This window comes from Rosa chinensis, chromosome 2, assembly GCF_002994745.2.
Source record: "Rosa chinensis cultivar Old Blush chromosome 2, RchiOBHm-V2, whole genome shotgun sequence".
Taxonomy (NCBI): Eukaryota; Viridiplantae; Streptophyta; class Magnoliopsida; order Rosales; family Rosaceae; genus Rosa; species Rosa chinensis.
In genome coordinates, this window is record NC_037089.1 from 43898310 (window position 1) to 43962762 (window position 64453).

Genomic DNA, 64453 nt, shown 5'->3' on the forward strand with positions numbered 1-64453 from the left:
TTTGTTAATATTGGCCTTAACCCTTCATTAGTGCCTTTCTGAGGTCTTATGAGGTTGAGGGCGGCTTTTATTAACATTTGGAGAACTGTCTAACACATGAGTTATTTCCAAGCTGAGTAAGGGGCATATAGATGGTGTCTTAGGTTGAGACCCTGGGTGATGGGTTCAAATTGGATCTCAGAGATACTATAGACCGTGCGTAAACCACAATGTGGGAGTAGCCAATAGGGGCCTAAACCTCAATGAGGGAGTAGCCTCCGTAGTGTCACCAAAATGAGTCCTCCCTCTCACTTACCTCTTAATCTGGCCATCTAGCCTTCTGAAACAAAGGAAAACGACTTATGTCTAGGCGACTATCCCTAGATCGTATCTCACCAATAGTAGTGGTTTCTATTGGGCTCGATTTACAACTTGCAATCAATTGAGATATTAACTTTATTTGTAAAGATAATAATACACTTGAACATAACCTCCACATGTAAATTGTGTTGTTTTGTACATTTTTTTTTTTACTTGTATAAACTCTTACGTAATTTATTTGTGAAGTTTGTGGAGAGTTTGTAATTTATACTTCTCTTTATACTTGTAAATTTGTGAATAGTGACATTTATGTATAAATCACTGACTTGTAATTACCTCACTATACACTTTACTAACTTCTCTAATTCTTATTGATGTTCAGGATTTCTATGAATGACCAAGCCTTCTAGACCCTCTACAATAAAAGAAATTGAAGCAAGGCTCGCTCGTTTGAAGAATCCTTCACTTCTTGAGTTAAAAGAAGAGGAATCCACATCACCCACATCAACTTCGTCTCCACCATTACTTGCACCACCGCTTCCACCACCACCTGAAGAAGTCCAAGAAGAGAGAATGGCATCTATTAGGGAACTCTCTACAGCAGCTGTCCAAGGAGGACCCCTACAGGCATAGTATACCCTGCCCCTGCAGCAGGAAGACAGGCAGAGTTTGAGCTTAAGAGTGGATTGTTGCACAAGCTCCCTATTTTCCATGGACTTAATATGGAGGATGCTAACAAGCATATCCGCGAATTTCAGTCTGTGTGTGCAAACATGCAACCACAAGGAGCTGATGAAAACATTCTGAAGATGAAGGCATTTCCATTCTCCTTAGCTGACAGAGCCAAAGATTGGCTATATGAGATTCCTGCTGGACGTATTACTTCATGGGAAACAATGAGGAAGGCCTTCTTGGAAAAATACTTCCCAGCTTCAAAGGTCATCACACTCAGGAAGAAGATCAGTGGAATTGAGCAAGCCCATGATGAGTCCTATGGTGCCTACTATGAGAGGTTCAATTCCTTACTTGCACAATGCCCTCAACATCAGATGAAGGATGAGACCCTACTGACATGTTTTTACGAAGGACTCTTACCCTTAGAGAGGCAAATGCTTGATGCTGCAGCTGGAGGAGCTTTTGTGGACAAGTCACCTGCAGCTGGGAGGGAACTTATTGAAAATCGTGCCCTAAATACTCAACAGTATGAGGGTGTGAGACAAACCACTCGTAGGGTAAATGAGGTGAGCACTAGTCCTGCCATTGAAGATCAATTGAGCAAACTCACCCTTCTTGTGAACAAGGTGGCGACTACTCAAGGACAAGGAGGACCCTCTGCTTGTGGGGTATGCTCTACCCAAGGACATCCTACGGATCAATGTCCTCAACTAAGTGAGAATGGTGGTTGGGAGTATGTGAATTCCATAGGAGGCTATCAAGGGAACCAAGGGGGTCCCCAACGTCCAAGGTATGATCCATATTCGAATACCTATAACCCTGGATGGAGGGACCACCCCAACTTCAAGTGGACGAACAATGAAAATGTTCAGAACCCTCTTGGTGGCAGTTTCCAACGTCCTCAAGGACCTCCCTATCAAAGACCTTACATGCCTCCTCAACACAACGTAGGGAATTCCAATTCTCACTATGATAAGACGATAGAGGCATTGACTAATTCCACTCAGGCATTGACTAGTGCCACACAGACTTTGCTACAAGGACAACAAGCCCATACCAAGGACATTGCTGAGCTTAAGAAGCAGATGGGACAAGTGGTGGACTTCATGACCAAGTTTCATGAAACTGGTAGGCTTCCGAGCAACACAATTCCAAACCCAAAGGGAGGCTTTGAAGGCTCCACCAACTAAGGACAAGAGGAAACCACGTCTAGGCTGAGAAGACGTTAAAACCAAGCGCTACTTGGGAGGCAACCCATGCAAATCAGATTTGCTTTCTTTATCCTTATCTTTTATTTTATTTTTATTTTTTGGTTATTTGTTTTAGTAGTTATTTCATCCCTATATGCTTAAGTGTTTCATTGCATGCTTATTCTTGATTACATTGAGGACAATGCAATATTTAAGTGTGGGGGAAGGGATTTACACTTTTATCTTGAGTCATATATATTGAAAAATACAAAAAAAATCGAAAAATGTCAAAAATTTAAAAAAAATTTGGTTACTTTTGTTTTTGTTTTTGAGTCTTAGGATGCTCCTAACGTCTAGGATGAACATGTCTTCGAATTCATGGCTGAAGGTTTTCATAATCAAAATAGGACTTAATTGAATTCTGTGGTTAATCGACATTGTGATGCTTGTATGAAGATTTGAGATAGGATTGTAACTTGGTTCATTAAGCATGCTAGGATTAAGTCTGATTCATTTGACCCAAGTGAGCTGTTGAGCTAAAATACTTTCTTTTTGAGTGCTTACTGATAATTTCAAGAATTTCATGGCTGTATTTGCAAAACCTCATCTTTCTTTGAAAATCCAATGATCATGTGCCATAGATTTTAATGGACTAGAGAGTACTAGAACTCGGCTGTTGTGACTGTCAAAACTTGTATGCCATAATATGCACTGATCCTGGATAGGATAGAAGGCATTAGAGTAACCACCATAGCCAAACAAGCATGTGTCCCCAATTGTGCCCGTCGTGGGACTCCTTAGAATGAACCCCTTTGAGCCTACGTTGAAAACCTTTGTTTCATCACCCTCACTACCCTACCATGAGCTTAGTACATGATATCTCTACCCTTGTCTTAAGGACTTAGTAGAGCATGACATAGTATGTAGGGGTGACGATGAAAGACAAGTGTGGGGTGGGGAAAATCCAAGAAAAAAAAGAAGAAAAGAAGAAAAATTTTGCCTTGAAAAAAAAAAAAAAAAAGAAAGAAAGAAAGAAAGAAAAGCGGCAAAAGAGAAGAAAATTGAAAAGAAAACTCTTGGGAAAATGTTGAAGTGTGGTTTGGACTTGCAAATTTGTATAAGGCTCAAAGTTGAAAATTATGCCTTTGTCCATTCCCATGTTGGTTAGAGTGAAGGTTTGGCCCAAAACAATGATATTTGGTCTACAAAAATGATGACATAAGGTGGTCCTTATATGCTCTGCTAGGTCCTTAGGATTTTTTTGTATCCTTAATCTTCATTTCGAAAACCCTAGCTTAGCCCCATTACAACCTGTTTTAAGTGCTAACTTGATCCTTGAGATGGGCAATCTTTGGTTAGTGGAGTCAGTTACGCAGTCGAGCTTATGGTTTAGGTCCATTTGTGCACTTAGTCATTTCATGAGGTCTTTAAAAATTCTTCACAAAATGTGTTTATTGATGAAATATGCAAGCTGTTTGTTGCCTTACAATTTGTTCTCTTGCATATACTTGAGTGTGAAGCTTTTAAGCATAGCCATTTCTGAGAGAAAAATCGAGAGTATGCCCTGTGAGTTTGGATTGGACTTGTTCGAAACATGCTATCATTCACTGTATAACTTAAGTTCTCCATATCTTGCTTAGTCATATGAATGTCACAGGTTTATTAACCATGGAATTATCTTTGTGATTTTGATTAAGTGTTTAACGTGAAAGCCATGAGTTTGGAGTCTCTGAGACAACAGTTAGGAGCAATAGAGTCATTTACTTGCTTTTTGTCAAGTCTTTGTTCTGTTTTGGATTTTTTTTTTGTTTTGTTTTGCTAAGGGACTAGCAAAAGCTAAGTGTGGGGGAATTTGATAGGCGCATTTTAATGTGATATTTTAAATGTTAATTCCTCACATTTTGCTTAGTTATTCCTTAACGAATCGATTTTTAACTTAATTTCTAATTTTAGGTACATTGGAGTAGATGAAGAAGAAATGAGTGTTACGTCCATAATTACCTAGAAATGATGGAGAAGAATGAAAATGCACTAAAAAGTCAACCTTGAATATTTTCTTACTCCGGCTAGGAGAATCAGAGCCAAGCAAGGAAGAAGGAGCGGCCACCTGACCAACTGAACTCGAAATGAGCTGAAACTCTCCAGATCCATTCTAGACACCCAAATGATCATTTCTTATGAAGAGTGCCAGAGAAAAATATGAGTGGAAGGCCTTCAAACAATCCGCCCAATTTTCTACAGAAGTAAAACCGGAAAACTGGACCTGTAAGAGGTCCAGCAGCATTTCCGGCCCAACCACATGGAATAAAGCTCTGAAAATTTGTCAGGATGATCTACACTCATAGTGGAACATTTTTTATGAAGAAGTCGAAGGCTCATTCTGAAGTTTTGATGGAGAAATAATTGAAGGAATAAAGGGGAAGAAACTGACCTGAAAACAGCTCAACACCACATATTCATGTTTCCCACCCATATGAAGAAAGCATTTCTTTTTCCTTGGATACATTTTTTCTACCCTAAAAGATCATCATCACTTCCACATTTCTTCACCTTCATGTTTTGCTTTCATCATTACCTCATCTTTTACATATTTTACAAACCACTCTCATACTCCACTTTCATTATTTTCTTCATCTCATCATTTCACTCTTCTTTTTCTTCCCTATTTAAACACCTTCTCCTCTCACTCTCAATCACCAATTTCTGAATCCATAACACAAATTCCTTCATCTATTCCATCTTCTTTGTCTCTCTATTTCCTTTCCATTAATTTTCCCATCCATCCTCTAGTCATCTCCACGAGTTCAAGCAAGGCCAAAGGAAGAAGAAGAGAAGCCGTGAGCATCACCATCCATATCCATCCTTGAAGCTTGCTTTCGAGATTCAAGAGCCCACAACGTTTATCATCCATCTCATCTTCATCCACGGTGTAATCCGATTCTCCTTTGTAACCTTTGCTTTGAATTTCGTTGGTTATGAACTAGTTGACACATGTGTTTGAACAAATATTAATTTCTGGAATTTTTATGATTAATTGAGAATTTTCAGATTCATATTATTGTTCTTCGAGAGTTGCTTATGTGGGTTTGTTTAATTAAATTTGCATTATAGATATCCTTTGTGTATTAATCTTATTTGGGTCGACACTTATAGGGTTTATGCATAATTGTTGCTAGGTTTAAGAACATGAAATCGACTTTTCGTTTTGTGTAAACTTGAACCAAAGTAGTAAAGGTTTTGGACAAAGATCGAATTTAATTAACGAGGATTGCAATTAGGTGGACTTTTCCATACTAAGTTGTACACTTGAGTTGATAGCCTTTCTCTATGTGTAATGCGTTAAACATGACATGATTGACTAGCTTTCTAGGGTTTGATTGCATGTTTAATAGGATTAATCTAGGTGCTTTCATTTAGATTAATTAGCATTGAAAAGTAAAATATGGGAAATTGTTTGCTTTTAACGTTTCACATGATCAACTCCTCTCTCATGACTTAGATGAACAATATTAGGGTTTGAATCAATTTTAATCATATGTTTCGATTTTGATCTTTGTTCTCTCATTCCATTCGTATTTTGATGTTTTTGCATTTTAATTATTTTGTTAACTTAGTTTTATTTTCGAAAATCCAAAAACCAAAAATCCCCCCTTTTTCGTAAATATGTATATATTTTGTAATATCTTTGTGAATATTATACTTTGTTTTAATTTTAATTGTTTGTTTGTCCTACATTGACAGGTGTACCCTCAATCCCCGGAATAGAACGATCCCTACTTACTTATATTACTAACGACATTTCAGGGTTAAATTATGCGCTTGCTTTGAGCGCATCAGAGGACCCCCAAGGGAACGATCTGGTACTGATTGCAGCTGCTAGTACATTGACTGACTCATAAGGATGAGTATACCCAGGTGGCAAGCCCCATGGATAAGTTACAAGATCATATGGTCGAGCACTAGCCGCAGTTATAAAATCAACTTGGTTTGTTGTCCCTGAGGTTTGGACGATATGTGATTGCGGCTGCTGACTGAAAGATGGATGACTCACTGTAGTGGAGGTTGACACTACCGTGGCAGTCGTAGCGACTGTTGACACAGGACGTGCCATGACTCCACTCGTAAAGATCCCACTTGATGTAGAAGCCGATGGTTGAACTGATGTCATTGGGAGACTTGACATGGGCACAATGAGATCTATAGAGGCAGCTGATCTGTTTGGACAAAAAGAAGAGGTGTGGCCTTGTTGCCTACACCTGTCACAACGATTCCCTCGAGACTTGGCGTAGGGATCTGGTAACATTCACCGAGTGTTGTCCCACTGGGCATGCCAAAAGATGTTCGCTCAAAAATCGTCTCGACCGCGTGTCACTGGGCCGAGCTCTTCTTTGGCTTACACATGTCCTTCTGGAGTGGTGACGTGTGCGCAGGCGTGCCAACTCGCGGCCGGTACGTAGGCCAAGCGAGGTTTTGTTCTAGATTGTAGATCGTGCGCTGACTTGACTTCTGATCAGTTGATTGTAGGCCGAGGAAGGATCAATCTCGGCCGCGGGGTTCTCTCTGCCTTGAATGCAAGGACTTTAGCATTGATCGGCCTTAACTAGCCGCAGTCTTCGTGCTGTGTAACTCGGTGATTGAGGTGAAAGTGATTCTTTTTGTGATTTTATATAGAGTAAATGACGTAAAGTAAATAACAACAAATAAATAGCATAAACGAAAGTGCAGGTAAAGAAAGTACAGGAATGTAAAGGTGCAGCAAATAAAGTGCAGGAAGATAAATTGCTTAAATGTAAAGAGCAGCAAGTAAAGTGCAGGAAAGATAAATACCAGTAAAGAAAGCGATAGATAAACACGTAAAGATTGATAAGTGATGCTGAAATGTTGAAATGTATTGAGATAAAATTTGTGTAATCGCGTAGAGCGTTTGGTCGAGGACTTCTAACAATGAATCCTATGGTCCTTTTTATAGTGAAGCTAAACTACTGAATGAAGGAAAAGAAACAATTTCAGCCTTTACAGTTAAGACCGCATTGATTACAAATAGAGCAGTATTCATGTTTGTGATATCGTTGTCAATGATTAATTCTATCATGAACAATCAATCAGGTCTTGTAACTGATGATTAGCAATAACACCTCCTGATACTCATACAAGTTAATTGCCCCAAACTTCGGTAACGTTTCTCCTGACAATCAACCTCTTTGACCTGCCGCGGCTAATTAGCCGCGGTCATTCATTATGACTTGTGGCTGTCATTCATTAAACTTTGTGATTTACTTGATTTCTTGCGATTTAATAATGGCTTTCTGCACACGTTATTTTTAGTCATCAATTTGACAATAAACATTTAATGTGCCGCGGCTAATTAGCCGCGGATATTCATTACGCTTTGTGAGCCTGGCCCACCTATCTGCCATGTGACAATAAACATTTAATGAATTAGCCGCGGATATTCATTACACTGTGGGTCGGGCCCACATATCTGCCACGTGAGCCTTGCCAAATATAGGTTCAAACAATTCATTGATTTTGAGATTTTCTGGAATATTATCGGAAATGAGATTTTTGAGAGAATTATAATTATTTCTCACCTCCTTGTTTATGAATTCGAGAATATTTTGGCGGGCGGGGTCACGTCGTTAGAATATGTATTTTCTCGTGAGATATTGAGGAAGCCTTACTGATTTTTTATTTTAGTATGATTTTGATTAGTCATACCTAGGTCGTATTATTTAATTATATTATTGCTAGCTAGCCTATTCCTCCCCGCTTACTTTGTGTTTTCGAATTCGGCTGAGTTGAGATAGAACCTGGGAGGCTCAAGAGTGTGGGACACTCTAACCCGAGCCTGGGAGACTCCTTTGTCGTATGGTGATAAATTCTTCCCCATATTCATTTATTATTTTTTGGCTAGCGGGGCTAGTCAGATTTCTTTTAATCAGCAGGGCTGGAATGTTCTCATGAAATTTTTCTTATTGCGAGAAATATCTTTATTTAATAAATATTGCATGCATTGGACTTTACAAATGATTAAACGAGGGAGAGTATGCATGCCTATTACTTCAAATATTTATGAAATATTTATTTTTGTACACTCACTCTAACATATTTTTTCAACTACTTTTCCCAAAGCCCTTCGTTTTCAAATGCCCAGTTTGCAGGCTCGATTAGTCGAGGTTGGGCATACATGGAGTTGAGGTATAGTTGTCACTGCTTCCGCATTGTAGGAACTATTGATCTTTTATATATCCTCTTTATATTTATTTTAGAATTTCTCTGATAACCTACGAATTTTGTTTAATGTGAAAAAATGGAGTTGTTAGTAATTGGGGAGCAGGATGGCTCTAGCAGTATAAGGATGGTTGCTTAGAAGTATGGTTTTACTTCTTTTCAGGTTAGGGTTGTCCATTTTTAGGGAAAGTTCTGTTGGATTTTCTCGAAAATGGATCCCGTAGGGCCACCTCGGGTTTCAGGGTGAAATTTCGGGGCGGGTTCTGTCAAATGGTATAATATTAAGTGAATTGGGTAGTTGGGAAGCAAAAGAAAAAAGTTTTGTGAAGGGAGTAAAAATAAGTTGGCTGGGTGTATGGGAAGTATTTTGGTAGAAAGGGGTAAATGAGCATTTTCCCTTAAAGCAAAATTGAGTAAAAATGTGTTTACACATTGGATACAGCTTTGATATAGCATTACATAGTGGGCCCAAGTCCCAAGGGTTATTTGGTGTAAAAGTGAGAGAGAATGAGTTTTTTTTTTATACGCGTTGTATATAGTTTTGATACGGTATGATGTGGCGAACCCGAAGCGCAAGAGTGATTTGAGGCAAAATTGAGTGAAAATGTGTTTTTGTGATACACATGTTGAGAGTGATTTGTTGTAAGGTTGAGTGAAAATTAATGTTTTTTTTTTTTGGTGATATACATTTGATCTAGCTTTGATACCGGTGTGATACAGATTTGATACAACATGATGTGGCGGGCCCGAGCCCTTAAGGATATTTGGAACAAAATTAAGTAAAAATATGTTTTGTTGATACAACTTTCATATAGTATGACGTTGGGGGCCAGATTCTCGAGACTCGAGAGTGATTTGTGGTAAAATTAAGTGAAAGTGTATTTTTGTGATATACGTTTGATACAGTTTTGACACAACATGACGTGATGTGCTCGAGCCCCGACGGTGATTTGGTTCAAGTTTTAGGCGTAGGTTAAAACTATGTGTGTTTGAGGTGAAGATTAAAATTATTGGAACATAAGAGAAAGACCTCAATTGACTCTGTGAAGCTCTTAAAGGTAAATCATTTCTTGCATATCATAGCATCTTAATTTCTTGATTGTGTTGTTGGGATTGATAGCCATATTTCAACCCCAAGTGGTGTCAATGCATATTTATCGTGAATTTTCGAAAGGGGACGTCTTGGTGATCAAGATCACTACTCACTGATTTCTTGAGTTGCATATTAATTGTTTTTAATTGAATAAATATGCATTATCATTTCTATTAGGATAAATTCGGTTTTTATTGCATAATATCTTTTAAGAAAAATATTTTCCTAATAAAAATCAGTTAGGTTTAGAACTTTAATCATCCTAACTTTCTAAGATCAGCCAGTATCATTTGATTTAGTGGCATAGATCTCCCCTTTATAAGAGGGAGATTGTGAGTTTGACTCACAATAGACTAGTTGTTGTATATGAGTTGTTTATTTGATAAAAATATATATATATATATATATATTTTCTAGGATCAATTAAGGGCACACATATAGTAGAAAAATAACATTTTTATGTTGTGTTCCCACAGTTTATTTGAGTGCACATTTCATTGAGAGAGTTTTTGATTGCATAAGGAAACCTAGAGGTTAAATTAGGTATTGCTAATATACTTGTTTCATGTTGAAGCAAATTAGCATGTCACATACACATTTGCATCCCATTCATTCCATTGTGCTTGTCCGAGTATTCCACGAGATCAGTTGGGTGATAGTGGCATCTGAAGCACACTTAATAGCCAAGGTTAGATCTATTCATTCAAGGAGCTGAATGGAGGCAATTCAAAAGGTGAAGAAAAACAAGGTGGTGATTGTGCAACGACTTAGTTAGAAATAACCGAGGTCAGAGCTATTTGCGTTGGTTGTAAGCCCGTATGTGCTTGTTCATATTCACTCAGTGAGTTGCTTTGCACTTGACTTTCAAGAGCTAAGCTTTGCAGTTCTTTAACTTGATTTGATTCAAGGGTTTTACTGCATCAACAAACTTCTTGTGCTAGTGCTTTTCAATTTCCATTGTGCTTGTTGAATGGTGTGTGCGTGGTTTTCATTGCGGTTAATTTGACAATAAAAAATATGAGTGTCTAATATCAACATTTCTGCTATGGTTTGGTTTTAATCAAGAGAAAATGTCACAATTATAGTCTCTGAAGATTGGGTAATTCGACACTTTGGTTCCGAACATTCTAAAACTATCACATTAGTACCTCAAAATTAATCTTCAACATACTTTTAGTACCCACCGTTAATACCACTATTAACTTCTCCATTTTTTCAAAGTATTTCCATCTTTTTTCCCTCCAAAACCCATCATCGTTTTAATCAAGATAATTAGTCACCGACCACTAACTAAAAATAAGAAAAATATAAAGTATAAATAGTAATAGTGTATGCAACATGAGAAGTAATTAGGATAATAACATTTGAGAGGGAAAGATGAAAATGCCCTTCATAAAAATGAGGAGTTAATGGTGTTATCAACGGATGTTGCCAAAAGTTTGTCAGTGAATAATTTTCAGGTACGTCGAATGGCTCAAATTTCAGTAAACTGATTGTGATAAAAACACTTTAATCAAATTAAAATTAAGCATAACTTTCTATCTAAGCCTATTCATCCCCTCCCCAACCCTCTTCCTCTAAGCTTGATATCCATCCAAGCAGAATTTATTAACATATACCAGTCAATATGGTATAACAGATCTCATTCAAGGAGTATGCTAAGCTTTCTTTTCATTCCTACAAAAAGCATGCAGTTGCTTCTATTTACTCTATTCTTGGCATCTCGCAATCTTACTAGTTTCATTCCGGCCTTCAATTCTTAGGAGGTGAGTATTTGACCAAAGGATTACTATGTCTTCAAAGGAGGAGCAACAATATTGCGGACAACAAGGACTACAAATTGCTGATGATTTTGCACGGTTCCTCCCATCTTTACTTTGGTTGGGTAGCATGCATGCATGTATGATTTAGCATTTGTTTATCATCTCTATTTAGAGACTTGTATTATTTAGAAGGTACGGCTTTATGTTCCCTTCATTTTTTGTACTATTCGGGGGCTGACTGCTCCCTTTGGGGGGGGGGTTAATGTGTCCGAGCAATACCCAATGTACGGACCGTGACACCTTACAAACGATCGAGTTAAATAGTACAAAGAAATGTTTTAGTGTAGGCAACAAAGTTGAAGAGTGGATTATACGTACAGAAATGTTTTTAGATACAACACGACTAGTTTTACTCCCTTACTTACAAGGCCGCGCCGTCAAGGTAATTGGACAACCACTTCTTAGTCTAGGAATATGGGCCTTCTTTTCTAGACTGGTATCAAGATCATCGACTGTCCACCTGCACAATAGTTATGGAAGAAGAAGATGAATTTGAGAACCATTAATAGAAAGATGAAAATAATTAGCTTTGTATCAGTGTCACTTCACCTGTATGCAGTAGTGAGACGGTGAAGAAAGATCATCATTGTCATCTTGGCCATATTGATTCCCAAACATGTCCTGGGTCCTGACCCAAATGGTATGAAACTATATGGCTTTTGTATTTCCTGCAATACACATGGGTTGATTAAGGATAATTAATCACTCTCTCAATTATACCAAGGTAATGGAAATCACTCCCACCAAGCTAGAGAATTCATGGAAATTGAATGAAGAGGAGGAGATGGAGGAGAGATTGAGATTGAATCGTTAGTTCGTTACGTACATCAAATCTAGAAGGGTTGAATTTAGTAGGGTCTGGGTACAAATCTGGGTCGTTGTGTATGCATGTCGCGTCAATGTTCACATGCCACCCTTTCTTTATCTCAAAACCTGCGAAAACAAATATGCAATCACAACTTCATTGATCGATCAAACGAATGTTTAGCAATAACTATTAGCTTAATTAGTGTTCGTAGTTGAAAGAAGTTTGAAATACTTAAAAGCTATAGCTTGCCTTCTATAGTACAGTCACTGAGTGCAACTCGAGGATACCACATAACCACAGTTGACATCCTTACTGTTTCTTTAACAACCTGGAAAAAAGAACGCATGCACACACACAACCTGGAATAATTAAAAATAGCTCTGATTTTCTGTGTATATGTAAAATGATTCAACCTGATTGGGATCTATGCTAAATCCAAGCTCATTACCTTCCAACAGTAGGACATATTATTAATATCTTCAAGGGTAATTGATGCTCCTTCGGGCTTGGATGTGGCTATAGACAATTGTTCCTCCTGCACATTCATATAATTTTTGCTCATTTTTCTTGAAATGTTACGAAGACGAGGAAGAAGTTACCACCAAAACACTATTTATGGAGAATCTTGCAGATATGCTGATTAGAAAGACAGGTAATTTGTCCCAAGTCAAATTTTTACAAAAGCTATGAAAGAGCTTTACATGATCACATCTGCAGTATTTTGCAATTTTATGAGGGGAGAATGATGGTTGAAAACTTGAAATACCCCCTAAAGAGTCTGTAAAAGGGGCAGTAATGTGGAGGAGCGCTGTAACTATCTCATTCGAGAATGCACCTTCTAGTCTTACTGTCCTCAATAGACAAAAATTCCCAGATCCTCCACCAGTCATCAGTAATTTGACAAGGTATCTCATTTCTGAGCACATCCATATGATACAACTAATTGATTAATAATTGGTACCCCCTGTTTTACAAACCACACCCCCCTCCATGCACACTTCTATTGGAAAATTACTCATGGATGGGGATGTGGTTTGTAAAATAGAGGGTGCCAATTTCAATCTCCAATAACAGATGCCAGCAGTTGGAACCGATGTAATAACAAGTAAACATCAACTGGTATGTCATGTGGTTAGAAAATTTTAATCCATTTAACCAATGGCGGACATATAGATAGGCCTGAGAGGGAGGCTTACCCTAAGAATGTCTTGGACTTGTTGGTTCTCATCCAGAAACTTGACACTCCACATCATTGCAGCTGAAGTGGTCGTCTGCCCTGCAATTATAAGTGTCATTAGGTTGTCCATGATTTCTGAGTCTTGCAGCTTTTCATTGGGAGGGTATGAGTCTCTTCGCAACATGGACTGTAGGAAATCTTCTGGTTCTGGCAACTCCTTCCCACTCCTTCTTCTGGCAATCATGTCTTTAAAGGTTTCCATGAGACGTCTGCGTGCCTGCAGCGTTAACAATTCTCTTAGCGTACACTGTTTAAGTTACAAGAGGCACTATTCAGATACTACAAAACACTAAAATTAATAATTTAAAATTGATTAATTTTATTATCAAGCACTGTTTGTTGATTTCCAGCCACACTAGTTTGTTCATGGCTTTAAGTGACAAACACTCTGACTGCACAAGTTTAATCTGTTCGAGAATTGGTCAATAATGTAGGTATACATTTGTGGACCAGCACATATATAGGACTAGGCTATTGAGTTCTTGGCTAGCTCGTATTTCCCTTCCTCCATGACTAGGCAGCTTGCATTACCTTGATGCCTTTGTAATATCTAGTGCCTGGAATCATGACAGGAACAGATAAGATTCCATCCGAGACTGCAGTGCAGTCTTTCTCAAGCTGCCTTAGCAAGGGCTCATCCATGACACTCATTAGCATGCAGCACATCGCATCAAATGTCATCTGCATATCAGAAATATTCCGATTTCAGAGAGCAGTAAGCTAATTGATTAACCTATCTACTATATATACCAAATTAAGTAGCAAAGAAGCCTTACCCTCATACTGAAGTCAAGCACCGAAAAGCTTTTCCCACCTTGTTCTAGTTTCTTCAGCTTCTGACACAGCATTCTATCGAATTTCTCAATGAACGAAGATAAAGAATTCATGGAGAAAGGATCTGATAATAAGCGCCTTATTCTTTTATGGTTCTCATGTGGTACACAGAGCAAGCTTTTATCTCCAATACAATCTGCCATTGATTTCACATATCCTTTGTTGAACTTAGCAAAATCATTAGAAAATATCATTTTTGCACCCTCTGTACTTGGAACAAACACATGGATCTTGCCAAAAATTCTCGTCTTGAACCACTTCCCATACCTAGTTTCACCACAATCATCAATTCTAACTTCCATTATTGACAAAATGAAAACTCAAATAATGTCATCAATATTGCATCAATGAAATTTAAAGTTCTTTTTTTCTTTCAACAATTGCATCAACTTCAAGTGGTTCATATAGCTACCCACTCGATTGGTTCCAGTCATATATGTAGAACAAAAACAAAAATTGGACCCTTCAACTGCAGGTTTCTACAACTTAATTACTAGTAGCTGTGATTTTTTTTTATTTTTTTGAGATGAACAGCTGTGATGTTATAGAAGCAGAGACTAATTAAGAGGTACTTTGAATTAAAAGTTTGTATAAATAGCCAATCACCCTTTTTCTTGAAGTTGTAATATATGTTCTAATTTTCTTGGAGATGAAGGACACTTATTTTGTATTATATTTCATGAAATCAAAAATGAATATCAACTAACCATATTCGCCGGAATCTGATAAAATCATAGCATCCTCTTGTGCTATTGGTTGCTGACATAAAAGAAATGGTTTCACCAATAAAGGGTAACCCCAACCGGCCAGGGATGTGACCTCTGGAACCTGTGACCTTTCTCCATGCTAATTTAGAGACGAAAAATGCAACTCCGATAGAAAACAGTAGTGCAACAGTGAGAATATCATAATACTTCTTAACAAGGAAGAGGAACTCTTCTTTTGATATTGCACTCAGCATCTTAACTTAGCTTTGTTGAACCAGTACTCTCATGATCAATAACTAGAAGATATATTGAATTTATGTACCGAAGTTGTGAAGAATCATGATCCTAAATATGCATTGATGCTTCCTCAACATAAGACAAATTGTTGATAAGTGCTAACTGAGACATTGCTAAGTTTATTAAGTTATGCAGATAGTTAAAAAGTTCGAGTAATATTAGATTATGTAGTGGTTGGAACTGAGCTCTCATCTCCTTGTGATAATATAATTTGTAATGCAGATAATCACTGAGTACAAATTAGTACTTGAACCTGAAGAACTGGATGCTATATTTTATCGACCCCAAGATGCCTGCCGTATATATATATATATAGCCTGTTAGATAATTTGTACATACATGCTTGTACACACATGCTTGCTTCCCCGACCAATATTTTAATTGAAGAGTGACCTAATAATGATTCAGATGCTACACCAGAAACTTTGAGTTTAATATAGATAGAGGAATCTAAGTTTAAAAAGGGTATGTGACAAACAGGCCCGTGGTTCTAAATCGCGTTCACATAATGCTCCAGGTATAAGTAACTAGTACAGTCGCTGCATTTTTGTTCCCCATATTTTTACAGTCTACCATGTCCCATTAATGTAAATCTGCAGAGAGATCCTATTTACGGATAGATTTTCTTTCAACTGAAATTGAGTCTTTATTTTGTTTTTCCAGTCCAAATGAAATCAAGTCCCATGTACGTACGTTTCATTTGTGCAAGGTTAGAACAAATTTGTGGGTATGGATCATAAGAGAGTTTATGCTTCTAAAGCACGTTGTAGCAACGCTTTCCTTAAGATATTATTTGCCTTAGGATACAATGAAATCCAGCACAATGCTGTTGTTGTTCTTCATTTTGCACTCACGAAAACTAACCTAAAACACTCAAAAGAAGGTTTACAAGATGGCTCAAGGTTACTAGAACTAATTGTGCACTATTAATTTCTAGTAGTTTTATGTGTAAGAAAACATGAAACTGGTGAATATTGGAGGCCTAGATCTTCTCAGGATCTTCTTAGTATTCTCTGAGATTGTGTCACTCTGTAGAGAATGGTTCATTTAGATAGAAGTATATGTACCCCTTCAAATGGTAAGGTACCTTTTCATTTGTGTCATTTGAATCTGGTTAAATTACTTCATTCAGACATATTCAAAAGGTGCAAACATAAATGATACCTTTTCATTTCTTCAATTATTATTATATTTTGAAAATTTCTCCAACAGTACGACATTTTCTATATTAGAGGTTTGAGATGTATGGTAGTATTTTTTTCCCATACGAGAAAGGAAAACAAATAATCCACTTGGGTTTCTCATATTCTTGCTGACGCCCCAACTTGAGAAATCCACCAGTCACAAACTTTTCCAACGTTCTTGATTGTGCTTAAACAAGGTAAAGTTGTTGTATGTGTTTCAGTAAAGATAATTAAGTGACCCGAGCGATCAACCTTGTGCTGCCAGGGATGATGAATATTCTCAGATATCGGTTCGTTGTATTCCTGGCAACCACATTTTGGACTGTATATGCATGAAATGATTCTTTCTTGCATACAGTGGATCATTTAACGAATCAATCATATTCGTAAGATCTGCACTACGTGAGATACTTGAGAGCTGTGTTTCCCAAGTAATCTCGGCCCTGTGAACTTGAACGATTAAATAAGTCTTTATGTCCCTAAATAATTAAAAGATTCTCTGTCACGTACTATTACTTCAGTTAATTAAGCTCTTAGAATGTTGTCTGATAGGTAGATATGGTCAAGAAGGTATGCCGATGACCATCATCACGTAGCTGTCCAAAACTATTAACAAAGAGTATGAATGTTGCAGTTCCATGTCTGTAAGCTACAGAAAATATAAACATTAATTAGAGTCGACTCAACTTATTGTTTTTACAAAAATTAAGAGACGAATACTATTTGTCTTACAGTGCATCAGCACCAAAGGCCTGTTATGTTTTCTTCTGCTAAATTAATTTTCTGGTCTTCCCCAGACAAGTAATAAAACAGATAAAATATCTTGTATTGGCCTGGATTGGCATCAAGTATCTGTAGCTAATATAGTAACAGCGATATTGGAAACTACCCTCCCAACGCAGAGAGAGAATTGAAGAAGAGAGAGGGAGAGAGACAGAGAGGGCCATAGAGGAACTCAGCAAAATGGTTGAAGCATATCCAATGAAAGGTGGAGATGGACCCAACAGCTATGCCAAGAACTCCAGTTACCAGGTTTGTTTCGTAGTATACCACACATTACTATTGTTGTTCACTATTTAGGATGATTACAAGTAGGGTTGTACATCGACTCGATATACCTCGCCTGTGTTCCTGTTAAGCTCAACTCAGCTCGTTAAGATGCAAGCCAAACTTAGCTTAGATTTCCTCGATCAGCTCGTAAAGTTCGTTATATCACTCGTACATTATCACCAAACACAAGGGGCAGGCTTTAGGGTTTAGCTCAACTGGTTGGAAACTACGGAGTTCTCATTAGATTAAAAAGAATATCAATTAATGTTTTTCATATTTTGATTTTGAAGTTGTCCCAAGCTTGAAACTTAAGCTTGACTCGCCCTAGGGCTTTGCTTTACGTATCCTAACCGTGAGCCAAGTAAAGACAATTTAAGCTCAAGCTCGATCACTACTCAAGCTAATTAACCAACAAGAAAATCGATCAATCCAATGTTGAATTTGAATAAGTGTTTGAGGCAACTCAAACACAACGAACCAAAAAATAAAAAAAGACTAAACACAACTTACTAGGCTAGGTCGAAATCAGTTGAGCCGAATCTAAGGACCCTGGTTTTGTCTTGATTTAGCTCATTTACACCCCGGCCTAGTTACAAGTAGCCAATCACCATAAGAATTGATTAGATGTTCTCTTACATGTAAAGCAAAAGTTTTCTTTCGCATGGTTCTTGATTAAGAACTCTTTTGCCTCGATTCTCTTATGATAGTATGTAGTAGTTACATAAACTAAATGAAATGAAATTAGTATATCAACAATTCTACTGCTTGTGCAGAAAGGAGTTGCAGGTGCTGCCCAAGAAGTTGTGAACAGGGCTATAGCAGAAAAGCTTGACATAGACAATATCACATTATCTAATTCCAACACCTTTAGCATTGCAGATTTAGGTTGCTCTGTTGGGCCAAATACGTTTTCTGCAGTTGGGAACATAATTGAAGCTGTGCAGCTCAAGTATCAAAGCCAAGTGCGGCTGCTTGATTCCCAAATCCCCGAATTTCAAGTTTTCTTTAATGATCATACCCCAAATGACTTTAACATGCTCTTCCAGTCCCTCCCTCCCAACAGACAATACTATGCAATGGGTGTGCCTGGTTCTTTCTATGGTCGTCTATTTCCTAAAGCTTCGGTTCACTTTGTTCACTCTTCTTACGCCATTCATTGGCTTTCAAGGGTACCGAAGCAGGTACTCGATAAAAATAGCCCCGCTTGGAACAAAGGACGAATCCATTACCTAAATTCCACAGATGCAGTAGTGAGGGCATTTGAAGCTCAATATGCTGAGGACATGGCGTGCTTCCTGCATGCCAGGGCACAAGAGATTGTCTGTGGAGGATTGATGGTACTTATCATTCCAGGTCACATTCAAGATACACATCATTCCCAATCTTTCAGAAATATGACCTATCAATTATTAGGGTCTTGCCTCATGGACTTGGCTAGGAAGGTAGGCAACAATCAATGTTTTAAGTTAATTTGATATGATATACTTCTGATTCTAAGTTTGATTTATAGTAGGATATGTTCCTTATTGCTGCTAATGTGATTTCAATTTATGCATGCAGGGAGTAGTTAGCGAGGAGAAGGTAGATTCGTTTAATATACCTATTTACTATATGTCTCCCCAAGAACTGGAAGCTTCTGTAGAAAGAAATGGCTGTTTTAGCATAGAGGGTATGGAAAACTTACGTAAGATCTCAAAACTTGGCAGTGTCACCGAAAGTGCCCAACTAATTGCATCTCACGGAAGAGCTGTCATGGAGGGACTGTTCAGGCAGCAATTTGGAGATGAAATTTTAGATGAGCTCTTTGACTTGTACCGCAAGAAACTTGAAGAGAATCCCTCCATCTTTGAGTCAATGGATGCAACTCTCTTTCTTGCCGTGCTTAAACGCAACGCAAATTGATTTGGACGAACTTTAGTTGGTTTTCCTGCAGCTGCATGTAGTTAAATTCCCTTTAGCTTCATGGTTTTGTTAGTTTTATTGTATGATTTGGTGACATTAAAATTTGTGAACAGCAATAGATAATAAAGGGGAGAGAGATACACTGCTATATATCCCTAGTTCTTCATATGTAAATCGATCATGGTTTGAAACTATTGTGAATAGTATGTGTTTAATTGGTGTTGTGCTGCGATGTAAAATGATTTTAATTAAGCAGGATATTTCTTTTCGATGATATGAACAGTTACTGTTTTCATACCACTCTCTCTCCCTCCCTAGCTCGCAAGTGGCAGAGAAACCCCAATTCTTAAGTTGTTGTCACCATTGAGCTGCTGGAATCTTCTCTTAATCGATATCCCAAATGATCGAAAGCATCAGCTGGCAATAAGTCTAAAGTCAAATTTTGAAGGCTAAAATCCAGGCAATGTCAAGTAATAATGATAAAGAACAATAACAGTTTGTCTTAACTATCCAAGAATCCTTTCTTAATTAACTATAATTCCCTGTCATGAGATTCGCATATAGCTATGATATATCATGACATATGTAAGCGATGACCGATGCTAATCTAAATGAGAGAGGGAGAGAGACAGAGAGAGAGAGAGGTGTATTTAGAAGTCAACGATCAATTTTTGGGTTGCAAAAACTTTACCTATCTCCACCACCGCTGGCTGACTGTAACGATCAGTTTTTGAGAGAAGCAAAGAAGCACTTCGGCCGGCCATTACTGGGTTTGGACTCATTGGCCATTTTGGAGCTAATTAAGTGGTGCTTTGCGTTTCGGGATTAGGTTTAGGTCATTTTTACGTTTGCTTTTTTTGCATTATAAAGCTTCATATCCTTTTCAAAATTACCAGTTGTCAATCATCGCACCTTGTAAGTTGTCACAATCTCCGCACTTGGAAGTATGGTTCTCTTTTTTTTTTTTTTTTTTTTTCTGAGGGGAATGAAAGACTAATTCATTAATGGGGAATCATTACAATCAGAGATTACAATAGCCTCCACACTTAGAGGAATATTGGTAAAAAAATTCACCCGAAACTGACCAACCTTGGCCTCTTGCGCTAGAGTATGCGCCACCAGATTTGCCATACGATTATTGTAATCCACTTTTGCACCTAACGCAGCTTGCAGTAACACTCTCAAGTCTCTTAACAAAAATCCCAGGTCCGAGTGATCCAGAGAAGACCCAGCCACAGCTTGCACCAAATCCATGCAATCGGTCTCTACCACCTGTGAGGGCAAGTTTGTGTTTTGGATTTCCAGCAGCAATAGCCCTCTTGATAGAGCGAAGACCAGGCCCAAAATCGATCGAAAGCGTGACCCAGGAACAATTTTGTGTGACTAGCTGGATGGTAACAGCAGCAATCAGAGGTAAATTCACATAACAGAGCTTATAGGAAGATATGGCGTGGGAGCTAGATGCCTGGGAGTTTAGCAGAGAGAGAGAGCTCCAGCAATAACATGGTTCTGGGTTTTGGGTTAAGGTTGTTTAGATATTGATGGCTAGATTATCAGAGATGAAGCTTGATCTCTTGCTTGATGGTTTTTAGGTGGTTATTCTGGCTTCCAACGGCGATGTCTTTTTATAGCAGAGATTGACGGGGAACATTCGTGCTTAGAACCGGGGGTTTTGAAGTGGTATTCTTAGTTTTGGTGGGATAATCTAAAGCTTTCAACTTTTGTTTTCTCCATGAAACCAAAGAAAGTTGGTTGCGGTGAAGATCCCAGATTATGTGCTGCTGTGATCTTTGGGAGATTCCAATCCCCCAATTTCTGGTATTGAAACTTGTGATTACAGACTTTTAGGGTTTTTGAATGTTGAGATGAGATTGCTAAGGATATGGATTATGAGGCTTTTCCCTGAATTCTGGACACTTGCCATAAATGGTGGAACGCCAATTCCAGCAGCAATTCTGACAGACGGTTTTTCTCGTTTGGGTGAGAAGATGACTCTAATGGGCTTTGGGTAAGAGGTCATATGGACTTTGAATAAGAGAATGGCTTTAGTGGGCTTTGGGCCTTGCTGGGCTTGCTTTTCATCCCTCTCACAGTAGCCCATATTAAGATTGTAGTCCGTCAAGCATGAATTTTGGTTCCCAAGTCCAAAATTATTGACGAACTTTATCTTAATGATAGGCCTCAAAGGATCCGTTACCTTCCACACCACATCCCTCCATATAAGCCCCAAGTGTATAAACGTATTGCATGGTAATTTGGCATGACGAATTCTTGAAGATGCATGTTAATTGCTTGAGCATTTGGGCTTGCACTATTTCTAGTTAACTAGACCTTCTTTTGGACTACAATGGGCTTGCTTGAAGGCCCAACAAGATTGTCGGTTTAATGAGTCGTCTCTTCACGTGTCGCTCATAAAATTGACTTGTGGAATTTTGGGTGTCAACACCACCAAAGGAGTAAGCTAGTAATCAAGTGCTAGTTGCACTCCATGAATTAAAGCAAGCAGTTCCGCATGCCTAGGGGAATTACCCACCTCCAAAGTATGTCGAAATCCCCCCACCGCCACACCTTCATGATCCCGAAAAATTCCACCCAACCCCGCCAGGCCGGTTTGTAGGTTGAAAGCCTCATCCACATTGAGCTTGATAAACCCAGCCGATGGTTTACACCACTTATATAATACCCGCTGCCTACTGTTCCGAGCCGGTGGAGTATGAGCAGCTTTAAAGTCGTTCCACCAACCCAAAGTCACAGGCACAATTTCATGAGCTGGTTTACTTACCTCATCCTAAATTCAGAAATTTCTATTTCGCCAGGTAGCCCAAAGCAACATCAACAACGGAGAAAAAGCATTCGGTGTAAGGTTATAAACAACAATTAATCATTCCACCACACTGGATGCACTAGTAAGAGTAGGAATATTCGCCACTTGAAGAATACTTGCTGCATGCGGACAATCCCGGAGAGCATGGATAGGAGACTCCACTTCTTCATCACAAAACGGGCATTGGGTATCAATATCAATACCTCTCTCACTAAGCCGACTTCGTGTAGGAAGAATATTGGTAGCTGCTTTCCAAGCACACACTTTCACATTCCCTGGCACTTGAGCTTTCCACAGTTGCTTCCATAAGAGAGCACTAGGGGTAGGGGTAGAAGAATTATCCTCCAAAATTCTGTCCCTAGCTATATAATATGCAGATTTCACCGCAAATCTGCCCTTCTTGTCACCCCCCCCCCCCCCAGATCCACCAATCACCATGGTTGTGGGGACTCAGAGGTAACTCTTGGATTTTGCGAACAAGACGCTGAGGAAACAAGCTAGATAACAACAAGAAATTCCACTCACCTGGAGAAAGGAACAGGTCGGCTACCACCGTAGTAGCCGCAGACCGAAAGGAACTCAAGTCCTCTCCTATTAGCCATGGGTCGGACCAGATATTAGTAGTTAATCCATTGCCAACATGACGTCGAATGCCAGCACGAAGAATATCTCTACCTTGCATTATACTCCTCCAAGCATAAGAGGGTTGATCACCTACAGATGCTTCCCAAAAACTACAATGGGGAAAATAAATAGCTTTCAACAGTTGCCCAATTAACGAATCTGGATTTTGAACTAATCGCCATCCTTGTTTTGCCAACATCGCCAAATTAAAAGCAAGCAAGTGCCGGAATCCCATGCCGCCCATACTCTTTGGTTTGCATAAATCATCCCATGCACGCCAATGCATGGCCCGCTTGTCCTCCGTACTCCCCCATCAGAACTGAGCACAAAGTTGATGAAGTTCCTGAATAAGAGATTGAGGAATGAGGTAACAATTCATTATGTAGAGAGGCATAGCCTGAGCCACTACCTTTATTAAAATCTCTCGACCTGCACTGCTCAATAACTTAGATCTCCACCCTGTCAGCTTCTTAGATAATTTGTCTTTTAAAAAACCAAAGGTCTCAGTTTTGGATCAACCCACCAAAGTTGGGATACCCAAATACTTCTCATGTTTAGACACCACCTGCATGCCCAAAATTTGAGCCATATTGTCACGTAGATGGGGAAGAACACTACCACTAAACACCACATTACTTTTCTGTAGATTCACCTGCTGTCCGGACGCTTTCTCATGGATATTAAGCAAATGTCGAATCTTAAGATAGTCCTCAGAGCTAGCAAGCGAATAGAGCATACTATCATCAGCAAAAAGTAGATGGCTAATCGTTGGTGCCCCATCACAAATCCGGAGACCGCATGAGATATAAGAGCAGATAGACCCTCAGCACAAAGGAGGAATAAATAAGACGAAATAGGATCCCCTTGCCTTAATCACCGTTGAGGAGTAATGAAACCCTTAGGTGCACCATTAATAAGAAAAGAATAGCGTACCGTGGAAAGGAAGAACATAATCAGATTAACCCATTGCGCCGCAAAGCCCATCTTTAACATGATCCGACGTAAAAAGCTCCACTCTAATCTATCATAGGCCTTGCTAATATCTAATTTGAGGGCCAAAAAGCCTTCTTGTCCCCGTTTGAGCTTATGCATATAATTGGCCACCTCCGAGGCCACCAGAGTATTGTCAGAGATCAACCTGTCAGGCACAAATGCACTCTGTTGGGGAGAGATAATGGCTGACAAAAAAATCTTTAACCTGTTAGCCACAACCTTTGAAGCAATCTTATATAACACATTGCACAAAGCAATGGGTCTCAAATGTGACATAGTCGTCACTTCTTTGAGTTTGGGGATCAACACTACATGGGTAAAATTTAAATCCGGAGGCATCTCTGATGCGCTCTGAGCGAGCGCATAATTTAACCCTGAAATGTCATCGTTAGTATAGAATAAGTAGGGATCGTTCTAACCGGGGATTGAGGGTACACCTGTAATTGCAAAAACAAATTAATAAAAGTAAAAAGTATTATTTACAAAAATAAAACAAAGAATAAAAATATAAACAACTGAACACAAAAGGGGGTTTTAGGATTATTAAATTAAAAACTAAAATAAATAAAATAAATAAAATGTAGAAACATATATACACGGGTGGAATGAGAGAACAAAGATCAAAACCGAAACTATGATCAAATTCGATTAAACCCTAATATTGTTCATCTAAGTCATGAGAAAAGAGTTGATCATGTGAAATATTCGAAAGCAAATAATTTTCCATTTTTTACTTTTCAATGCTAATTAACCTAAGTGAAAGCACAAAGATTAATCCTATCAAACATGTAATCAAGCCCTAGAAAGCTAGTCAATCATGACATGTTTAACGCATTAAGAACAAAGAAAGGCTATCAACTCAAGTGTGCAACTTAGTATGAAAAAGTCCACCTAATTGCAATCCTCTTTAATTAAATTCTGTTTTTGTCCAAAACCTTTACTACTTCGATTCAAGTTACACAAAACAAAAAGTTGATTTCATGTTCTTAAATCTAGCACCATTCATATCAAAACCCTAAGTGTTTCGAACCACCTAAGATTAAAATACAAAAGATATCTATAAAGAAAATTTAATTAAACAAACTCACATAAGCAACTCTTGAATTACAATATAAGAGTCCAAATTCTCATTTAATCATAAAAATTCCAGAAATAATAACTTTGTTCAATCATGAATGTCAACTAAAACAAAACTAACGAAATTCAAACAAAGGTTACAAAGTAAAGGTCGAATTACATCGTGGATGGAAGATGAGGATGGATGATTTTCGTTGTGATCCTTGAAGCTTGAAAGCAAGTCTTCAATGGTGGATGGTGGAGGAATAGGTCACGGCTCCTTCTTCTCCCTTCGGCCTTGCTTGAACTCCGTGGCTTGCTTTAGAGGATGGAGAGAATTTTCTGAATGAAGAGGTGTTTGTTGTGGTGGTGTTGTTGTGTGATGGTGTAGAGAATGCTCCTATTTATAGGAGGATGGCAACTTAGTCTCCAAGTCTTCAAGATTGATCCACACAGCATTAGCCAATCAGATAACGCCACGTCAGCTCTGCTATGTCATCCAACCAATAAGAAACCTCCAATTTAACACCTTGATTTAGGAAGATTATTTTTGAATTAATTGCATGATTATTTTCTGATTTATCTCCTCAAATAACTATCCAATCATGCCACACATCTTTGACCAATCACAGAATGCCATGTCAGCTCTGTTGAGTCATCCAGCCAATCAAAAGCCTCCAAAATAAGTCCATAATCCTTCAAAATATATTATTGCTGATTTTCCCAAGATTTTATCTGATTTTTCTCTTAATTTTCGGCCAAAATACTCTTGAGTGAAAATAGGAATGAATCTGGACTTGTTTTGGATCTTTTCTCCCTTAAATCTCTCCATGGCGTCATTATCCTTGATCCTCTCTTGATTTTTGACATTAACTCCATGATTTTCACCTTATCTCCATGATTTCCCATGCAAAAATCAGATTTAATCTCCCATAATATCTCCCATATCATCATGTGGTCTCCTAATGCCTTTAGGTTTCCTAGCCTCATCAGGATTCCTGCGTTGATTGGGATTCCTAGTCGGACCAGGAAAACTTCATTTCTTCATGTCAGCTCATTTCTTCTCCATTTATTCCAATGTACCTAGAAAATAAAAATTATATTAAAATTTATTTATTTAAGGAAATAACTAAGAAAAATATGAGGAAATAATTATTAAAATGTCGCATTAAAATGCTCCTATCAATCTCCAAGTTAGTCAACATCGAGATAACCGCATTGCTAACCTCATTCCCAACCAAATCCCAATATTTCTGGAAGAAGAAAGGTGACATGCCATCCGGCCCCGGAGCTTTGGACGGATGCATTTGGAAGAGCGCTTCCCGAACTTCCATCATAGGATAAGGGGCCAATAGAGAAACATTCATAGCCTCCTTAACTCTAGGAGAGATAGCCTGGAGAACCAAGTCCTGAGCTGCCGTGTCAGAAGGTTGGGAACTAAACACTGATTGAAAATACTCCAAAATAACTTTCTCGATCCCTAAAGGAGACTCCTGCCAGCTACCATCTTGATCAAAAAGACCTTTAATCCTATTCTTCTGATGTCGATTGGAGGCTCAGTTATGAAAATACTTGGTATTCCTGTTGCCCTCCTTGAGCCAAATCGCTCTTGATCGTTGGCGCCAATAAGTTTCATCCATAGACATCAACTCATTCAGCTTCGCAGATAGCTGCAACTTGGCCTCGTGATTAGCGGGGTCAAACGGTTGTTGTAACAAATCATTGAGTTGAGAGCGAACTGCATCGACCTCATTCCTGCGATTCTGGAACATTGTTCGATCCCAGGACAGGAGGTGGTGGCCAACACCCTTAATTTTCCTATAGAGATACAGCATAGGGTCACCCGTATATGGCTCGCTCCAGGCATCCTCCACTTTCTGTGAAAATCCTTCATGAGAACACCACATCTCCTCAAATCAAAACTGCCTTCGTCGTCTCTCATGCACCGGTGGATTACGGCGAACTTCCAACAAGAGAGGGACACGGTCCGACCGACTAGGGTGCAGATGCACTACTCATGAAAAACCAAAGTCAGCTCGCCACGCCAAAGAAGCAGTGCATCTGTCCAACCTCTCTTTTGTACCAGAATCACACCAAGTGAATAAACCTCCAGCTGCCCCCATATCTTCCAGATAGCAATCTGTCAATGCTCGCCGGAAAGCTTGCATTTGTCCCAGACTCCGTAGCCTGCCACCTGACTTCTCCCCCAACTCCAAAATCTCATTAAAGTCCCCGGCAACAACCCACCTCTCCCGCGGGTTCTGGACTAAAGAACGCAGTAGGTCCCAAGAAAGATGACGTTGGCGGGTCTCCGGGTGCCCGTAGAAACCTGTAAAACACCATTCCACATCGTCTGGACCCTTCACCAAAGCGTCAATGAAGTAGCGATCAACCCTTCTGACATTGACTATGATGGAGGCGTCCCACATCAAAGCCAAACCTCCTGCTCTGTCCACACGATCAAAGTGAGCAATCTGAGAGAGTCCAACTGACCTTAAGAGAAATTCGTGCTGCTGCTTAGTGCAGTGAGTCTCACTGAGAAAAACTAAGCACGCCTTATGCTTTTGAATCAACGACTTGAGGGCATATCGAGTTTTATTATTCACGATCCCTTGACAGTTCCAAATCAGACAGTTCATGGTGACAAGAACAAGGTGACAAGCACCCACTGAAGCCGGCAAACGGCGCTGCAAAAAACCCTAGAGACCGGGGGAGCAAACCCTAGGACCGAGAAGTTCTCACTTTTTGGTTTAATGTACACCTGTTTCATCCGACGAGGTATATTTTGGAAATATGGTTCTCTTGACACATTATGAAGGAGTTAAAAATGAAGGACGAGATTTTGGAGCCCATTGATATTGAGTGATGTATTATAATTTATAAGCGACACACTATGTACATGTTCATTGGAAATTTACTCATAAAGAGGGCTGTGGTTTTTTAAATGAGTGTCAATTTCAATTCCCTATAATTTATGAAAAATCAAGGGGTTCGAAACAAGTCAAAGATCATACGAATTGATTATAAGTCGTGCATTATGACTCCTCAATGGCGAGGTTAGTGTCTCTGCCGCCATGTTTAACCACCACGAGGACTAACTGACCAGGACTTCGTGGTGCACCATCCACACCCTACAGATTAGTTGCAGAAGACGCAGCAGCCATTGCTTGCCGGCTCTAGCTATGTTCTCTGATCTCGATTCAGGTAGATATAATGTAGATCCAACTTTCTATTCACTTGTGGGATCCGGACAGTCCATGAAGGCACCATGGCTCCTCTCTTCTCAAGAATCCATACATCCCTCATCAGTATAAATGATTTTGAACAAAAACTCTCCAGTAGCCGTCTATCACTTGCTCAAACATAAATCATTTCATGTGAAACAGATCCTAGAAAATGAATTTTATACTCCTTTGGTACTACTTCGTTTGAAATGAAAAACACAAAAATGATATGTTGATGTACTTCATATGCACATAAGTATTCTGCAGTCAAGTTGGTTTGGTTTTGATTGATGTAGAATCGAAGAAGATCCCACTGAAACTAAAGATATAAACAACCATAACATTTCTTATTTAACACTTCAGAGTTGTAGCCATCATTAATTTAAATATAATGGCATACATGCTATCTTATTACAGCATTTTTTTTACATTTTGATATTTCTTCGATGAGAAAGAAGTAAATTGTGAATTTTCTAGTGCTGCTGAACTGAAGACCATGAATTTGACTCAATCCAGTTAAAAGCTATAGGACCGAGGAAAGCATCAGGGATGCCAAAAGAACTGACCAAGGCAAGTGCATGGGGTCGTAGCTCTCTGCAGAGGCTGCTTACTTCTTTCCTCACAGCAGCAACATTATCCGTTGATAAGTACCCGTATCGGAGGAATGCCACATCCTCTTCCAAGCAAATCAATGCATACAAGGTCCTCAACGTAGCTAAGACATTCTGCAGCAGAAACAAACAATCATCAGTTACTGGATTTATTTTACATTCTCACTAGAATGTCATGTACACAGTTTATGGCACAATGGTAGTTACAGACGTTACATTATGTAAGTAATCTTAAATACAGATAGTTTCTTTTTTGGGCAAAAGCAACTCAAAACCTTATCTATAATGTCATGTGTTCTGAAAAAATTGATGACTCAAGGGTAGTTACACGTTGCAATTAATCCAGAACAGACTGGCTTCCTCTATTCTTTTTTTTTTTCCTTCTTTTTTTTTGGCCAAGAGCCGGCTCAAACTTTCAGTATCCTAGCATGAAACGTGAAGCATGAAATTTTGACTCAAAAACACAACAAGACCTGAGAATGCATTCTTATTTTCCATCTATTCATAAACCCTACTCCTTTAGTCATATACAACGAACTATATAGCACCATATGTACTACAGAACCTGTTTTAGATATTTGAACCTCATCATCAACTGAGTGTCCTATCGACACAAGTGCAGTAGCAGTTTTTTACAAGGTCAATAACTGTTACTCATACCTTCAGTGAACCAGCAGGTACAGTTGCCTCTACATCGATGAAGGTTTGCAATATTGTTCGATCGGAGAAAGCTCTTCCCAAATCATCTGCTAGCTGATAACTCTGGAACCGGAAAGAGTAATGAAATGAGAGAGAGAGAGAGAGAGAGAGGTAGTTGTAGTGAAAAGAAGACAGTACTCACCAGAAGAACCGAGTACTCTTTGCTTTCTCCCTGTTTTTGTCGTTGTGACACTTCCACAGCAAAGCGATTCAGTAGATCCCGCTCTCTTAAGCAAAATGCATCCATCTAATTTAGACAATAGTGAGACTTTTAAAAGTTTTGACATGACTAATCTAAACATAGCGATGCATCCAATATGATGTGAACATAAACCACAAGTTCTGAAAAACTATAACACCTGAAATTCGATACTCTGAAGAGTAGAACTTGTAAGGCGAGATGGAATGACAGGGCAAGGTTTATTCATATGTTCTAATCCCAAAGCTTTAAATGGTTTACTTCTCTTCTGAGCTGTTATAAACTCTGCAAGAAGTGCCTTGCTGACCTGTGTTAAAAACCCAAAATATTCCACTGCTTTAGAAATAACTCTGATGTCAGACCAAAAAGTAGAATTTATAAGTAATTCTGATGAATATTGAACTGACTAAATAGAATTTATCCAAAGGCATATTTTCACCATTTATGGCTCTGCCCATGATTTGATAAACATATTCCTCCTTACTAATAACATATGACCCTAAGCAATTTCTATATATACCTGTAATATAACAACAGAACCAACAGCTTATATAAGTTATTCCAAGAGGTTCAAATTTTGGCATGGTTCTCAGAGAAACTATGCCATAACTGACTAATCTGAGTGAGTATGAAGTATGCAATCAATTTTAAACATAACAAACTTGGAATTGGGAGGACATAAAGCAGAAGGCCATTCCTATTATTCTGATAATTATGTATCATAAGGATTTTAATAAACCATTTTAACACACACCACATCTCGAAATACAATGTTTGTATTTTATTTTTTTTTAATTTGTTTTCATTGAAAAAACTTTCTTCAGTTGCCAACAATTCATATCAATAAAAATGCTGCAGTTTGAACAAAACACTATACTTGGCACTACCTGCTGCATCAGAACATTATTGTCCCCCTCAAAAGTAGACTGCACATCAAATTCACCTTTCAGATTACCAATGCGGTTTTCAGTCTTCAGACCTTGCCCTCCACAGGCTTCACGGCACTCCTGATATTTACATCAATGGCTTGAACGCAGTTTTTAAATTTAAGGGAGGCAAATTAGAAAATTTGAACACAAGTTTTCAATGCAGTTCCTGACCTGAAGAGTTCGCATGTTATGCCAGGTAAGTGTAGCCTTGAATGCACTTGAAACAACATGGATGGTTTTGCTCGACTCAGGAGTCCTCCTAACATAGATCATCTTTAGGTGATTTGCAGCAAAAGTCATAGCATATCTGCAGCACAGGAAGAATACTAATATTACAATAAAACCAAGAAGAAATAGAATGGGTTTTATATTTAACAAGGATTAGCAGTTATCCCTCAATATATTAAATTTTACTGCACCAATCCAGACCCTTAAGCACAAGATCTAGAGCAGAAAATGTGTTATTTACTTTTTTTAAACACTACAAAGGAACTTCAGAATCTTTCAACACCATAGGTATCAAAATAGCGAATACCATAGGTTGTCTGAGTTGCATACAATACCAATGCATGAAGATAATCACATGCAAAATCTAGGAGTAGGACAGCTATTAATAACTATAATGGAGTAAGAAGTATTTAGCTAGACATTAAGAAACAAGTTGTTTAAAGGGACTGCATGGATATAATTTTATTCAAGCAAAACTGTTGTTGCGATCATTGTCTAATTAAAACAAGACTACAGTGGCATGGAGTTCTTACGTCTTTGCAAGGAGAGGCAATAGCCGGTGCTGATGACTTGGGTAATCAAGCAATAGAACTTCTGGTCCGTTTGGTGTAACCGAAAAAGCCCGCCTTGTCAAAGAGTACCTTATGGCAATTGCTAAACTTATCTAAACATAGTGAAAGAAATGATTATGTCAACGATGGAAATTCCACTTGGCAAGAATAAACCTTAAAAATACCTGCAGATGCAAGAATAATTTGTACAAAATAACAGGCACCAATCTTACAAATTACCTTTGCTGTATAAATTGCACTGGTTGCTATAGTTACACGTCCAAATGTCAATGGAGCCAAGAACGCTGCGAATCTCTGAATCAAAGAAACAAAGAAGGATAAATGGAAAGAACTGATTTTCTTAAAAGAACACAAAAAAAAAAAAAAAAAACCTGGGGGGGAAACAATTATAATTCCCATTTGGAAATAGAACTACCTGATCTGGGTTTTTTATTGCACTCAGATATTGCCCTTCTGCGGAAACATCTGCTACTGAATTCAACAAATTTTCCCTGGGGATTCGGACATTGTCAAACCTGAAACACATTTTAAAATCCTTCAAGTCATATGTTTGTTTCTGCTAAGAGAAGAATGCAAATGGCATTAACAGTCGAACAAAGTTAAAGCTAGAAACATGAAATTACCATATTCGACCATTATCAACACCATTTAAACCAATTTTATGACCACAATCAGCAATACGGATGTTTGGACAGATGTTCCCATTTCCATCCCTGATCTGGGCTATAAATGCATGGACGCCTTGATTGGTCCCGGATATGATGAGTTGTGAAAAGACAATAGTGTGTGTGGCATGCTAAACATCAACAGGAAAAGAAATATATCAATATAGAGTCAGCACTGAAGGAGGAAACTTATAGGCAACTTCAGGGGAAGAAATGAAGAATGCACGGCACTACATTTCAAAGGTGACCCTTACATTAGCTGCCCCTCCAATCCAATACTTCTGAGCAGATTCACAAGGAGTATTAATGACAAACTCTCCAGTTTTTGAATCGTAAGTGGTGACTGTTTCGATTCCTCGAACCTGTAAACATCAGTCCGGAAGCAATTAGTGAAAATTTAACAAAGGCAAACAAGCATCATGTAGAGGCCCACAAAAGCAGACCAAATGATTGAACAACCACTACATACATTACTGCCGTGCCCTAACTCAGACATTGCAAAGCAACCCTTGATTGCATAATTCTCAGTGTCCCTCAGCCACTTGTCGTGATGGCGCTTTGTGCCAAAGAACAGAATGGCACCACCCCTGAAATTCATTAACCAAGTGATGACATAACAATTAGTTAATTACCCCCTTGAATTTCCAACCAAAACAAGAATTAAACAACAATTCTCTGTTACATAAGAGACTAATCCCTCTTGTTTCTGTACTCGCATTTTACCAAATAAACAATCCAAAATTAGATCAAACTGATATAAAAGACCTATATTGAGCTCAACTTAGATTCTTCTCTCCACCAAAAAACCAAAGAGCTATACATTTCTTAAATATTCGGCATCCAAGAAATTCACGAATTTTGCTTCTAACTCCAATTGACTAATACGTAACAATCTCAAACCGTATCATTCTTCTCAAAAAAAAAAAAAAAAGATGATATACCATAGAAAGAAATGCACACCGATCTTGACAGAGAGCGAATGGTCATAAATCGCAGCAACTTCTTGTAACGCAAAGTTCCTCAACTCAGCCTCAGCCCCTTTCTCGGTCAGCCAACCTCTGAAAACCCCGCGATCCAACAAGTAGGCAATCCGCTTCATCGTCATCTCCCTCTGCTGCTCCATGCTCTGGTTATAGTCCGGCGACACAAACACTCGGCCGTCGCCGGCCTCCTTCTGATTAAACAGCTTGCTCTGCCTCATCAGCCCGAACAGCCAGTCCCGCTCCTCCAGATTGTGGTGGTCCAGAAGCCTCCGCATCTCCTTCGTCTCGAATTCGAACCGCTCCGTCAGCTCCGGCGGCGAAAACCCCACGCACGGGTTGGCCGTCAGAGCCGACGAGGCGGAGGAGCGGTGGAGGTGGTTCGAGAGCACTCGGGTTCGCCACGTCACCCGATCCATCGTCAAGTTTCGGGTTCGGGTTAGGATCTGCGTCTGCGCTTATCGAGCATGATCCTTTATATATTTATATATATGAGAAATGAGAGAGAGAGAGAGAAGGGTAAAAGATGGGATTTGGGCGCGCAAGTTGGGTAACGGGTATAGGAGAGGGACAACGACGTCGTACTGACCACGTTTTTTCTTTTTCTTTTTTTGGAAAGAGACTCACATAGGGATCGGTGCATAAGCGGCATGGACATTTGTGATTGGATAGGGTAATAAATGATAGGGAGTTATCTGTTTTCCTATTGGAAGATTTCCGATGTCAGAAATCGGCATATTCTGGAACCGCTTTACTGGATAGGATCATATGATCCACCACATGGCCTATCTAACTTTCAAACTCTACCCACGGTTTTTTTTATTTCTTTCTCATTTTTTGGTTTACTCTTGTCTATTGTTTTTGCACAATTCAACTTCCATTTCCACCGATTTTAACTCATGTGCACTTGCACTAACAGGATTGGACAGCTGCATATATCAATTGAAATTTTTTGTTATGAAAAAGACATTTACTGCAAATATAATAAACTGAGATCACTTAATAAGTGTTGAGTCTTTTTCAAACAGTCATATCGATACGGTGGTAGGAGAGCCATCAGATCCTAACCGGTTTATATGGCCAACATAAATTAGAAAATAGACACTCAACTTGGTCTTTATTGAGGACGTTGCGTTTACACAGTACACTTCCTTGGGTGCTTGGAGGAGGCTTGAATGAGATAACATCAGCTTCTAATAAGGAAGGTGGGGTTGTGCGAAATCAAAGGCAGATGGCAAGGCTACGTGAAGCATTACAGTACTTCTGTCAACTTAATTACTGATCTGTTCTATGTGGGACCAAAGTTTACTTGGCAAGGAATCCGCAGTGGACATGTTATAAAGATTTGTTTGGATAGGCTTGTCGCTTCTCAAGGTTGGAAGGAGATGTGACTTGCTTCTAGGGTTCTACACCTCAACCCTAATCAATCTGACCACTTGCCTATTCTTTTGGAGCTAGGTACGAGAAACCAGGGAACGAAGGCGACGGAGGAAGCGACGGTTTAAGTTTGAGGATTTTTGGATTCGTGAAATGGAGAGTGCGTCCATAGTGGAACAAAGCTGGAAAAGTGGAGTTGGTTGTGATCCATTTAGTAGTTTAAAGTGCAAGATTTCCAAGACAAGAAGTGCAAGTTTCCTTCTTCAAAAGACAATGTGAAGTAGTAAGTAATGGATACAAAGCATTACTGAACTCAAAGTTGTATGGTAAACTTGGAATAAGACCCCAACTGACCATCTGGATACCAAATTTCTCAAAACGAACATACTTGCATCATTCAAACATATACCTTATTCTCATATTTCCAAAGAAAGATTGACCATTTTATTGATTACTAGAGTAGAGAAAAAGAAGACATGCCATTGAATAAGAAAAAGGACGGACAAATCACAATGTAGAATTGAAGAAAAGATAACCGTACCTTAAACCAAAGAAAAGAATTGATCAGCAAAGAAGAGAAATCAACAACAAACCCATTAAACTAATCAAGAGAGAATTGATCAGAAACATTATTTCAATCAACAAACCCATTAAACCAATCAAGAGAGAATTGATCGGGAACACTAATTCCATCAACAAACCCATTAAACCAATCAAGAGGCTTAGCTAAAAAGAAAAGAAAAACCTTCCATTTTGGAGCAACTCATAAAACAAAGCAAGCTTGGATGGGGAAAGCCGGAGAAGATGACTGCAAGTCTGCAATGAAAATCAATACAGGAAGAAGACCTCGACTCAATATCACGAAGAGAAGAACTGGCTACATCTCATCGACCTGCTGGCTGCTGCGCCTCTGTGCGTCCAAGAGGTGACTAGGCGAGGCTGAGAGGGAGATTGCAGATAAGTTGTTTTTTTTTTTCTTTAGGCTGAAGGTAGATATATATACATACATACATACATAGGGGACCCCTATGGTCACATCATTACAAAATATTTTGGCCCAAAATATTGTCTAAGCTTGAGCCCATATAGCCTTCTATTTGGTTCCGCCCCTGCTGCTGCTTTTACTCCACCTATCACAGTTCGTCTACAGTTAGAAGCACGATTACAAGAACTACTGCAACGTGAAATTGTATTTTGGCAACAACGGGCTAAGGTTTTTTGGCTGTAGGAAGGGGATTCAAACACCAGATTTTTTTATCAGCGTGCCTTCAATAGAAGAAGAAGAAGAAGAAATACTCTTGATGGGTTGTTTAATGAAGACAGGGTTTGGTGTATAGAAGACGATCAACTTGAGAGTATTGTTCTACGCTATTTTCGAGACTTATTTATGTCTTCTAGACCTATTGAGTTTCAGTATTTACCTAAGCCCGATACTTGTACCATTACTCTGGTCACATCATTATACTGTGCAGAACATACGAAAAAGTCACCATAACTTAATACGGTTGTGCAATTAGCATCATGACTCAAAGAAATTAACTCCAAGTAAACATCAACCAAAAGAGCACGAACTATCGAATAATTTGCAAGTAGAACAACTTCTCCCTGCCAATTTCTTCAGATAACTAGGGACGTATCTACGTGATGGGTAGATTGGGATAAAACCCAACCCAAAATTCTTTCAATCTTTTACATATTATAAGTGTGCTTCTTGAACCAGGTTCTAGCTTTGGTTCAGTTGGCAAAGGGACAAGCACTTTAACTCTTTCTAAAGAGCTGAGCTGGATTCGAGTCTCCTTGGGTTGTTTTCTTTGTTATTGACCCAAATTTTTCTCCTTTTTTTGCATCATTTTCTTCTCTTTAGTTCCTTTTTTTTGTCTCTTTCCCCATTTTCTCCCCCCCCCCCCTCCTTTTGTGACAACTTTTCTTCTTATTAGTTTTTTTTTTTTTAATTTCTTCTCTTACAAAGGCAAATCTTGTCTGCTTTTCTTTGCTCTTTCCATATTTTGTTCTCCCTTTTTTTCTTTACTTACAACATTATCCTTTAGCTATGTCTCTCCTATCAAAGCCTAAGCCTACGGGCTACCTAAGCCCATTGCATTAATAAGGGGTTGCCTTACACACCTGTTAGCTATGTCTTTGTCCATCAAGTGTAGGGCCACCTAAGCCCGATACTTGTACCATTACTCTGGGCACATCATTATACTGTGCAGAACTTACGAAAAAGTCACCATAACTGAATACAGTTGTGCAATTAGCATCATGACTCAAATAAATCAACTCCAAGTAAACATCAACCAGAAGTGCACAAACTATCGAATAATCTGCAAGTAGAACAACTTCTGCCAACTAATTTCTTCATATAACTAGGGACGTATCCACGTGATGGGCAGATTGAGCTACAGCCCAACCCAAAATTCTTCCAATCTTTTACATAGTATAATTAAGTGTGCTTCTTGAACAAGGCTTTGACTTTGGTTCAGTTGGCAAAGTAACAAGCACTTTAACTCTTTCTAAAGTGCAGGGTTCGAGTCTCCTTAGGCAGTTTTCTTTGTTATTAACCTATATCTTTCTCCTTGCACACCCGTTAGCTATGTCTTTGGCCATCAAGTCTAGGACTACCTAAGCCAGATAATTGTACCATTACTTTGGTCACATCATTATACTGTGCAGAACATACGAAAAAGTCACCATAACTGATTACGGTTGTGCAATTAGCATCATGACTCAAATAAATCAACTTCAAGTAAACATCAACTAGAAGTGCACAAACTATCAAATAATCTGCAAGTAGAACAACTTCTACCAACCAATTTCTTCATATAATCAGGGATATCCATGTGATGGGCACAACCCAAAATTCTTCCAATCTTTTACAAAGTTTAAGTGTGCTTCTTGAACAAGGCTCTGACTTTGGTTCAGTTGGCAAAGTGACAAGCACTTTAACTCTTTCTAAAGTGTAGGGTTCAAGTCACCTTGGGCTGCTAACTTTGTTATTAACCCATATCTTCCTCCTTTTTTTTGCATCATTTGCTTCTCTTTAGTTCCTGTTCTTTTTTCTTTTTTTCTTTTTTTCTTTTTTTGTCTCTTTCCACCATTTTCTCCTTTTTTTGCACCCTTCTTTTGTGACGACTTTTCTATTAATTTTTCCTATTAGTATTTAAAAAAAAAAAATTCTTCTCTTACAAAAGCAAATCTTATCAATTTTTCTTTGCTCTTTCCACATTTTGTTCTCCCTTTTTTTCTTAACTTACAACATTCTCTGTTAGCTATGTCTCGGCTATCAAAGCCTAGGGCTATGGGCTACCTAAGCCCAATGCATTAATAATGGGTTGCCTTCCACACCCGTTAGCTATGTCTTTGGCCACAAGTCTAGGGCTACCTAAGCATGATAATTGTACCATTACTCTGGTCACATCATTGTACTTTGTAGAACATACCAAAAAGTCATCATAACTGAATACGGTTGTGCAATTAGCATCATGACTCAAAGAAATCAACTTCAAGTAAACATCAACCAGAAGTGCACGAACTATCGAATGATCTGCAAGTAGAACAACTTCTGCTAGCCAATTTCTTCATATAACCAGGGATGTATCCATGTGATGGGCACAATCCAAAATTCTTCCAATCTTTTACATAGTATAAGTGTGCTCCTTGAATAAGGCTTTGACTTTGGTTCAGTTGGCAAAGTAACAAGCACTCAAGCACTTTAACTCTTTCTAAAGTGCAGGGTTCGAGTCTCCTTAGGCTGTTTTCTTTGTTATTAACCCATTTCTTTCTCATTTTTTTTGCATCATTTTCTTCTCATTAGTTCTTTTTCTTTTTTTTGGTCTCTTTCCCCATTTTCTCCTCTCTTTTTTTCCCTTATTTTGTGTCAACTTTTCTATTAATTTTTCCAATTAGTATTTTTAAAAAATTTCTTCTCTTACAAAGGAAAATCTTGTCTGTTTTTCTTTGCTCTTCCCACATTTTGTTCTCCCTTTTTTTCTTTACTTACAACATTCTCTGTTAGCTATGTTTCGACTATCAAGGCCTAGGGCTACTCGCTACCTAAGCCCGATGCATTAATAATAGGTTGCCTTGCACACCTGTTAGCTATGTCTTTGTCCACCAAGTCTAGGGCTACCTAAGATTGTGCAGAACATACGAAAAAGTCACCATAATTAAATACAGTTGTGCAATTAGCATCATGACTCAAAGAAATCAACTCCAAGTAAACATCAACCAGAAGAGCATGAACTATCGAATAATCTACAAATAGAACAACTTCTGCCAGCCAATTTCTTCACATAACCAGGGACGTATCCACTTGATGGGCAGGTTCCAATCTTTTACATAGTATAATTGTGCTCCTTGAGCAAGGCTCTGACTATGGTTCAGTTGGCAAAGTGACAAGCACTTTAAACTCTTTCCAAAGTGCAGACCTGGGCCTTCTCTATAATACTTGAACGACGAGGCAAGGAACAACCAAGAATCAAAGAAGAGAACCCACAATCTTACCCAGAAATGACAGCCGATAGGATGAGCCAATAGATCGTATAAATTAACATACAGATCAGCCACAAACCCTTCGAGCAGCACCGTCGCAGCGAAAACATAAAGCCCGGCGTCCATGTAGTAGGCATGGTTCCTGGTTCAGTTGTGATCCATCAATCTCTTTTTTTATTTTTTTATTACCTTTCCTCCTCTTCTTCTTCTTTCCCTCTTCTTATCTTCCCCCGTCCCACCAAACCATTCTTATCTCTGAACTTAAAATACAAAAAATAATAATAACAATTATTTAAATACACACACACACACACAAAGAAATTTTACTTATTAGGATAACATCACAACAATTAAAAAAACAAACGTTTTGAAAAGTCTAAAACAAAGGCAATAATCCTAGTAAGCTTCATAAAAAAATTAACGACAAATATCAAAGACTGGATCACCTGATCGGGTGCTTGGTCACTTGCATTGGAAAATTTACGAAACAATAAAGTTTTTCTTATACGAAGAGATTTATTACTAAATAGGTGCATATTTAACCCAATTTGATAATTGAAAATACATATTCTTAGCTAAAGTGCAAATTTGCCAAATTGCATTTTTTTGAAATAGGGTCAGTACGGCTGCCCTCAAGCCTTGACCATTAATGAAACCTCAGAATACATGGGGGGCACATGATACCTAAACCCCATATCACAATAAGCATAAAGAGAACAACCTGAGATATATTTACAGAAAATATGTATTCTAACAAGAACCAATTAGCGAAGAGTGCATCATTGGCTACTCTATTCGCTTTACAAATGTGGTGACATACCAGAAAGATTTTGCTCACACGGAGCCATAATTTACTATTACTATCAGATTTCCCACTATGCTACCACCGAAAAACAATTTCGGTGACACTAAATTTCGTCCTGCCACTGGGAGGCTGCAACCATTTGACGAAGCAAGGAACTCGCCACCTAACCAGAGTAGACAAGCCAACCAAGGTGTGCAGTCCGGGACAGAGCCCACGTCGCCCTACAACAACTCAGTAGGGACTTATTTCAGGCATAAAGCCACATTCAACTAAAAGAAAACAAATTAAAACAGGAATTATAAAAATCAACCACTTCGGGCCCAAAGAAGTATCACAGGCCCAATACCCAAGCAAATGGCCAAGTGACTGTATGGGCCTAAGAGTCCGGCCCAACCCAACGCCCCAATTTGACCCGTTGTTGCCGCCTCATCACCACCGTTGCTGAATCGCCAATCCACCGTCGCACCCTCGCCAAGCAGAGCTTCGCACAGCGCCGCACCTCTGAAAGGATGAGCGTCGCTTAACGTCGCATTGCCAGACCTAGAACCTTCAGTGAGTCGAGCCGCAACAGATCCGATCGATCCAGTCCACGACGATGCCAGGAGAAAATGGATCACGATCTCTCTTCCCCACAGCCACACACCGATGCAAACCCCTTCACAGACCGTCCTCCGCACCCTACAATCACCATCGCCACAGCTCTCAGCCTTTATCGCTCCAGATCGAGACCGATCTGAAGCGTGAAGATCCTGCCCCCAAAACCCCTCTCTTCGGCCACCAGTGCAGACACGCTGACGCCCAAGATAAAAGGGGAGGAGACCACCATCAAAATTGGCCCATCCGACGACGTCGCCCTCAAGACGCGCCGCCGGACGGAGCATGAAGAGCTTTGGAAACTGCCAAGGGCGTGTAGCGCATTCCTTTTAACTCTTATTTTTATTGGGATCAAATAATGTTTCATATCTTATGTCAAATGATTTTGCCAAATTGCATTTAAATGTTCAAAATCTGACAAAATAAGAAATCTCTACGGAAGATTATAGAATATGCTGATACAAGCCGACCAAAATTGCATGACCTTCCATAGGAGATCCATCGCAATGACAGTAGGAATTATATCGCAATCTCAAATAGTAGTGTTTGTCTTTCAAGAATAATTAGAAAATTTAGTCTTAACATAATATCAAGACCACAAGATAACTCCCTACACCAGCTATTTACCTACACGAGAACCAATAGACATGGATGGCAACGTTGCTATGAGAGGTGGTTCCAAAATCCGAAACCACCCTTGAGGAAGCATACATGGCATAACCAGTCAGTAAAATACATTCCCTAGAGCAAAAGCCATGCTAGTCTTGAAAGCCGTCCAATGAAATGGTTTGAGAGGACTTTTCTTATATGACATAGTATGTTCATCGCCAGTTCCCATTTAAAAAAGAAGTAAAATGTTCCCCGTAGGAATAGACAGTACAGAGGGTGCTAAATTTCCATCTTTGTTCAAAATAGCTAAATTCATCTGTTAAGAAAAAGGGCCCCTTGCCATTCATGTAAGTATGGTGTCGTAATTCACTGTTATATTATCCATGCACCCAAACTTAATGAGATTTTGTAACAGTTTTTTTTTTTTTTTTGCTACAATTTCTACCCAAAATCAAAACGCATCTTTTTCCTGTTTTTGGTCAGATGGCAATGAAACAACAGCACATCTTAGAATCAAGAGAGGAAACCAAAATAGTTTTCCAAAGTCCAAACCAACCAATGCATAAAAGGAGCTTCAAGTTGAATAAAACAATGAAGGTCATGAAGAATTTTAAAAGAAAATTATAAAAACAAAACAAATAAAATAAAAAGGCCTCTCAAGGTGAGAGATCTCAGCATACATGAGAATATGCACCTCCATGGTAAAGCCACCAAGAATTCAGTATACAGGAATAAGCTTCCAAGAGTGAGCATATCTAAGTTAGCTTATACAAGAGGGGGGGGACAACAAACAAAGCAAAGATAGCTTTAGAAGAAGTTCATTATAGTAAAGAATTTACAAATGCAATTGTCCACAGATGTCAGATAGAATTTGTTTAGTAGTACAATCAATGCTGCAATGTTATTTACTGAATGGTGCTTTTGTTGATGACAATTATAGGATTCACATTCCTTCGAAAATCCAAACACACCATTGATAATTCAGAAGCATGTTTGACATATGAAAAGCACCGCTGAACCAACCTTAACCACTTGATAGAATAGTCCAATACCAAGCATATTGTTTGCTAACATAAGATCATAACCAAAATTTGGGAACCCCATTGAAGGTGACTATATTAATTAATCCAACACTTATTAGATTGGTCTGTAGTTATGTTACATTCAGGTAAGAAAATGATAAAACATTTCACTGTTATTATTTCTTCTCACCAAATACAACATCAAGTTTATTTGCTCATCAACATTTGTTAAAAGAATATATCGTAGTGAAACATCGACCAAAATTGAGGTGGATAAATTGAGTGGGTAATATAATTAACTGTTCTTATACATTCAAGTATTACCTAGTAACGTTACAAAACTGCTTGAAAAGCGGGATTCATTCCTTTTGCCTTTTGCTCATGGTTTTACGCTTGTTGACATCCAGATATTTCTTCCGTAACCGGATGGACTTCGGTGTAACCTACACACATACACAAGACAATAAAAAATTCATCACAAAGCAATGATTTCGTATTGGAATTCTCTGAAATCCAGGAAAAACCACCTTTCAAGGGATTCAGGTATGCACTAAACACTCGGCGGTAGAATAAATTTTACATATTTTCTTCAATTAATATCTTTGAAGGACCTTACAAATAATTGAACGTATGAAAGAATTCATAAATTGTGGTTTAAGGACAGGCCTCAACAAATAATTTTAATTTTTACAATGTACATACAGACCACCTTACTAACACATAATCAGGAGCATAAGGATCATTAGCATTGGAACCATACCTCAATGAGCTCATCCGAGGCTACATACCCTATGGCTTCTTCAAGAGTCATCTGCACCCAAAGGCGTTCAGATATTAGTAACTACTTGACAAAGTAAAGATATCAGTAAGTACTTAACAAAGTAAAAGAGCATTTATGTTATCTAATATTTATGGTGGTCTATTACTCCCAAATGATATATGCTCTATACTTTTCATCTCTGGAATATAGCACACGTCTCTTACTAACCTAAAAAATTACTGTTGTCGAAATTAAAAAATTCTAAAAGAGTTCACGAGAAATGCAATAAAAAAAAATATTATGCTAATATCAGATTCAAAGTTCTTGTCCCCCCTCCCCCCTAAAAATATCCAGCCATTATTTCAGGACAAACCACCTCCAACTTGTATGACATCTATTGACTTGGAAAGACTTGACCCCTTTAATGACAGTACATGGTGCCAGGGAACACTTACCATATCTTTAATATAAAGCTACCAAACAACCCCTAAAAATATGTAATGGTGAATGCAAGACAATCCATGGACAAATTCTTAGCTGAAAGTAAAAAACTCTAATTCAAACAAACAAATTATATATGAGTTCATTTTAGATCATAAAAATCAAGATAACGTATATAGGTTGCTATTGCCAAATTGGCCATAATATCATGCCAGGCCTTACAATGAAATTATTCTACCACAAGAGTGGCCAAATACCAAGTGAATGTACTTTGGATAAACAATTTCCATATTGTATAACATCTATTGTCAGACACTCACTAGACCTCTTTAATGATGGATATATTATGCCAGGCCAGACAGCCCATATCTTCAATGCACAGTAATGGAAACTCCCTACCCAAATACAAGGACAATATGATGCATGCTAGATGACCATGCACAAAATTATATCATTTACGAACAAAGGAATCCAGAGGTGAGATTGGATGAAATAAGAACAAAGAATATATCAGTTGAGTACTTACAAGGCGAGGAGGAGATAGTTTCACATTTTCATCCTTGCCAGCAGAACGAATATTTGTAAGTTCTTTGTTCCTTACTGGGTTGACCTGTATTTGCATAGTCAGTCAGTACACATAACATAATTCATATCATGAAGAGCACAGGATATCCTTACATCTAGATCCGTCTCCCTCGAATGTTCACCAACAATCATGCCATCATATGTCTGCATATAATGAACCAAAAGGCAAAACTCTTATCAACAAACAAAACCACATTTATCCGATAATTGGATGATCAAAGTTTTGAGAAATCTGCAATATGTTCCCTTTTTAGTCACCAACGCAGATATGGGGGGTGAAGCAAGTATTCCTGGCATTTATTGCCAATTAGAGATTGATATAGCAGATATGCATGGATACTTTACCAATGTTTGACTGAAATGAAGATGGAACTGCAGTTCAAGAGGGACATTTGCAACTGCAGTTCAAGTATAAAATTGAACTATTTTGTTTACATGACTTGGATGACCACTGTATGTATGTAGATGGGTGCTTATCTATTTTAACTCATAAAACCTCTTTGCTAATATTTCCATCCGTATATCCTCAAATTTGTGAGTCGATATATCTGTGATGGTCAATATTTTAAACCTTCCTTGGATCCAGATCTCTTCTGATGAAATTACTGCTTTCCTACTCTACCGAACAATCATATATTTAGGAAACCGCTGTTATTCCATTTACGATTCTCACTTATAGTTCTCCACTAATCCCCTTATTGGAATTTGACACCAAATGAAATTCTGGGGGTTTTGAATTACTTTGCCCCATAAAAATGAACTTTCTCCGTCCTTAACGGTCTAAAGTCTTTGGTGTCAGAAAAGATGTTAGTTCAGCAGAGTACCAATAGTTAGAGGCTAAATAAAGATTTCATTCAACAAAAAAAAAAGCATCATTATTCTATACATCTGAGAGGACAACTGATTATATGTGCACTAACCTCCATACCAGGTGTCACAAATAGAGTTCCACGAGGTTCTAAACTCATTAATGCATAGGATGTGATTGTACCATAGCCCATTGACACCTGTGATATGAAGCAGAAGATATATGTTAGTGATATAAGTACAAAATATACAAGTATTAAGTTCATTGGATTTTTTTTTTTTTTTGGGGGGGAGAGGGGGGCCCATTCATTAGATATAAGAAAATGAAGGAAATAGAGTATGAACACCAATTGAAAAACAATATAAGATAAGTTTTACAGGAGACATGAGAGATAGTTATTGAATCTTGAAAAGGCAAGTAAGATTAAAGTAGCTGATTTCTAGAAAGTTGCATGCAAAATATTATCAGAATACCAGCCAATCCATTGTAGGAGACTGTTAGTGAAATAGATGGTAAACCAGCTAAAACAGCTATTAGATTGCTGAAGAGTTAAAAAAAAAAAATTGATCAGAGATAACATACTGAATTAGCCAGAGGAAAAATAAATATACATTACCCTAATGTTGTGGAGGCTCTCTCACTAGGTTCAAGCATTTGGATATCTACCACAATCTCCAGGATTACGTGGGCCATTGTGAAATTAGATTTAGTTTGGAATTTTTGTTCATTTCTTCTCCTCTTTCACTTTTTTATTTGATTTTATGCCTCAGATTAATTGGTACATGATGGTTATGCTCTTAGTCTTTCTAACAAGTGAGAAATCCAGAGTTTCTGGAGGGCTGCGAATGAAAGCTAGTGAAATAATAAAGGGCCAGAATGCTACGCCTGTTGTAACCCAACTGTAAATACACTATTGAGAGACTTAAAGTTTTTATCTTTCTTTTTTTGTTTTTCAGAAGATTAGATATATAGTTTCTCTTGGGTCATGCTTGTAACATGAACCAAATGTACATCTTATGAATAAAAAAGGAGTTTTCTTGAGATGTATCTATTACCAAAGCTGTCACTGAGAGAGATACCTCCCCTAATACAATAAAAGTTTACGATAAAAACATATCTCAGAAAAGATTGTCCATAAAAAGCTTGTCATAAATCAAAAGGCAAGTGCTGACGTACCAAAACCCCTTTCCGCACATTTCCAAGAGGACCTCGAAATTTTTCATATGCTGTTAAGAACAAAAACATGCATGAGAAAACTGTAACCAAAGAAAATAACAGTAGAGAAAGGCAACAACAATACGTAAAGAGAAATGAAAGATAAATAGTCAAGCAGGACCCAAAAAAAAAAAAGATAAACATCACAGAATGGGATATTATAAATAGTCAAGTAGGAGAAAATAAAAAACAGATAAAACGTTACAGAAAGGAATATTAGACCCAATAGCAGAAAGAGCAGGAGAGCTCCAATGCATTTGATTCAGAATATGCTCGTTGTTTTACTATTGAAATTATCACTTCTTAGTATTATTTTTCCCAATGTGTGGTAAACAGTATTTTTGAAGTTTTGGAATAACAAGAGAAACTCCAGTAATTTGAAAGTATATGACCAGGAAAGTACTAAAGTAGAAAACCAACATAATGGAACCGTGCTACATACTGGACAAAGGACTATAGTCTGTATCCATACTCTCATGGTAAACCATGCTTAACAGAAGATACATTACATTTTGAAGGCTTAGTACAATTGTTCCAACTGAACTATGAGCTCTGTATCAATTAATTCACTGTAAGTGCTTAAGTTGTTAATCGGGGTGTGAAATATTGCAAAATGGGCCAATGTGGGCATACCTTCATTTCCCTCTAATTTTGTGTAAATTTGTTACATGACACACATCTGACCTTTCTTGAAAACATTTTCATCAAGTTTTCCTCTAGCATATGTTTGCATTACTCTCCTTTTGCTCTTTCTTTCACTATTGAAAAGCTGTAGATTCTCAGCCAAAAATGGAATACAAGCCCACAGGAAAACCCTACTGTATATTCTTATTTCCTTCTGTTCTCCTTTTTTGGATTAAGAACCAAGTACCTTTACTAATCACCCCACCTGTTTTTTAATTTTTATGTTTGGCTTTAAAAAATAACAAAATACCACTGACATCTACAGTAGGAGTCATCTTTTGGCCCTTGGGCCCAAATCCCATTTGCGAGAGACTACTCTATTTATCTGTGAGAGAGATTGGATAATATCAGCCACCACAAAGATTATAATAAACATCCTGTAGTCTAGGAAGAAGGTTGGAGAAAGTAACTATATAAAATAACACAAAGTTTATAATATCACACCTGAGCCAGCATGAGTTTTATAATTTCACATTTCAAAGTTTAAAACAAAAGAATCATAAAATAAATTCTCCTACAAATTTTATGTAATAATCAATTAGATGCAGATATCTATATGCTCCTACAGTATAGTAATACATATGCATGACTACGCATAGATCCAAAGTTCAAACACACATATCAGTATATGAAGAAGGATCTAGGCCTGGACACCTACTTTGTTAAATCTAAGAAACCAAAATATAATAAGGATGGATATATTCATAAAGAAAGGAAAACCAAAATAACAAGCAAGTGAAGGGGAAGAGATGAGGAATATCATACTTAAGAAAGCACGATGCATAAACCCAGTTCCACGCGTGGCACTGCTAAATACACTTCTGTAACCAACCAGTCCCCTGAAAAAAACAACAAAAGAAAACTGATTATTTTTTCAAGTTTAATCTTAATATAATCACAGAAAACAATTTGGAATTGGAGTGTCAAGTAAAATAGATGAAATTGTCTTCAAGAGAAGGCACGATATAAGATGGTAAATGCAAGCGGGAAATAAAACTAATTGACCGCACTTGGAAATGCTAGAAGATTATTCACTCTTTATTTAGAACCCAGATGCAATGTGATGTTGACTGTGCCACAATGGTAAGAGGTCGTCAAAGACCCAATGAGCAAAATGGGCATGCTGATCTTTGTTCTGACATTATGGTATTTTATATATATATATATATATATATATATATAATTTGCTAAATTTTATCATACAGTTGAGTAAAATGACCTCATTATGTTTGGACATCAAACAAACATAGATTGAAAGAGGCAGCAAAACAGAATTGATGTTAACAGGATAAGCAAACCTGGATGGACATGTCAAAGACAATCTAGTCCTGCCATCATTTCCTGGAACAGGACCCATGTCAAGAACCTCAGCTCGCCTATGAGATAAAGCTTCCATAACTAACCCCACATGGTCTTCATTTACCTGAAACAGAAGCTTCATACATGAGTCTTTGTGTGTTGAAGATAAAAAGTTACGACAAATTAACATCTGCACTTCTTGCCTCTATAGTAACTTCTTCAATTGGCTCGAGCCTTTGACCATTCTCTGTTTTATACCTGATTCAGTACAGGAAAATTGCTCCACCGTTCAAAATTGTATTCCAAATAAATAGAGACGAGTAATTGTACAATGAGCAATGTCTGTGCGCATATACACATGTACACATACTACACATTAAAAACCAATTGCATACAACTACAGCTTTAATTTTTATTTTTCGAACAAGAAACAAGATTTTAGACAATAGTGAAAATGACTTAATTGGAACAGAAATGGTTGAGTTTCAAATGAGTTGTTTAAAGGATCTTTAGTAATTAGTATTGAAGAGCCCCCATTCCCTATTATTTTACCATATATGGGCAGTTACTTTTGGTTATGTCTCCATACAAATCTAACTAAGAATGATCCTTTAAAAAAAAAAATAGAAATAAGAGAGAAAGAGGGAGAATAAATCTTTAAAACTGGGAAGTGGGAACTCTGTATATATAAAAAGGTCAGAATTGCACTAGCAATAGATCAACCAGTTGTCGCATAAGCATGGTCAAAACTCACATGACTTTGGGTGGTGACACAGAGAGCTCAAAACCTTCACGCCTCATATTCTCAATTAATATACCTGTTTTACGCAACATGAAAATTGCATTGAGAATATGTTTAAACCCAAGTGCCAATGAAATGTAAAGATGCCAGTGGATGAGAACCCCTTCAATATGTTTAAACCCAAGTGCCAATGCAATGTAAAGATGCAAGTGGATAAGAACACTGTCAATTAAAAGCCCAAGCACTGCCTATGTAGTTGGTTGCTCTGTAGTCTTTTAAGTAAACCAGATGCTGAGAATATAATTGCAAACTTATGAGGAACCAACCGAGTTGCAGTTCTCCCCTCCCCTGAACTTCGAATGATTCTGATAAGCCTGGGAGGACATTAATAGCAAGATTTGTTTCTGCTTCAGCTGATAGCCGATCCCCGATCTTTCCTCCGGTCAGCTACAAATACATCACCAAATGTCAGATAATGTAGGGTGGTTCACAGGTGAACCCTGTTCTTGCAACCCTTAAATTATCTTGAAGAAAAGTTTTAATCCTCAATTATAGCATAGAACTACCTAAAGGAACGTATGGGCAGTATGGACATGTTAAATAGAACACAACATGAAAAGTTATCACTAAATCTTTTCTTGAGAAGGTCAACTGTGTTGCCGTGTTGGCGGACTAAAGCATAGCTTTGCATACCTTGGCATGGGACTGATACAAAATATTTCAAATAGGATCCAGATATTATTCAAGATCAATTAAAATTATATATTTGAAGTTGATAGATATGTGAATCAAAACAGGATCATAAGTAAGACCGGAATAGCTTACTTTGTCAAATCAGTGAGAGCACAGACAACAAGAATGGATTACAATACAAACTGGCATATCTCTATCATGCTTGTGCCTCTTTTTACAATTATATAACGTGCACCAATTATGTAGGTTCTTAAACCAAAAGTGACAAATGAAGTGCCCAAGTTTATCACGGTGAGAAGTAAAACAGCTAAGTGAACACATGGAGAAGGATGATAACAGTACTATAATATTATATGTGTGCCTGTCTGTCACTCTGTGTCTCTGTACATATACTTGTGTGTGTGTGTGTGTGCGTGTATAATAACTGATTGCAACAACAAATAATCATGACTTACATGGCTACCATCACGGCCAGCTAATGGAGAGTCATTTACACCAAAAGTCATGGAAATAGTTGGTGGATCCAACTCAACGGTTGGTAATGCAGTCATTACCTATCAGACATGACGAAAAGTCAGGTTTCAAACAACTGTACCTGTGAAATACACTGTTAATTAAATAGAATGATGCTAAGGTTTCATGGAAAAATAGGAATTCCACAGTATTTTGTATGTTCTGCATTTTTTAAAGACAGTCTTAGCTACATAAATAAACTAAAGTTGAATAACAAACCAATTTGAAAAAAAATAAAAAAATAAAAAATAAAGAGAAAGACTTTAAGAAATAGGATCTATGGAGAAATTACTAAGAAGTAGATAGAAGTCCTTTTAAAAATTACAACAAAAAATTTTTTTTTTAAAACCATGATCCTGCTATCCCAAAGCTCATCCACCCTTGTACCTCTTTTCTTATTTTGTCGGACCATGATGAGGACATCATAGTGAAACCTTTAAGGTTATGAGCGAAAGAAATGGAAAAGGAGAGCACCTAATCATTCCTTTCCATATGGCTTGATTAATTGCTCTCAAAATAATTACTGCAGCTTTTGAGGGAGAGATTAATGATCTGATTCTAGAAGCCTCTTAAGTCTGGTGTCTTTTCAAATTTTATGTTTCAGTTTAGGAGTTTTAAAGTTTCCTTTATTAAGTCTTTCATCCTTCAGATTTGGGAAGTCTAAGAGTCTTACTATAAATGAGTCTTTAATGCTAGTTAATGTGAGCTATCTGCTCAAGTATAAATAAGTGTAACTGCCAAATGCCCAGGCATGTCTTGATGAATAAAAAATTATCAGAGTATTTCTGAGTTTTTCCTGTGATGGAATTGGTGTGAAGCCTAGTTTTGGGTGAGAAGCCTGGGAGTAATTCCTATGTCATAGTTATCCATGTGTGTTATAGGTTCAAACTTTAGAGTTTGTTGATCCTGGTTTGTAGGCAGTGAGTATACTGCATCAGAACCCTTGTACCTCTCTGATCTTTAAAATTCCTCTATTTTCCATCCATAGCACCCAAACAACAGCTAACAAATGAACCCCCGAAGAATTTTGGTTTCTTCCTTTGCCAAAACCACGTTATCATGCTCTTAATAGAGTAAGACACCTGGCTGGAATCTCCCCACTCACCCTGACCTTCATAAACAACTTCTCCCACAACATGTAAAGCAACTATACATGACACACCAGTGGGGAGAAGAAAAACAGCAACTTGACCTTCTCATTGAAGCAAATTGCTGTGATTACCTCCCAAGCGCCACCAACCAACCAAAAGTCTAAATCTTGAGTGGAACCTTTGCATTTCGACGAAACTTTCAGGTAAGAAAACTGGACCTAAGTTATCATGCTCCATAATTTCAAAAAAGAAACTGACAGCAGTTATCATGACTCCAGATTCCATCTCCCCTGATCCATTTGTAGTCTTCCAATTTGACTCTTACTAACAATACCAACAGTGAAGATAACTTCCTTAACTCCTCGTCATTTAAGTTTCTTCTAAAACCAAAAACCCAGCTCACAGCGACAAGAAAAGCACTTGGTATTGCTCATTTTTCTATTGTTATGTTGTGGATACTCAAGCCCAATAATCTCAACGGTCCTGGAAACATTGGTTCAAGGGTCAGCCCAAAACCAAGAAGTCTTCCCAAAATCTCACTCTTCCCCATTACCAACTTCAAAAGACTGCCAAAACAATCTCATTCCAGCAGAAACTCTAAAGTCTTCTACTCAATCCTTCGATAACCTGCTTAGCATCGCACCCATTTTCATGTGAGCCATGCTTGCTTCTGATTACAGCATACCACAAAGATATTAAACTTTCACAAAGCCATTTCCACACAACATGCCATAGCATACTCTCCCCATTGGGAGTCTCAAGCCATTTTCCCAAAAATGGAAATAAAAAATTCAAAACAAGGCATAGGACTTGTCCTATATATATATATATATATATAACCATCTATAATAGAATCAACTTAAATGCCAACAACCACTAGCAGGAATGCATGTATCAAGAGCTGAAAACCTTAAGAGCCAGAAAACTTTGTAGGCGCCCCAAGCCATCAAAGCAGGAAAGGCCTGTATCCATAATACCAATTAAAATTGGTAATTGTTATTTATGTATTTTAGAATACAATCTTTTTTACGTGGAAAAAAAGAGAAAGAAACTAATTATGGTATTTTCAGCTGCTTATGTGAGACCAAAATTGGAAATAAAGAAGATAAGAAAGGCTAAAGCTAATTCAAATAGAAATTTATAAATTAAACCAACACACCTCAACGCTAGTGACTGTATGGCCAATAGATGGACTTGCTAACCCAGCCATTGATATTATGTCACCCGCTCCAGCACTGTCAATGAGAACCATATTTGTTCCCTTCTTTTTCATCAGTTTCACAACCTACAAGGATAAGCAGCTCTCCTGTTACTAGTCACACTCCATGTAAAAGAAGATAAAATAGTAAAAAGAAAAGAAAAAAAATACCTAGAAGAAACTTTAAAAGTTTAGCATTCTGATTTATTCCTGTTAATAATGTAAAAGATTATAGCTCAAGTTTGATTCTCATAAAAAAAAATGTGGATGCAGATAGGTTTATGTCGAGCATCCTATAGTTCTTTAACTTTCTAAAAATTCCTTAAAGCAAAACAGGCCTTCTATTCAAGTATATTACGTTCACATATAATCCTTCATGTGGTGTTGGTATTGTGCCCATGAGAAGGATTTTCGACCACACCTTGGTACTACATCTAAATGAATTTTCTTCTCTGAGTGCAGTAGAAGCTTCAAAAATTGTATGTTTCATCTTAGTTTGAGAAAAGTATAGCTACAAGGCTCACTATGATCTAGTTAAAAATAAAATGTGATATAAAATTATAAAAATATAAAGAATAAAGAATAATTCTTCAGCAAGATGAGAAAGATGTACTCGAAGGGTTCCAACGGAAAAACCTTTAAAAAACCATCTTAGGCAAGTCAATTTAACTGACCCACCCCATATACACAATACAGCAGTACAGAGGTGAGAACCAGGATTTTGAGGCAAATATAGAACCATGTACCTTCCCTTCTTCAATTTTCTCAACTCCAGAATCTTTGTTACGAAGCCCATGAACTCTATCACCAACGCGAACACAGCCAGAAGAAACCCGTCCAGTCAATATTCGCCCAAGGTAGAAGTCCTTTTCCATCATGGAAACCTTAAAACAATTTCAATACATGCTATTTAATTTTCCCCACACTACGGCCCTCAAATATAATGAGCAGAAAAGAAGACAAATTAACATTTAGTCATTTAGTTGTAACGCATGTTTTTGGCTTGGCTAGTTGTCAACTTGCAATTGTATTGAATATGTAAAATTAGACAATGGATTATTTAACAAGCTTAAAAGAAGTTAGACAGATTCTATAGCCACAGAATGCTACAATGATAGAAATCAAATTCGCCCAAAACAGCATCGCCTACAACAAAATAGATAAAAGTGATGCATCATAGGAGAAAAGTGAGATAAAATGACTTCTGGATTTATGAAAAATGGAAAGACTTTAACTTGACCAAGACCTAAAATACAAAAGCCCAGGATCATAACAAATTTTCCAAAACTGAATCCTGAATTACATACTAAATGATAAAAATAAAGTAAACCTTCTGAAGACTTTATATAGCCTTGTTCCTTTCAAGATTCCAACAATACTTAGAGACTGTATCACTAAGTATATCACAGAATAATTTTTATTAAAATAAAAATATTTAGAAAAATCCTTTTGATTTCCTATGGTCAGCCTGGGAAAAGAAAGAAAAGTAAACTACACTGTCTAGCACTTATTGCAAATAGGATCTTGCACCAACACTCAATGTGATGCGGTAATATGTAGCACATAGGATCTTGGTTAGTATGCCCAAGCCTCAGTCAGAAACTGAAAATATGCATATCATTTGATATATGCAAACAAAATTTTCCAAAGACTGCACCATCAATCAAGATAGAAATTGAACTAACAAACTGGCAAAACCATGTAAACAATATCCACTTGACCTAAATATGCCAAGTGCATAAATGGAGGGGCAACAGGGAGAAATAAAATGCAAACAGAGACTCATTAATAGTTGAATACCAACCAGCATCTGGAAAGGTGCCTCAACGTTTGCACTTGGTGGGGGAACATGTCTGATAATAGCATCAAGCAGCTGCGACATGTTTCTTGAATCAGCAGGAGGTTCTTTAGTGAAAGTAGCCGAGGCCCATCCTTCTTTAGCAGAAGCATATAGCACTGGAAAATCCAGCTGCTCCTCTAGTCAAAAAATAAGAATCAGTGTTTTAGTTTTTTTATCTAACCTAGATAGGAGTTGGGCGAGTGAAAATCAACAGATTAAGTGGTAAAGTCGATTCTACTTCTTATACTTTCACACCTGTAGCACCGAGATTTGCAAAAAGATCAAATACCAGACTCTCAACTTCATCGCACATCTCCTCAGAAACTGCATAAAAAATAACCAAGAACTTAAAAAATAATCTACATAAAAATGCATGCACACATACATATAGTGGGCGGGGGGTGCCTTTAAGGAAGCAACTGATAAAATTAGCTACAGATTTTCTTTCTTATACCATCAATATGTCTGTTGTTTCACAAATGTTCACATACCATAAATTCAGAATTAGTGCTGGGGTGGAATTTGGTTGGACGAACCTGACCAACCCAAATCAGACTAAAATTTTGGATGGCTCGGTTACTTGGAAATGCTAAGTTCATTAAAAATGTGTGAAACAATTTCAAGACATTTTATTTAGTAGAAAAGATGATTTTTTTAACCACCCAACCCATGATGCCGGTGAGATTCAGTGATCTCCACAGGTGTCGATTATTCCAAATAACCAAACCACAGCTCACTGGCAAGGACATGGATGGAACAGAAAGACAAGACTTGACTATTAAAGATTTAAAATTATGATTTCTGTTACTCTTCAACTAACTGATATAGTTATAATAAAAGATCCACTATAACCTACATGTACTTAGAGACATTATTAATTCATTTATTACTCGATGCATTCTGCTCATGTCAGCTAATAAGAATTATTTTTAATGCCAAACTCTTCCTCAACTCAAGGAATTCAACCAGCATGCTGGAGCTAAATTAATTTGGGCAAACAGGAAAACTAATTAGTCTTTTCCACGACCATATTATTCATGCAATTGTTTAACTTGCACTTTTGCAAATTGAAGACGAGAATAAGTACCTGCAGGCCGATCTACTTTGTTTAGAAGAAGAATAGGACGCAGCCCGTATTTTAAGGCTTTGGCAAGCACAAACTTGGTCTGTGCAAGCGGACCTTCCCCGGCATCAACAACTAAAACTGCTCCCTCAACCATACCGACAACCCGCTCAACCTATATCCATCCATTGCAGACAGACCACCGAAATCATTACTCAAAATCCATAAAATTTGCGTCGAATTGAAAATGAATACTAAATGAGTCAGTCTAGTGGTATACTTCACCACCAAAGTCTGCATGTCCAGGCGTATCAACCATGTTTAGCTCATTCTCCTTCCAGAAAACCGACGTAACCTGCGGAAAATTTACAAGCTTACTCAATGATTATTGATCCAACCACAGCTAAAATCATCCATGTTAATCAGCTAAACAAGAATCTAGTGAAAAACAGCAGACTGATTTAATCCATTTTTAATTTTCTGATGAACCAAACAGGTCTGAGATTCGAAATTGCAACACCTTTTTGGATAGAAAGAGAGGGGAGGGACCTTGGAGGCGATAGTGATGCCGCGCTCGCGCTCGAGGCTGATGGAATCCATGGCGCGTTCGTGGGGGATGTCGGCGCCGCACTGGCGGAGGAGGCGGTCCATGAGGGTGGTCTTGCCGTGGTCAACGTGCGCTATCACTGCCACGTTGCGGAGGCGGGCCGGGTCGAGCAGGCTGCTCCTCTGTAGAGTAGCATCGGTGGCCGCGGTGGCCGCCGAGAAGGTGCGGGCGAGTGCGGAGGGACGAAGGTAGGGTTTGGAGGAGGAAGAGGAGAGAGTGTTACGCGTAGAGGACCAGAGAGAGCGAAGCAACGGCCCCGCCATTTCTCAACACTGAAACTCTGGAAAATGGCTCTCAGTTGCCTACACCCGCCTGGGTTGGGTTTAACCTGTTTCGTTGAAATTCATAGGGTTTTAGAATTTCTTTTTTCGAGCATTTTTTTTGTTTTCTTTTTTTTTTCCTTTTTTTTAAAGAAAAATAGAAAATTTAATCGGTTACATAATACCAAAACAATATCGTGAATACTTGTGGACGATTGTAAGTCATATTTGTCCGCTTTTACTTTTGCCCATATTTGACATGTTTTAAGGGAAGCAAATTGTGTCGCTAATCGTTTAGCTCACCTTGCTAATGTAGGTAGGATTGATTATATATGGTTAGAAGAGACGCCTGTTATTATTCAGGATGTTCTCTACGAGGATATGTGTTATATGTATTTTGTGGCTAGAAGTTCAGGTTTTATGTCCCCTCCGATGCCGACTATTAATATAAATAATGGAACCGGGCGTGGGGCTGATCCTCCCAGTTAGGCTGGATTCCAAACCCCTTATTCAAAAAAAAAAAAAAAAAACAATATCCTGAATACAAAACGAGAAAAAAAAATTATAGCAATCCACTTGTCTTCCTCGAGGAGTTGGTACCATATCAGGCGTACCTCTAGGGGTCGTCAATGGGCAAGGCAGGGCCTGCCCTGCCCAAAATTAATGGGCTCGGCTAGGGCCAAAACATATTTTTTTTATTTTTCTGGCCGGGCAGGGCCGAGCTTCCCTTAAAAATCAAGGCCCCAGCCCTGCCCTATTTCTATCGATCACTAGTCTTTACGGACTTTAATCTCCAAAAAGGTTTAGGCCACATAAATTCATCTCATACCATATTTGAATTTCACCGAACTCATTTTTACCAACCTACCATGTATACTCCACCATCATCGTAATCGATCACTAACCTTCCATCACGGCTAGTCTTTAACCTTCCATCGACGACCCAAATATCATTATACCACCAGAGAAAACCTAAAAGATAATCGATGTGGTCAAATATGATTCGAACTTAAATGACAATCCATCATCGAGAAATTGACACCAATGGCAAGTGATATTTGCAGTCAATCGAATGCATGACCTAATGGAGATTTTAGAAAGATTTGTTTCATCTGAACAAGTTTCGGAACCTTAAGTCATAGGGACAAGATTATAATTAAGTTATAATTCTAGACACATACCCTACAACTATTTAATGCCTAAATTATATTCCTACCCATAAGATGATCTATTAGGACTATAGATTATCCGTAAAGGCCGATTCATCGCGAATCAAGTGTACATCCTAGATTAAGCATGTAGAGACATGAGATTGAAGAGAAAATGCTCATTTAAGAGAATGAGTGTTACACTCTGTACCTAATTTACCTTTATCCATTATATTGACAGTAAACGATAAGTTTTTCTTTTTGAATTTTCATTTTACCATTTAAGGGACCCTAAAACTTGATTTTTCTCGAACTTACTATTTTAGAAAACTTTATTCATGGAAGTTGTAGCACATGTTAAATCGATTTCATATACATAAAGAACATTAAAATTTGAGTCTAGCTATATGAACAAGTTATGACATGTGAAGCATGAGTTATTATTTCGGGAAACTTTCCCTACAAATAGTTCCCCTAATTGAAACTTTTCCCTATAAATAGTTCTCCTAATGGAAATTTTCCATTTCTAGCCAAAATCCAAACAAACTGTATTTGAAACCTTAACCCGATTTTAGAACCTGATCTGTTTCCGATAACCCGACCTCAGCCCGACTCTCTCTCCTATGTTTGACTCAAATTGATTAAGTCTAAGTAATGCATTCAATTATTGAATTAGCATTTGAGGATGACAACATGACTTTGCATCAATTTATAAAACAAAAACATCAATACAAGCAAGTTTGGCTATGGATTTTAAATCTAGTCCCAAGTAGTTCACTACTCACTCATAGCTAGATACACAAACTTTAACACTCCATTAAACATCAAATACATAAAGAGATATGGAGTAAAGAGTAACTATTGATGATGCCGGAAGAGTTAGTGAAGATGGGTTTCCAAGATCATAATGTATTGGTAGTCAACTCCTTCTCCTTGCTCCAAGCTCTTGATATTGGTGAGAATGGTGAAATTTTGAGTCTCTAAGGTGAGTTGAAGTATTGAGTAGTGGTGGAAATAGTGGTTGTAATGGTGGAAAATTGTGGTGTGTTCTCCACAGAGAAAATGGGTATTGGCCAGATAAAGATGATGGAATAGAGTTAAGAATCAAGAAGATAAGGTCATTGGCCTATTTTTGATAAACTATGTCTCTTTGGTCCCAATATGTGTGAGAGATGCCCCTACACCACATGGTCCCAAATTTTCAAGGTGACAAAATTACAAGGTGTAAGGAGAAGTTTGAATTTCAAATAGTGGGAGATTCTCATAACCATGGTTCTCCTTGGCTGGACAAAAGGTCCTCCATGAGTGGCAGATCGCCAGAAAAGCTGGCCAGAAAAAGTTGCCGGAAAATCCGATTTGCGTTTTTCGCTCAAATTCCATGACTTCTTCTCTTTGCTCTGATTCTCCACATTTCAAGCCTCAAATTGTCATTTTCTTCTCAAAGCGTAGTTTTATAGAAAGAAAGAAAAAATAGATTAAAGGTAATAAAATAATGTGGAAGACAAGGCAATTTCTATAGTTTTGGGGCACAATTACATAAGGCCCCGTTAGGAAATGAAATTTGGATTTGGATTTTGATTTCAAATATTTTATATTTTAAATATGAGTAATTGAAATCCTAAGATTTTAAATTCATTTGTTTGGATAACAATTGAATCATGAGGATTTGAATTTAATAATTCAAAACTAATGAAGAAAGCAATTTATGTAAATGTTAATCTAATGAATGATGATTTTCTTTAGCATTTAATCTCTATGGAGGTAATTGTCATCCTACATAATTCCAAAAGCAATATAAATCCGAAGTGTATCATCTCATATTCTAAAATAATAATAATAATAATACGTGTTTCATCTTATATTATCAAAAAATATATAACAATACTAATAATAATAAGTGTTTCATCTCCGCCATAAATTCATCTCACGAAAATCCAAATTGTCATATTCTACCCTCAATTCCTTGGTTGCCTTGAAAACAATCAACAAAGGTTAGCCAGAAAGGGCTTTTATTAGCATTTAACAACAACAAAAAAGGTTAAAGAGAAAAGAACATGACAATGAGTATATTAGGGCACACATCAATGAGATTGTATTTTAAATTCCTATGAAGAAACTACTGACAAAATACCAGAAAAGAAATAATAAAACTAACCTCACAAAAGATAACAGAATAGTATAATCAAACTAGGCCCTAAATTCTATGCACTTCTATCTTCACTTGAGTACAGATGTTCGAAGAACTAACCTTACAAAATATGACAGAAAGACTTTCACATTAACAATCTACCCATTTGATCAGTATAGATGAGAAGCTAATCAGAAATTTCCAAAAAGCTAACATATATCATGGATTATGAATTAGAAATCACAAATATGTACATGTAGACACCAAATCAAGTTGCTGAAAGTTACGAGACTACATAAATTTTAAGCAAACAGCTGCATACAAGTATCTCAAATGTAGAAAATGCTGATATAACTACTCATAAATAAAACTTTAGTTACATATAATGAATTACCTTTTGTAACACAATCGTCACAAAAAGATCCAAATTGAATAAGATATTGGGAGTAGGGTAGGCAAAATTAATGAGATTACAATTACAAGTCAAAGTCCAATCATGAAACATGTTATACAAACAACAACAACCTGAATGTACTTTGTACCAAATATAAACTCAGAATCCAGACCAGTAAGGTAAGCAAGATGAAACATTAAATACAAGAAAGTAGTTAAAATACCTCATTCACATCCCCTCTTGCAATGTTAACCTAGTAGAAGAGTTAAGTTGCATGCAATAAAAAGGACTACAAAAATAGATAGTTCCTACAGACGAGTAGGACACATTAGGTCTACCACTTACTTACTCATCAAGTTCATCATCAATGTTTGTTCAAAAAAAAAAAAAAAAAAAAAGATTTCAAAGGAACAAGATTAAGGTAAGCATAAGAGTCATTTATTTATCTTATATTTCTCTAGCTCAGGCATACACACAGAACACACACAACTAATTGCATCCCACCAAGTAGAATACCAGTCAAGCTATTTAATTGACTCTCCTTTTGCAAGTCTTCAATTGTCATATACCATTACTAACATCTCTATGTACATAACAAAGGAAACATAGAATTGATATCACATGAACCACATATTCTTATTTGTCAAAAATCACAAATATATACATATAAACACCAAATCAGGATTACACCAAATTTTGGTCATTACCACAAAGAGAGTAAGAATAAGAAATACCCAGAAAGCAAATTGCTCTTCTTATTTAGGCATAAAGTCCCATAAATATGCTTCATTCATTTCCAAAATCAAAATCTAGTATGCACTCATTACTCATACACTTCAAATCAATTGCAACAATAAACTCGAAAACCGATACAAGACAAAGTGAAAACTAAGCTCCATCACCAATACAAAACACATAGATTTTAACTTCTCATTTACTTTTCTCAACAATCAAGCAAATTATGAATCAAACTCAAACAATCTTTTGTTAAATTTTACATATGACCCAACCTTCACTATCACTATGACCGATCAAATTAAGAGAAGAGAGACAGACCACCTTCACCAAATCTCACATCAACTCTAGCCCAACCTTTGCGATTCGTAGAGAACGCGAGTGGAGAGAAAGTGAGTTCCGCTTGTTTTGAAATCTAGCTAACTGTTTCGGAAGTGAGAGAGGGTGAGATTTCAAATAACTAGGGTACCCTTGTTATTTAGAATCTTCCACTTTTGTTAAATGAAATCAACCCATTGATTTCATTAAATCCAAATCCTCAATGAAAAATATGTGCCAAACATGCTACTTTGTATTTGGGCCTTCGAAATCCAAATCCTCAAGTCCAGATCATCCTATCCAAATGGGCCTTAAGTGAATTATGACTCAACAGCAAAAGAAAAGACAAATTAGACACAAATAATGGCGTGCCTTCTTGAAAAACCGTTTTCTTCCTTTATAATCAAGCTCACTTGGAATGTACTTTCCTTCACTTGCATTGTAATTCACCACGTTAGCAAACCATGAAAACTCCTTGGTATTGACATTAAATAGTTGGTCATCCGAAAATGTGTCAATCAAATGAATAGAAGCATCATCACCTCCCTCTTGCAACCTCGACAAATGATCCGTCACTTGATTTTCTTTATCTGGCTTGTTCTTGATTTCTATGTCAAATTCTTGTAACGAAAAGATCCATCTTCTCTTACCTGGTCATAATTCAAAAAGAGTTACAGAATGGATGAGCGTTGAACTAGCACATAATTTGGAATTAAGCCAAATTGGTATTTAGTTTGGAACCACGCCAAACTTACTTTGGAACTATACCAAAGTTGTGCTTAGTTTGGAATTACGCCAAATTTAAATTGGAATTACATCAATTTCGTTACACTTGAATTGGAATTTCGCCTATAATCTTAATCTTATTTGCTTTTCTATTTACAAATTTTGATTGGTTTCTAATTTCTTGGAAATTATTATAAGTTCTTAGATAAATAAGAAAAAAAAAGTAGAAAAGAAAAGAATACAATTTTCAATTTTATATATATACCTTGCAATTTTGTTATATTTCTAGTCACTCATAATCTTTACTTTGTGTGTTCTTTAGGCGTTTTTGTCGGTATCACCCACTATCAGTCTATATTCTATATTATCATCTAGCAATCTCAAGACACCACAAGATCACAAGCTCACGACCTCTACATCCTTATATTAGAATCTGTTGGCATCATCAGCCGAGTGTAATTCCAGTAGTGAAAAGGAGAGTCTGGTTCTAGTACGCGGTGAATAATCTCGCCACCTTGGAAATGTTATTCCATCTAGACCAAGAAACAAGGGGTGCTAATTCTAATCTTGGGCCAAGACAATACCATATTGTAATGGAAGACGAGGAGCCAAGAGAAGATATGAGAGAAAGAAAGTCAAAAAGATATTGTGTCATTCCTTTATTTTGAGCCAAAAATGTGCATGCGTTTATAGTACTAGTCTTGGTCAATTAAGCATGTTCCCCAAAACGTTGATAAAATCTTAATTAATAGCTTCATACCACATTAAGGACTACATGATGTTTTAAGTGTGAGGTGTTCAAAAATTTTTTTTTTTAATAAATCAGTTTTAAAAGACCCTTTTTTTTATAAATTGTTTTTTTTTTTTTGGTTAGTCTTACACCTCTATCTTGTTTCACAATGGTTTATAACAGTACTGGAATGAGGTGGTAAGACTAAGTAATTTCATTTATTATCATTTTTCTGACAAGCATGGTGGCCGGAATAGTAGCTCATGATGATCAACATGCAAGGATAGTAGGTCAATGCTAGGAGGGAAAGATGATTAGGGTATTTGAATTTCAAAAGAGAAGATGACAAGCCCATGTGCTTGATGTTGACTCATTGTCTCCTTGTTTCATTGCACAATGACACTCCTACCCTTATTTTATCTCATACACCAAAATATTCATGGACTTTTATGTCATTTTTATGTGAAAATAAATACTAGATCCACATTTTATGCTTACACCTTTGTCCATTACATCTAACCATCCATTCTTTTGATCTCTATCCTTCATTTCAAGTGTCATAGGCCTATAAAAAACCTCATCTGTCATAAGTGAATTGTGACTCAACAATAGGTATAAAAGTTTATCATTGAATTGTAAGATCATTTTGGCATAGACCTTGCAACCATATTTGAGATTAGATGGGAGGTGCGTGAGTCCCACACGCAGACACTTGTAATGGTGTGTGCTATCTTTTCTGGCCTTCAATTTTAATTGGTTAAATAAAGCTCTTCATTACCATCATGTAGCTATAATTTCTAATACGAACTTTGAATGTGGATAGCCAATTAGAATTGTTGTAGTTTCGGATTTTCGGGTGTTAGTTCATGATAATTTGCCAATTATTATCGTTTTTCGTTAAGATGTTTGAAAATGTTAAATTGACGTAATCCTTAGGGTGTGTCCTCTAACAATTTGCAAAACAATTTTTTGAAAACTGTCTTGGAAAACAGAAAGGGAAAATTATATACTGTATTTTTAGGATTTGAGAATGTGTTCGGTGGCTAAATTACAAAATGATTTTCTGAAATGGTGGTTCTATTCACACACCCTGTCTATTTATTTAATATTCACACACCATGAGTCAAAATCCTTGAGAATCAAGTCACACGCTTCGCACATGCTTCATTAATTCTAACAAATTACTAATGGTAGACTGATGGAAATACCACGTTGTTATGAAATTACGAGGGCTTTTATTTTTATTTTTTTGATTACATGAAATTATGAGTTTAGGTATCACGTTGATAACTTTTTAAGTTCAGGTATCACTTAAGCCATCTCCAACCCAAAGGGCTAAAAATAGCCCTGGGGCTAAATTTTAGCCTTAAATTCTGTACTATTCATCGATGTGACATCAACCCTCTCCAACCCGTCAAAGCTAAATTATAGCCCTAAAATATATTTTAACATTTTGGATATGTTATATCAGAGAGTAAGCTAATCCTAACGTGATTTATAACTCTTTCTCACCACTTGAACTAACTCTAAAGGAAAAAAAACTCTATTAATGGTTGACACGTGGCTGTCTCTGTTGTCTCGACTTCTACTATGTTCGTTGTGTTAGAGACAATCAATCTTCTCCATTGAATAGCCAATAAAATGGCTATAATGTCGTGCATCAGTTTTGATATCTTGCATTAGTTTTTTATATTGTTATTAATGTAGTTAATACAACATTATTGTCTTATGTAAAACAGTAAAACTGATGATACATACTCCTATATATTGTAAAGAATGTAATTGTACAAATCAATGAGAATCAATTTCTACATGGTATCAGTAGTTTAAGGTGTCAAGCTTACCTCATGTGTCGTGTTCCTCCTTCTATCCAGTTCCTTCATCCTCTTTTCTCATGGCTTCTTCCTCGTCTAATCCTCCTTCCCAAAACACTGCCCAATTTACCAAACTCAATGAAACAAACTACTTGGTCTGGCTCAGTCAGATTAAACCTTACCTTCATGGTGCTAAGCTTTGGGGTTATGTAGATGGATCTATTCCTAAAACCTCTGCCACCACCACAACCGCTGCCAATGACGGCAGTCCTGCCACCACCATTCCTAATCTCGAGCATGAAAAATGGTTCACCACTGACTAGCAAATTGTTAGCATCCTCACAACATCACTGACTAAAAACGTGGCTCGTCTTACCATTGGATTTGATACATCTAAGGGGATGTGGGATTGCCTAGCCCGCCATTTCTCCCAACATTCCATTGCCAGTGCTACAAGCCACAAGCTCCAACTCTTTGATCTTCAAAGGGGTTCCCAATCCGTCGATGAGTCTCTTCAACAAGCCAAATCAATTGTTGATTCTCTGGCCTCAATCAATCAACCTATCTTTGATGCTGACTTGGTAATCGCCACCCTTCATGGGCTTCGTCCCGATTACCTTATGCTTCATACTGCTCTTGCCCAATCCTCATCCCTACTTGATTTTTCTGACCTCCTCCCTAGAATCCTTGCTCTTGAAGCTCAACAGACCCGTTCCTCTGATCCTACCTCAAGCACCGCCCTATTTCATCAAAACCCAGCACTGGAATCACAACCCCGTCCTTTCCAGACTCGCCGTGACGGCAGCCGACCGTTGTACAGTGGCCGCA

The 64453-nt window shown here is 37.7% G+C and overlaps 4 protein-coding genes and 1 long non-coding RNA gene across 5 annotated transcripts; 1 reads left to right on the forward strand and 4 right to left on the reverse strand.

Annotated features, from left to right (window-relative positions):
- Nucleotides 1-11551: 11551 nt before the first annotated feature.
- Nucleotides 11552-15307, reverse strand: LOC112188600 (cytochrome P450 716B1). The gene is made up of 9 exons (XM_024327748.2): nucleotides 14899-15307; nucleotides 14134-14458; nucleotides 13889-14038; nucleotides 13317-13574; nucleotides 12569-12655; nucleotides 12370-12448; nucleotides 12139-12245; nucleotides 11862-11980; nucleotides 11552-11772 (listed from the first exon to the last, which is right to left on the reverse strand). Exons 1-9 carry the CDS (start codon nucleotides 15150-15152, stop codon nucleotides 11670-11672), a joined length of 1482 nt encoding a protein of 493 aa, XP_024183516.1. The 5' UTR covers nucleotides 15153-15307; the 3' UTR covers nucleotides 11552-11669.
- A 1832-nt stretch (nucleotides 15308-17139) lies between these two features.
- Nucleotides 17140-19589, forward strand: LOC112188639 (loganic acid O-methyltransferase). Its single transcript, XM_024327796.2, has 3 exons — nucleotides 17140-17411; nucleotides 18203-18871; nucleotides 18990-19589. Exons 1-3 carry the CDS (start codon nucleotides 17343-17345, stop codon nucleotides 19329-19331), a joined length of 1080 nt encoding a protein of 359 aa, XP_024183564.1. The 5' UTR covers nucleotides 17140-17342; the 3' UTR covers nucleotides 19332-19589.
- LOC121051876 lies at nucleotides 19218-20146 on the reverse strand. The gene is made up of 3 exons (XR_005807317.1): nucleotides 20023-20146; nucleotides 19630-19748; nucleotides 19218-19356 (listed from the first exon to the last, which is right to left on the reverse strand). It is a non-coding gene; the product is annotated as an uncharacterized LOC121051876 (long non-coding RNA).
- An 8220-nt stretch (nucleotides 20147-28366) lies between these two features.
- LOC112187633 (acyl-coenzyme A oxidase 3, peroxisomal) lies at nucleotides 28367-33405 on the reverse strand. Its single transcript, XM_024326507.2, has 13 exons — nucleotides 32897-33405; nucleotides 32425-32542; nucleotides 32210-32317; nucleotides 31914-32086; nucleotides 31706-31805; nucleotides 31510-31584; nucleotides 31252-31382; nucleotides 30662-30797; nucleotides 30449-30568; nucleotides 29722-29868; nucleotides 29505-29609; nucleotides 29324-29425; nucleotides 28367-28777 (listed from the first exon to the last, which is right to left on the reverse strand). Exons 1-13 carry the CDS (start codon nucleotides 33352-33354, stop codon nucleotides 28526-28528), a joined length of 2025 nt encoding a protein of 674 aa, XP_024182275.1. The 5' UTR covers nucleotides 33355-33405; the 3' UTR covers nucleotides 28367-28525.
- Nucleotides 33406-41982: 8577 nt separating this feature from the next.
- LOC112189622 (50S ribosomal subunit assembly factor BipA) lies at nucleotides 41983-55703 on the reverse strand. The gene is made up of 19 exons (XM_024328962.2): nucleotides 55315-55703; nucleotides 55046-55120; nucleotides 54790-54940; nucleotides 53958-54026; nucleotides 53667-53839; nucleotides 52609-52746; nucleotides 51824-51949; nucleotides 49516-49614; nucleotides 48694-48814; nucleotides 48380-48443; nucleotides 47829-47883; nucleotides 47625-47749; nucleotides 47092-47165; nucleotides 45604-45653; nucleotides 44540-44626; nucleotides 43713-43763; nucleotides 43561-43644; nucleotides 42594-42644; nucleotides 41983-42276 (listed from the first exon to the last, which is right to left on the reverse strand). Exons 1-19 carry the CDS (start codon nucleotides 55633-55635, stop codon nucleotides 42193-42195), a joined length of 1998 nt encoding a protein of 665 aa, XP_024184730.1. The 5' UTR covers nucleotides 55636-55703; the 3' UTR covers nucleotides 41983-42192.
- Between the last annotated feature and the right edge of the window lie 8750 nt (nucleotides 55704-64453).

Bases quoted from the DNA above. Each gene is read 5' to 3' on its own strand.
- LOC112188600 (XM_024327748.2), bottom strand. From the start codon at position 15,152: ATGCTGAGTGCAATATCAAAAGAAGAGTTCCTCTTCCTTGTTAAGAAG. The intron at 14,459-14,898 runs GTTAGTTGATAT...TGGTGAAACTAG, and splicing joins ATCAGATTCCGGCGAATATG to GTATGGGAAGTGGTTCAAGA. The intron at 14,039-14,133 runs GTAAGGCTTCTT...TCTGATATGCAG, and splicing joins TGCTTGACTTCAGTATGAGG to ATGACATTTGATGCGATGTG.
- LOC112188639 (XM_024327796.2), top strand. From the start codon at position 17,343: ATGGTTGAAGCATATCCAATGAAAGGTGGAGATGGACCCAACAGCTAT. The intron at 17,412-18,202 runs GTTTGTTTCGTA...CTGCTTGTGCAG, and splicing joins CCAAGAACTCCAGTTACCAG to AAAGGAGTTGCAGGTGCTGC. The intron at 18,872-18,989 runs GTAGGCAACAAT...TTATGCATGCAG, and splicing joins TCATGGACTTGGCTAGGAAG to GGAGTAGTTAGCGAGGAGAA.
- LOC112187633 (XM_024326507.2), bottom strand. From the start codon at position 33,354: ATGGATCGGGTGACGTGGCGAACCCGAGTGCTCTCGAACCACCTCCAC. The intron at 30,798-31,251 runs GTAAGAACTCCA...CCTGTGCTGCAG, and splicing joins TTGCCTCTCCTTGCAAAGAC to ATATGCTATGACTTTTGCTG. The intron at 29,426-29,504 runs GTGAGTACTGTC...TTCCGGTTCCAG, and splicing joins AAGAGTACTCGGTTCTTCTG to AGTTATCAGCTAGCAGATGA.
- LOC112189622 (XM_024328962.2), bottom strand. From the start codon at position 55,635: ATGGCGGGGCCGTTGCTTCGCTCTCTCTGGTCCTCTACGCGTAACACT. The intron at 52,747-53,666 runs GTTGGTATTCAA...AATTGTTTTAAG, and splicing joins AGGCACCTTTCCAGATGCTG to GTTTCCATGATGGAAAAGGA. The intron at 42,645-43,560 runs GTAAGTACTCAA...CTTTGGGTGCAG, and splicing joins AACTATCTCCTCCTCGCCTT to ATGACTCTTGAAGAAGCCAT.